At 44.5% G+C, this 72089-nt stretch overlaps 1 long non-coding RNA gene and 1 pseudogene across 2 annotated transcripts; one reads left to right on the forward strand and one right to left on the reverse strand.

Annotated features, from left to right (window-relative positions):
• The first annotated feature begins 975 nt into the window (after positions 1-975).
• On the forward strand, positions 976-3456 carry LOC129535099 (transcription factor SPT20 homolog pseudogene; annotated as a pseudogene).
• Positions 3457-29493: 26037 nt separating this feature from the next.
• LOC148772983 (uncharacterized) lies at positions 29494-58574 on the reverse strand. Of its 2 annotated transcripts, none has more exons than XR_016036992.1 (3): positions 58462-58574; positions 55098-55247; positions 29494-29657 (listed from the first exon to the last, which is right to left on the reverse strand). It is a non-coding gene; the product is annotated as an uncharacterized LOC148772983 (long non-coding RNA). The 2 variants fall into 2 exon arrangements; XR_016036991.1 differs by lacking the exon at positions 58462-58574 and adding an exon at positions 57090-57424.
• Positions 58575-72089: the final 13515 nt, after the last annotated feature.

Here is a 72089-nt window from a genome sequence, read left to right on the forward strand (position 1 = left end):
GGGAGGGATTGGGGGCGGGAGGAGAAGGGTACAACAGAGAATGATGTGGCTGGATGGCATCACTGACTCGATGGACATGAGTTTGAGTGAACTCCGGGAGTTGGTGATGGACAGGGAGGCCTGGCGTGCTGTGATTCATGGGGTCGCAAAGAGTTGGACATGACTGAGCAACTGAACTAAACTGACTGACTGACTGACCACACACTAAAAGCCCTTTCTGAAATAGCTAAGGAAATAAAAGGGAAGCACTTTTGTGAAGGAATGTCATGTTACCATGCACATCTCTATGAAAAGTCTCAGGCAGGAGATCATGGGGAGAGTCGCTGAAGAATTCTGATGCTTGCGCCAAATACAGCAAGTGTCCCTGGAGTCAAGAGGTACGAACTGGGTGTGTTAAACTGGCGATGGACACCAGGAGCAGTCCTGCCCTTGGGAACAAACAAAAGACTCCCAAAACAGTGGGTAATTCTTGGTGACGTGATCGCCAAGGAAAGAAACGACCACCTTTCATGACCTTCCCAGCAACTGATTACCATGAAAATTGGTGTGTATTAAAGCCATACCAAAAAAATTGATGGACTTTTACATTGGCCACTTGTAGTTTGGGATGTTTGCTTTCAAGGTTATATGAAAAGAGGTCTATCACGGCCATGCCCTTGGAGGAAGTGTGGGCTGTAGGTAACTGAATGATGAGACTGGAATCTGCTTGTGCACACCCGGATGCGTGCCTGTGGAGCAATGCCCTGAGGGCGGGGTGGGACCCACTCCCAGCTCATCTGCAGCAGCCAGAGGCTAGACCAGTGGAGGCTTTCTCCAAGTGGCAGGTATTCGGTGCTCTGCTTGTTGAGGGGCGGGCTCTTTGGTGCTCATTTTGAGGTACACTGCTCGCTCCACTGTGGAGTGGCCGCGTTTGCAAGACTGAGTTCATCACGAATTTCCATGTTCTCTTTTACAGGGTCCCCATCTTGTATGATCATGCAGCAGACTCTAGAGCAAGCTTTGGATCGTGCAGAGTATATCATTGCAACTGCCCAACAAAGACCTCCGAAAAGGAAATACTCATCGACTGGAGAGACGTCTCTCAAGGAAAAACTGTATGACATTTATGTTGAAGAATGTGAAAAACAGCCTGAGGTTATGGAGGAATTACAAAGCAATGTGAACCTGTTAGAGAAGCTCCTTAGGAGAGAGTCGTTGCCCTGCTTGGTGATCAACCTGTACCCAGGAAAGCAGGGCTATTCCCTGATGCTCAAAGGGAAACATGGATCGTATTCAGAGAGCATTCGACTGCCTTATGAAAAAGGGGAACTGCTTGAATACTTGGATGCAGAAGAATTACCTCCTGTTTTGCTGGATCTCCTGGAAAAGTCTGAGGTTAACGTTTTTCATCAGGGGTGTGTCATAGCAGAGATACGGGACTACAGGCAGTCCAGTGCCGGGGAACCTCCGCGTTACCAAAGCAGGCACATTCTCTTACGTCCCACCATGCAGACATTAGTCTGCGATGTAGAGGCCATAGCCAGTGATGACCAGAACTGGACCCAGGAGGACAAACTTTTGCTTGAGAGCCAACTGATCTTAGCTACAGCGGAACCACTGTGTCTAGACCCTTCTGTATCAGTAGCCTGCACTGCAAACAGACTGCTCTATAACAAACAAAAGCTGAACACTCTTCCCATGAAAAGGAGTCTCAAGAGGTTTTCTTCACCTGCTCTGAATCGGCAACAGGAGCTGTCCCATTGTCCACCTCCTCCTGAGCTAAGAATCCTGACTTCTTGCAAAAAAATAAGAGAAAGTAAAACAAGTAAGCATCATGGCCTTAAGACTTTTAAAGCAGGCAAGTATGTAGATACATGGAAACAGAGACCCTGTAACTTGGCCGTCCCTTCTCAAGTGGATGTGCAGAAATATGCTAAAGGGAAGAAGTCTGTCCGATATGAGGAGTCACAACCAACCCTGGAGGTACTAGGTGATTCTGCAGTTGGAGGTGAGGCTGCCTGCCAATCCCAGGCAACAAGGTTGACCGTTATGCATCCAACTGATAATTCACTTGCCGCTGGAAATGGGTCTGAGAAAGAAGCCACAGGGGAGAGAGAGCCGTGTCTGCCCCAGTCCTCCACAGATGACCAGTTCAAGAGTGTCCTGCCCAGGCCACAGATTGATGCTGGGAGAGTGGTCAGTCAGTCCGAGCAACTGGTCCAGAAGAGCGCCCAGTGTCCAGTGCAGACATCACCCAGCTCCAGTGGCTCAGCCCATCTCAGGCAGCCTCCAGGGACACAGTCAGCACAGCCTAGGGCTGCATCCATTCGGTCCTCAGGGCCAGACTGGGGAGCCAGACCTCCACCCCCACTCAAGAGACGTCCCTGGATCCTAGAGAAGAGCTCCTGCGGTGACAGCTTTACCTCACAGCAGGCGGGAAGCTCTCAGGCCCGTCCATCTCCTGGCCCTGCTCCTCAGCCACCCAGTCTTTCCCAGAGATCATCTGTGCAGCTGAACAGAGATAGCTCGCTTCCTGCGGCCGCCCCGTCCACCACAGGCGCCTTACAAAGAACCTCGGACGTCCAGGTCATGACCATCTCCCCTGGCCTGAAGGTCATCAGAGTAGTGGGTCCCTTTTGCTATACCCAGGCCTCAGGGAGAGGGCGTGCCCCTACGGCCCCCACTCCTGTGAGGATCCAGCCAGGCCAGAGCCCCGCAGGATCTCGGCTACCGATCTGGAGGTCCACACCACCGTCGCTGCTTCCTCGTCCTACGCCCCCTCCTCCCCCTCCTCCCCCTCCTCCCCCTCCTCCCCCTCCTCCCCCTCTTCCCCCTCCTCCCCCTCCTTCCGGAACCATTCAGGTGGTTTTGAAAAACGCTTCGGACCTCGGGCCCTTTGCTCTGGTGGAGCTCCCCCACAGTTCACTGGTCTTGAGCAGCCAGCAGCAAGCCCCGCAGCCACGTGTCTACCAGCTGGTTCCCCAGCGGGCCCCGCAATGGCCTCAGCCGCCAGTGGCCCAGGCTTTGGGCACACGGCGTCCAGGGGCACAGATACCACGGGGACAGGCCCCACGGGCACAGGCCCCACGGGCACAAGCCTCAGGGCCACAGGGTCAAAGTCCACAGTGTCCGGGTTTACAGGCTCCAGGGGCACAGGGCGCTGCCCAGCCCAGTGCCACCATCCAAGCCCAGCCAGCAGTGGTTGTTCGCCTCCTACGGCAGCAGGACTCCCCGCAGCCCCGGGTGCCCGGGTTGTCTCCACCAGGCTCTGGCCAGAGTGGCCGGGGGCTGAGCATCTCGCATCACAGGATCCAGGCCTCACAGTCCCCGCACCAGCCGATTTACTGGAGGATAGTGCGGTGCCCGCTGGTTGCAGCCCCCACAGCCCCCACCGCGCCGCCCCCTCGGGGCCCCAATCCAGGCAGCCAGACTACAGGGACCCCGGAGGGAGGCCCCCCAGCCGTCCCCAAGCCCTGAGGCCTACCTGGTTTTCTCTCTTTAAAAAAAATCCAAGAGCAGCCACCAAATGAATCCCAAGTGCCAACCTCATTTGGGTTTTATTTAATGTGTCACTATTTTACGTTCTTGGATGTGCAGACCTTCCGCAGAGGCACAATTTTTACATACAAGCCCCGAAGGTCTTTAATAAACTTGCATTATTTCACTTAAGCCATGGCTTTGGTGGTGGTTGTGGACAGTTATTTTTTTGGCGATATTCTCAAGTGTATCCAGACCCAAACTATGGTCAGTTTAAACTCCTGAAGCCCTGTTATTTCTCTCAGGCGATAAAACTGTAATACCAAGAAAGTCAAAATTAGTATTAACAAGATGACTTAAATTTTTAGATGAGTTACTAACACATGAACTGTGGCGTCTTCACCATTTTGCGTGGCCGGCTCGCTGGCGTTTGGTGGATTCACCTTGTCGTGCATCTCTAGGATTCTTTTCTGCTTGCACAAGGGACATTCTCTCCCCGTGGAGCACCAACTCCTCGGTTCCCTCCCCCCAGCCCCCACCCCAGCCCTCTGCCTTCTGGGTCTGAGTCTGGCTGTGGCAGATTCTTCCTAGAAGCGGGGTCCTGCGGTTGTCATCTTTGATGAGGGGCTCATTTCCTGAGCAACCTGACTTCAAGGTCCATCCCTGTTAGCATGCCACAGGAAGGTCGTGGCTTTTTACAAAGGGTTTCACTGTACATAATCTACAGTGAAGTGGCCTATGAAATATTAGAACATCCTTCAGAAGAGAATGCACTTCCATATTAAAGTTTTTGCACAGTGTATGAAATGCAATTTTTAGACATTTTGGGGGAGAAAAAGCTGAACGTACCAAAAATTGATCTTATCACTTTAACGTTGAGACCCTGGGACCCCTCCAGGTGTGCAGCACGGGGTGGGGGGCTTGCTTGCATGGTTGTCCCCAGCCCAGGTCGTGTCCTCCAGGCTGCAGCTTTGAAAAGGCACTTCTGGGAGATGGTTGTCGCTCTATAAGATCATTCACATTTTTGAGATCCCTGTGTTGTTTGCAGAAGGTAAATAGCTAAACGTTTGGAAATGAGTCGATTTGTTTGTTTTTCCGGTGTTTTCAGCCTTGTTACATTCGAGGTGATGTCCCCTTGCCCCCTTCCCTTCTCTCTGTCTCTTGCTGAGTGGTCACCCATTGGTCAGCCGCCCCTCTTCCTCTTCTCTCTTTTTTTCCTTCTTATTTCAGTGGGGCTCAAAGGATCCCTGAACTTTTCTGTTCACTTCATCCCTTTCTTTCCCCCTTTTTGTATTGTGGTAAGTTTACATAGGGATCACCTATTTAAAGTGTACAATTCAGTGGCATTTACTCCATTTACACTGTTGGGCACCCACAGCCTCTATTTTCAAAACATTTTCATCCCCCAAGGGAAATCTCTGCACCCATTCAGCACTCTTCCCAGCTTCCTCTCCCCCAGCCCAGGAAACCACCAATTTACATTCTGTCTCTATGGACTTCCCCGTTCTCCATTTTTCCTAAAAACGGAATCAGAGACTATCTGACCTTTGCTGTCTGGCCCCTTTCACTTGACATGTTTTCGAGGTTCATCCACGTTGGCACAGGTCTCAGTACTTCCTTCCTTTTTAGGGTTGAATGCCCTTTCCTTGTTTGTGAACACCAGATTTTGTTTATCCACTATGTGTTGATGTACATTTGAGTTGTTCCCACCTTTTGCCATTGTGAATAGTGTGGCTCTGAACACTTGTGTGCAAGTATCTGAATGCCTCTTATATTTTGTTCTTATAACTTTGAAGGAGAACTTGCTTATAAAATTATTTTTTCTAAGTATACATATATGCCTTTTGCCCTAAGGAAGTTTGGTCTGGCAGTTCCACAAGAGATGAGCGAAGAGACAGGTAACAGGCGGGTCTTACTTGACCAACCCAGCTGTACTAATGCACTCCAGGTCCTGTTAAGGAAAGATTTGGTCAGCTGAGGCCAACAACGCAGAGAGCCCAGCGGAGTGACCCTGAGTCCATTAGAGCTTCCTGCAGCCCACCCTGGACATCTTTGGGCATGGTGCCTGCACTTTTAAGGAGTGAAGCAGTGCAATGGCCGATTGCAAAGAAGAGTTTATGCTCAGCTTTGTGAGCCAACCAGACTCAGAACTCAGAATTTGTGTACCTCCTCCGTTTTGTCCTCACTGATATTTTCAAGTGCTACATAGTGACACCCGCTGAAGTCCTGCTCCCTTCCCAGACAAGCAAATAAATGCAGCTTTGTTTCAGATTACTGTTTGGTGGTCTTTGTTTATTTCCTTCTAATGGTCCTCACCAAGGTTGGTACTTGATACAGGATCTCTTTAGAGTATAATACCTGTCTATGTTTTGTGAATAAACTTTTCATTCATTTTAGCATCTTGAGAACCTGCAGCCTCTTCCCTACCGCAGACCAGATCCATGCACTTCATCTGAAATTTGTTCCCTGCAGGCTGTGTCTTCTAGACTTTAGGGCTGAGCATTCATAGTGAGGTGGTTGTGTGAAAGTAGATGGCCTCAGAATTTTCTGATATGGAGCAGAGAAACTGATCCCAGTGATGATCATCCAGGAAAATCCAGGTGGACTCCGTACGGTCTGGCTTGTTGGGGACAGTTGAAGCCCTTGTCACAGGGTGGGGCTTTGAGCTCAGGATTATATTTCTCATGGATAGTATCAAGTACAGGGAGAACTCTGGTTCTAGGTCAGCGCTGTCTGAAAGAAATAGAATATGAATCCTATATGTTCAAAATCTATTAGCCATGTTTTATTAAGTAAAAAGAAACAGGAGAACTTAACTTTAGTGATTTAACCAAATAAATCCAAAGGATTATCACTTCCTCATGTGATCAATATTTTAAAAATTTTAGTGAGACATCTTATATTTTATTTTATTTTTAAGAATATTTTCTTAAATTTATTTATTTTTGGCTTTCTCTAGTTGCAGCAAGCAGGGGTTAGTCTTCATTGTGGTGCTCAGGCCTCTCATTGCAGTGGCTTCTCTTGTTGCGGAGCACAGGCTCTAGGCACATGGGCTCAGTAGTTGTGGGGCATGAGCTTAGTTGCCCTGTGTAATGTGGGATCATCCCAGACCAGGGATGGAACTAGTGTCCCTGCATAGTAAGGTGCATTCTTAATCACTGGACCACCAAGGAAGCCCTATATTCTCTTATTTTACTAAATCTTCAAAATCCAGACACTTCCAGCCTGTCTAACTTCAGGTGCAAAATTTTCATCAGAAATGCTGGATCTGTTTTTACATTTTTACATTAAAAAATTTACAGTTGACAGTGTAGATTCTTCTTCCAAACATAGTTTTCCAGTAATTGAATCAAGTATCAGTTTTAAAATCTAAATGAGTTAAAGTTTCTTCTTCAGTGTCGCTAGCCATGTTCCAAGTGGTTAGCAGCTGCCTATGGCTCTGATGTTGATCTGTGCAGCTCCAGAGAAGCAAAGCAGATCACAGAGACAGCACCTCAGGAATGATCTGGGTACCAATTCTGGAGATAAGGCAGGAGCAGATCACCAGAGCACAAGGGTGAAGTGGGAGTGATGACGCAGATCCCACGTGCTGTGCGGCGCTCTCAGGAATCCTCACCGCCTCTGGTCACCTGGGCCTGGACTTGTAGGTAGAGATCAAGTGACCCCAGCCTTGGAGCTCAGAGGGTGGGAGAGACTGGAAAACAAGGGTCAGCCTTTTGCTGACTGTATTCAAAATGGCGATGCAGAGGCACTAACCATCCCAGCAATTAATTACAACTCACCTATCGCACCTGTACCCCGGGGAGCTTGTAATCTGGGAATTTGAGAGGGGAGATTCACTATCAGCTCTTTGTCTTTCCTATCACCCCTCCTCCCTGGCCAGTGTCGGCAACTCGAGCTCTTTGGCACAGAGGAAACCAGCACAGCCATGAGCTGGGTGATGGGAACATGGAGGCTCTTTCTTCTGTGAAGAAGTGTGTTTGGTGTATGTTTAAAACTGCCCATACAAGTGTAAATTGCTTTATGGCATTTTGAGTAATTGAAGGTTTGTGGCAACTCTGCATCCAGCAAATCTATCAGTGCCATTTTTCCAACAGCGTTTGCTCACTTCGTGTCTCTGTGTCACATTCAGGTAATTCCCTCGCTCCTTCAAACTTTCTCATTGCTATTCTATGTGTTACAGCGATCAGTGATCTTAGATGTGACTGCTGCGACTTGCTGAAGGATCAGATGATGGATAGTATTTTTTAGCAACCAAGTATTTTCAATTAAAGTATGTACATTTTTTTAGACATAATGCCATCACACACTTTAACAGACTACAACATAGCTTGACCGTAATTTTATATATACTGGGAAACCAAAAAATTCACGTGACTTGCTTTATTGCGATCTTTGCTTTATTGGGGTGGTCTGGAAGTGAACCCGCAGTGCCTCTGAGGTTGGCTGTGTGTATCCATTTGAACAATCAAGCTCCTGATGTTCCTGCAGCCCGCCCCATGCCACACCTTGTACCATACCACCCTTCATCTTGTGCCCAAAGTCCTGCCGAGCCCTGGCCCTTGGCTTGCCCTTCCTTCTTCCCGGCTTCACTGCTGTAGCCACAGTCAGCAAAGGGTGTTCGAGTTAATTGTTAAATTCAGTTCAACAAGTTCCTCATTAGGGACAAATTACCTGAGTTTGAAATCTGCTAATTTTCCAATCAGAGTGAGTGTTTGCACTTGTGATTTGGAAATAATTACCATATGGTAAAAGCAAAACCTATGTGGGGATTAAAGTAAAGGTGAGGGAGGACAGGAGCTTACTTCAGTATCTTCCCTGGAAACTCACCGTATAAGTGCGGATCAGTCGAGGTGCCTCTACAGGGGAGGTTCACCTGTAGCACCATTTGGCAAAGGCTGTTTACTCCCTGTGCTAATATGCCCTTGAAAGGTGACCATGGTCTTGAGGGGAGAGCCCTGTGTCCTTCATATGCCTGAATTGTGTCTGGAAAGAGAAGAGTCTTTTGAATTTAGCTCTTTCATCTAAATATACATCCCTACTTTTGCTTAGATCTATCCTCTTTCTAAAACTTCTCTATGAGTTACAAATAAAAACATTTGCTTGGGGGTAGAAGTGGTGACTTTAAATATCCTTTGGGTGATCTTACAATGAATGTATTAGGGAAAACTCATCTGAAAAAATTGTGGGATAAGAATTGCTGTAGAATATGACTGTGATCCGAAATGTAGAAATCTGGGTCATTCACCTTCAGTGATTTGTTCCAGTCCCAATTTACTGTATTACTAAAGCTTTGGAAATGCATGGTCATGAATCATCAAGGTGTCAGGTAATTTACAAGCCATTGCAGGAAAACCCCTTCTGAGATATTGCTTTTGAAATTAGAGCAAGAAAAGCTTGTCACCCCTGAGAAGGTGGTAACCCCTCCTCCATTCAGATAACTTGAATTGTAAACGTTCTCAGGTTTCCCTTTGTGCCTTGGCTGTCAGGAAACTCAAAACCCAATTTGAAACCGAAATCACCAAGTTTATGGTTAGTATTTCAACCTTCCTTGCTCCTTTATGTTTATTTCTATTGTCTTTTGTTGTAGGCTATTTCAGATCTTTTTTCAGAGGAAACTGGGAGCAAATGCCTCCATACCTGCATCAGTGGCTTTAATAAATAGTAGCTTATATTATGTTTATATACACTGCCTCTAATCTTATAATAACCTTGCCTATTAGGTATTACTATCTTCTTACAAGGGCTTCCCTGGTGACTCAGATGGTAAATAATCAACCTGCAAAGCAAGAGACCCGGGTTTGATCCCTGGGTCAGGAAGATCCCCTGGAGAAGGGAATGGGAAATGGCTATGCACTCCAGTATTCTTGCCTGGAGAATCCCACGGACAGAGGGGCCTGGTGGGCTACAGTCTATGGGGTCGCAAAGAGTCAGACACGACTAAGTGACATTCATTCATTCATTCATCTTCATTACAAATGAAGAAACTGAGGCTCGTATAGGACGTGCCTGAGACAATAAGCTATTAAGTACTGCCATGGCATTTTCTGTCCTCTTCTAAAGTCCTTTGCCTGGGTACATGTAACTATGGGTTGACAGGTCTGGATTCAGTGATGGACTGTATACGTGAAACTATTTTTTCCAATCACTGCTTTCAGTACAGCACCTAGCCCCTTTCCCCATTCTTTAATGACACCTTAGGCAGGTCTGACAACTTTCTGAGTGATCTTGGTTGGTAAAGCTGATCAGTCCCAATGACAAAGTCAATATGGAATCCTCTGGCCTGGAGGGGCAAAGAGAAGAGAAGGGAGATAGAGATCTTCTGTGGATATGGTTCTTTTCCAGGTCTGACGCTCAGATCTGCTGAGGTGGTGGTGGGGCGTCTCTGCACAGGGGTTTTTTCTGATTTTCCCCTGGGCTTCTCCACCCCTTGGGGCTCCCTGAAAGAAGAGCAGCTGTGGCTGCTGACTACCACCCTCTTCTCCAGGTTCTGACCCCCATCTCGTCGACAGCCCTCTAAGTAAGCGCTGTGCTCTTCCACATGGAGCTTTGGGAATTGCTGAGATGCTTTTTTTTTTGAACTCAGAAGGCTGTGGGGTCACGGATCAAGGTGAATGTGACTTTCTCATTTTCTTTCCAAACTCTCGTTCAAATATCTCTCGACCACAAGGGGGCACCAGACTCCAGGTTTACACACTGCACGCAGCGCCCAGTTCAGTTCAGTTCAGATGCTCAGTCTTATCCGACTCTTTGCGACCCCATGGACTGCAGCGCGCCAGGCTTCCCTGTCCACCAACTCACGGAGCATACTCAAATTCATGTCCATTGCATCGGTGATGCCATCCAACCATCTCATCCTCTGTCGTCCCCTTCTCCTCCCGCCTTCAATCTTTCCCAGCATCAGGGTCTTTTCCAATGAGTCGGTGCAGCGCCCAGAGGATTAGTTAAATAAGAATTCCCTCTTCAACTGCTCCCTAGGCTGCAGGGCAGGCGGCGGGACTGTGCCGGAAACTGGATGCCCACTTTCCCCTCCTGCAGACCTGCCCCTTTCCTCGAGCAGCTCTCGTGGATTTCTCCCTTAGACGTCTCGACTTGGGGGAGCCGGGGGTACCCCCTCCTCCTACCCGCTCCCTTTGCCACTCGGCCCCAAGAGAAAGCAGCCAGGAACTCTCTGCTCTCGCCTTCCCGCTCATCCTGTATCCCCTGGCGTGGTGCGTGGTGGTTGCAGGGAATGTCCCAGGTGTGAGAGGCCCACAGGTACCAGTCCTTAGCACTCTCTCTCTGAGAGGGTTGGCCGTTGGGAGTCTTTCTTCAGGATGCTAGAGTACCTGATGCTTTTTGTTTCCAGTTTTGAGTTAGCAACTCTGGGACAACAGGAAAAGCCCCATTGCATACACACACACACACACACACACACACACACACACACACACGAAAAGCCCCATTGCATACACACACACACACACACACACACACACACAGCAAGCGTCCTAGCCTTCTCCCATTCTCCTCTGTTTAAAAGCTCTGACTGTGGAAATTTGCTGGATGACTCAGGGAACTCAAACCAGGGCTTTATAACAACCTAGAGGGCTGGGAAAGGGTGGGCGGTGGGAGGGAGGTTAAAGAGGTAGGGGACATATGTACACCTATGGCCAATTCATGTTGACGTATGGTAGAAATCAAAGCAATATTGTAAAGCAATCATCAATCAATTTAAAATAAATGAATATAATTTTTTAAAAAAGCTCTGGCTCTGCCTTCCCAGTTTCCAGTGGAAAAGGGCAGAAGCCTATGACTGGTGAAACTTTTTTCAAAGGACTGTTTTGGGTGAGTTTTCTAAAGTTTTTTGTAAGACGTGAATAAGAAGTCCTTGGGGAGGATGGGTGGGGCCGCTGCTTGGGATGCTTGAGCCCTCTACCCTATAATCACTATGGATGTTCTCTCAGCATTGTGTAAAGTGTTCTGCAAGTACAGCTTTGAAACAAATCCCCTCATGCCCGTCCCCCACCCAGCAAGATTCCTCTTGGGCTCTAGGCTGCTCCTGTACAGAACTATGGTAACTTCTACTGGAAGTAAGAGTTGGAGACAGAAGGGTATGATTTTAGGAAGTGTTGTTTGAAGCGATGCGTCTTCTTCATACTCTTTGAGAAAGCAGAGTTATTTTCAAATTATTTTTTTTACATTGTTTGGAGCATGAAGCATTTGAGGTCGAGATTGTGGAGGCCCTATGGTTATCGGTAATGAGCTCTCAAGTAAAACCCCGGGAGAGACTGCCTGTGGGAGATGGTGGAAAGTCACTGGAGACAGAAGGTCAAGGATACCAGGGGCCAAGCTATTGGAAGGACCATCTGTGTGGATACTGAAATCACTGAGAAGCCTTATGTAGTGGTGGAGAGTGATAATGAGTCAGGTTCTAGAATCTTCCAGGTATGTGAGGGAGTTGACTTCCTGCAGTGGGGGAAGAAGTCTGGTTTGGTTCGGTTTTAGGGCTCAAGATGTCCCTTTATGTTGGTTGTGGGAGACTTTCTCAATGTTGTTTCTTGATTATTGAGAGTATGCTTACATGCAAGTCCGTTTGGTCGGTACTTGGAGTAGGAATAAGGTGCATTCTCTGTCTTCAGTAGGATTAAAGCCTACTCAGAAAAAATGTAAGTATGTGAGGTGGTAGACATTACTTCAACTTACTGTGGTGATCACTCCGATAACTGTGTGCGTGTATAAACATGTTGTACACCTAAAACTGACAGTGTTATGTGTCGATTATATCTCAATAAAATTGTAAAAAATAAAGTCCACTGAGAGAGAGAAGGGAAACACACAAACAACTATAAATCAAGGACACCGTGGCAAATACTGTTAAAGATAAATCTTACTGGATGGAATTGGGTGACACCTTGGTGGCTCAGATGGTAAAAGTAAAGAATTCGCCTGCAAAGCAGGAGACGCGGGTTTGATCTCTGAGTTGGGAAGATCCTCTGGAGAAAAATGACAAGCCACTCCAGTATTCTTGCCTGGAGAATCCCCTGGACAGAAGAGCCTGGTGGGCTACAGTCTGTAGTAGGGTCGCAAAGTGTCGGACACTACTGAGCTACTAACACTTTCACTTTCATCGCAAAGGAGACGATCTTTGGATAGATCTTGGCTTGGATTTTGATAGGCTGAGATGGGTGTGGGAGGAGGGTGTTCTAAGCCGAGGAACAGCTCCAGCAGAGGAACGGTGGAAGGTGATAGGCACAGATGAGGGGCTGTGTCTATAGCGCGGTGCATGGTGCATGAGCAGAGCAAAAGGGAGGGATAAGGCCAAAATGACAGGTTGGCTCCATATCATGGATCTTCTTGATGATTTAAATGAAACAAAGGCTCCACTCTTTGAGTAAGGGATCCAGCAGAGTCACAACAGGACTTACAACACTTAAAGGGAGAGAAAGAAATTCCAAAACTCTTCTTCCATGTAACAGAGAAATCTGTTAGATACATTTGTTCCTTTCCAGAGAACAGAACTGATGATTTAAGTATTACCAGAGCAGCACATTAAATGACACGACCAATTGTAGTGGCAGACCGTTAGGTGTTACAGGTTCCATTTGACAAGATGTAGCAACAAACTGGCAACCCACTCCAGTGTTCTTGCCTGGAGAATCCCAGGGATCGGGGAGCCTGGTGGGCTGCTGTCTCTGGGGTCGCACAGAGTCGGACACGACTGAAGTGACTTAGCAGCAGCAGCAGCAGCAGCAACAAACTCTGACATTCAGGTATCTTAAGAGAGATGTTTCTTCACAGATAACACTTCCAAGGATGGTTTTTATATTAATAGTAACAGAAAACAAAATCAAACGGTAGCCTTTCACTCAAACCTCCACATTGGCCAGGAGAGGGAGACAGATCCTTGAGTCAGTGTTCCCTGCTGCTGCTGCTGCTGCTGCTAAGTGGCTTCAGTCGTGTCTGACTCTGTGCAACCCCATAGACGGCAGCCCACCAGGCTCCCCCGTCCCTGGGATTCTCCAGGCAAGAACACTGGAGTGGGTTGCCATTTCCCAATGTTCCCTAGTTCTAACTTTGTGACATGGAACTGGCTTCACGCCACACATCAATGTCTCTGTACCTTTAGGGGAAGAGGGTACATTCTCTCTTTCTGAGATTTTTCACCAACAGTTGGGGCTGGCAGTTTTAAGATTAAGAATTAAAATTCCAAGAAGCTTAAATCTTTATAATATGGAAAAGAAAAAGGCTGTAGAGAAGTTTACCCAATTAAATACAAGGTAGATAATATTAGGGTTGAACCATATGAAACTGCTAATATTTGGTCATTTTTGCCCCATTGAAATGGCAGTTTCCTAAGGTTCAACATAATAGGTATGGTGTAAGTCGTGAATGTCAGGTGAGAAATATGAAGTTAATTCAGTAAATATTGGGGAGCCAGTCCTGGGGGAAAATGCTCTTATTGAAGCTATGGTTTAGCATGCTTTCTGTGGCAGGAATGTGAAGGAGAAATTGGAGAGCAGAGCCTGCAAATTAAACTTGAGTTTCATACCCATCATCCTTGAAATATACCCCTAGATCTGCATCCATAGTATAACTGGAGTGGGTTGCCATTTCCTTCTCCAGGGGATCTTCCCGGCCCAGGGATCGAACCCGGGTCTCCCGCATTACAGGAAGACGCTTTAACCTCTGAACCACCAGGGAAGCCCCATAAATTGATTAAGAGGTGCAATTAGCATTAAGCTTTTAAGTTAAAGATTGTTGTTCAGTCACTCAGTCGTGTCTGACTCTTTGCGACCCCATGGACTGCAGCATGCCAGACTTCCCTGTCCTTCACCATCTCTCAGAGCTTGCTCAAACTCATGTCTGTTGAGTCAGTGATGCCATCCAACCATCTCATCCTCTGTCATACCCTTTTCCTGCCTCAATCTTTCCAAGCATCAGAGTCTTTTCTAATGAGTCGGCTCTGCGCTTCAGGTGGCCAAAGTATTGGAGTTTCAGCATCAGTCCATCCAATGAATATTTAGGATAATTTCCTTAAGGATTGACTGATTTGATCTCCTTGCAGTCCGAGGGACTCTCAAGAGTCTTCTCCAACACCACAGTTCAAAAGAATCAATTCTTTGGCACTCAGCCTTCTTTATGGTCCAACTCTCACATCCATAAATGACTACTGGAAAAACCATAGCTTTGACTAGACGGAACTTTGTTGGCAAAGTTATGTCTCTGCTTTTTAATACATCTAAGTTTGTCAAAGCTTTTCTTCCAAGGAGCAAACGTCTTTTAATTTCATGGCTGCAGTCACTGTCCACAGTGATTTTGAAGCCCAAGAAAATAGTCTGTCACTGTTCCCATTGTTTCCCCATCTATTTGCCATGAAGTGATGGGACCAGATGCCATGATCTTAGTTTTCTGAATGTTGAGTTTTAAGACAGGTTTTTCATTCTCCTCTTTCACCTTCATCAAGAGGCTCTTTAGTTCCTCTTTGCTTTCTGCCATAACGGTGGTGTCATCTGCGTATCTGAGGTTATTGATATTTCTCACAGCAATCTTAAAGATGGAGAGTTTAAATTTCTCTCCAAAGATAGGCTACAATGGGTGGGCTGTAAAAATGGGCTTTTACGGTCTAGTAGATTCAAATTTTGATAAACTGTTCTACCAACTTGATTTTAAAAACATTCACTTGGGACTTCCCTGGAGGTCCGGTGGTTAAGACTCTGAGCTTCCACTGCAGGGGGCATGAGTTCAATCCCTAGTTGGGGAACTAAGATCCCACATGCCACATGGCATGGCCAAAAAATAAAAAACTGATTAAATAAAATTACAGTTAAAAAAATAGAAACCACTCACTCATCTACCGCCATCGAGGGGGAAAGGAGGCATTTGAAAGTTCATGGTTCTCCCTGCTGGCCTTCCCCCAACCACAGACCCCACACAGCCTGCTGTGACCTTTCCCTCAAACGAGTCCTCTTGAGAAACATGGATTTATATCTCTACAATAATACTGTAAATGGCGTTTATTGTTTTAAATACTTTTTATTTAATTTTTGAGACTAAGGTAGGCTGACAGAGGATTAAAGTCCATGGGCTTATAAACTCCTTGCAGTGCTTTGGGGCAGGCCCGTGGTAGCTGTGTGGCATCTCGGAACAAATCCAAGTCACAGAATAGGCTCATCAGCTGGTTGTTTCTCCAACTTTGGTGTGCACCAGAATCCCAGGGGATGTGGATGGGGCCTGAGAATGCATCTCTAAGGGAACTACTGCTCTCTTCTATTGGGCTTCCCAGGTGTCACAGTGATAAAGAACCCGCCTGCCAGTGCAGGAGACATAAGAAACAAGGGTTCAATCCCTGGGTCAAGAAGATCCCCTGGGGGAGGACATGGCACCCCACTCCAGTATTCTCGCCTGGAGAATCCCATCGACAGAGGAACCTGGTGGGCTACAGTTCATGGGGTCACAAAGAGTAGGACACGACTGAGTGACTAAGCACTAAGCACACTCTCTTCTACAGGAAAAGATCTGAATATACCAGTGAGAAGGGTTCTCTGCTTCTGAAGAAAGAAAGAGAAACATGAAAGGTTTTTTTTTTTAAAAAAAGGGGGAGGGTAGAATACTTAGGTAACCCAGGTCATCCAGATAGGTCTGTAGAGTGAGCCCTGAGAATTCGCATTTCTAAAACTTTCTCTGTTCTCTGATGCTGCTGGGCCAGGTACCACCCACACGTTGAGGACCACAATCTGTGTGCCAATCACATGGCCACCCTCCAGAGTGAGTGTCCTATTTCCCAATTTAAACCGGAGCTATTCTTAGAGGAGCCCCTTCAGAAAGGCAGGTTCTTTGGCAGAACTCCAATTGTCTCCCGGACCCAGTAACTTCTCTTAGTGAAATGGGTAGAAAAGACCGAGAAGGACCCTGTGGGAGAGGGAGGAGGGAGACTGTTGCATCAGCTAATAATCTCTTGCTAGAGACCCATTGGTTCCCAAGATGCCAGATCTCCAAAGCTAAATATATATCCATGGGAGGATTTTAACCAACAGAGAAAAATAGGAAAATACCAAAGGTGACGATCTGGACACAATGCTATTAAGATTCGTTTTTAAACCTGCTGGCTATGTTTGTTCCATTAAAATCCTTTGAAAGAGAAGAACTCATTACTCTCTGACCTGGACGTGTTTGGAAACAGGAAGGCCTTGGTTTTATAAGAATCAGGCTCTCTTTTGGAATGCCATTCACTTCTTAAAAAGACCATGTGTGCTTTCTTTGCTATTTCTGGGGAAGCAGTGCCAGTTTCAAAATCCCTTCCTCTTAAGAATGATATTATCACCTAGTAAGTAGCTAAAATGATATTTTATTATATCAAGGATGAGCTTGGAGGCCTCAAAAACTGGTTTCTTTCAATGCCAAAGAGGAGATAGTTACTGGCAGAGAGTGAGGCCTGCAGTGAATGGACATGTAAAGCCACCTCGATTTGATCACATCTTGAAATTATAGGATTGTTGGGAAAAATAATGTCATTTCCCCGAAAACTGGCAATGTTCTAGTTGCCATACTTTTTGTTTTAGAAGCAAAGCAGAAATGTAGTAATAAGAAAAAATAAATCTGAGTCTTATTTTTCCCAGTGATTGCAATGACTTGAGTGTGATGTAACTCACATAATAAAGGGATTAGACAAGGAAGGCAGGTTTGCTTTGTAATCAGTGACATGACCCACAAGAACCATTTCTCCTTGCTCCAGTCCTAGTACTCAGGACCGTGTCTCAAACCCAGAATCATCCTCAACTAAATTAGGCTCTCTGTACTGCCTCCCCCTTCCTGTCACAGCCTATCTATGAAAGATGGGTTCAGTTGCAGAGAAATTAGCAAGACTCTATGAATGATAGTACACATTTCTCTCTTTAGTCTTTTTAGATTCTCCTAGGCATTATTTCGGAGAAGGCAATGGCAAGCCACTCCAGTACTCTTGCCTAGAAAATCCCATGGATGGAGGAGCCTGGTAGGCTGCAGTCCATGGGGTCGCTAAGGGTCGGACATGACTGAGCAACTTCACTTTCACTTTTTACTTTCACACATTGGAGAAGGAAATGGCAACCCACTCCAGTGTTCTTGCCTGGAGAATCCCAGGGGCGGGGGAGCCTGGTGGGCTTCCATCTATGGGGTCACACAGAGTCGAACACGACTGAAGTGACTTAGCAGCAGCAGGCATTATTTCCCTGAACATTGTCTTCAAAAATGAGCAACAGCCAGGGGCCCTTTCTGGCCAAGATGAGGTCAAATTGGCTTCTTCTGGTCATGGGTAGAAAATCTTTCCATCAAATTTATGGGAGGCAAGGTCAATGTTACTGGGAACATGTAACTCCAGTTCTAGATTTAGCAAATAAAAACACACGACACCCAATTAAATTTGGATTTCATGTAAACAATGAATATTTTTCAGTCCAGCTATGTCCCACATGTGGCTATTAAAATGAAAATTAAATAGAATGTAAAATTCAGTTCCCCATTGCACTAGCCATTTCATCAAGTGCTATGTGTGGCTAGTGGTTACTATACTGGACAGTGCAGGTCAGTGTGGATTAGAGAAAACTTCCATCATCACAGGAAGTTTCTTTGGACAGTGGTGCTTACGCTAAACCAGGAAAATGTTCTGGAGCCAGGTCTCCAGGCAGATAGTCTTGGCTTGCAGGCTCTTGACATGCCATCTCTTCCTCCTTCACATATAAAAATGCAGAGGATCCCCTAAAGATCACAGGAAAGGGAGAGCTCCACATCCTACCTATCAGTAGGCTGGCGATTCAGGATCAGAATCAGTTGTTAAATTCTCTGCCTAGCTGCTCCTGAGAGAAACAAATCCTTTATGTTTGTATAGGGCTTTGCAGAAAACAGCATTTCCAAGTCCATACAGGATTTTATTCTTATAGTATCGTGGTAAGCAGGCCCATGAGAGAAACAAGAAGATGAAAGGGAAACTGGTGCCAGAAGGAATTGCCTCTGACCCTGTGGACTGCTTACTTTACTAGGGCTGCCATTATTTATTCATCCATTCATTTATTTATTTATGGATAATTACAATATTATGATGGTTTTTGCTATCCAACAACATGAAATGACCATAGGTATACATGTGTCCCCTCCCTCCCCACCCTACAAAGGTTGCTTTGACAAACTACATCTGTGCACTCATTGGGATCATTACCACGTTTATCCTTTGTGCAGCTTTCCTCTATCAGCTGGTTTGATAGTAAACTGAAGTGAAAGCAATGTCTTTGAATCTGTCTGTGGTGGGCCCACATCGTGGTCTGACCAAGCTCCCTGGCTAGATGTTTTAAATCTTCATTTATATATACACAGACTGAGCTTCCAAAAAAGAAAAAGGAAACCATTCACTCAGGGTCACAGAGCCAGTGAGACGTGGAACGAGAATACAAATCCAAGATTTCCAACTTCAATTTTGGTATTGGGAATTTCCAGGGATGTGTGAAGTGTTTTGAGGTTCACGATATTTAAAAATGTTCGTGGAGTCTGCTCTAATTTCAGTTGTAAAGGTCACCAGCTGTTCACTGGGTATCTGGGGGCAGTGAGGAGAGGTCAGCTAGGCCTATTCCAGCCTCAGCAACTTGGCTGTTTTATCACTCAGCTGACTACTTCACCTGCCGCAGTGGTGGTTGTCACCATTTTATAGCTTTCAGTTATTATTAATTTTAATAATTTTTATTTATTCATTCATTTATTTGAATGTGGCAATTCATTCATTTTGTTGACTATTTGGCTATGTGGGGTCTTAGTTGGGGCAGTCAGGATCTTTGTTATGGCATGCAGTCTTCGCAGCGCAGGGGCTTATTTGTTCTGCAGCATGTGGAATTATAATTCCTGGACCAGGGATCAAACCTCCTTTCCTGCATCGCAAGGCAGATTCTTAACCACTGGACCACCAGGGAAGTCCCTCAATTATTTTTATTCTGGTGTTTAACACAACAGGTTATTTATTGGTTAAAGAGAGGAGACATCGAGAATCCTGATGTAGTGAACAGAATGAGCTACTGAACTGTGTGCTTGCAAACGGTTAAAAAGTTTAAAAAAATAAAATGAATGAGCATTGAGGGACATAAGCACAATCATTCTGAATTCTTCCCTCAGACCTGCAAGGTATATTTGTATCATTTCTCAGTACATCAGGATATCTCTAGTTCTTCAGAACAGAAGTTAAAAGGAGAAATTTTCATCCAATTTGGCTTTTACTTTATGGGTAATAAAATTACCCAAACCCACAGTGTGTTATTTCTGGAGAAGTACTTGCAAATAGCAGCCAGAAAGTGCTCGTGTCTCCTCTTTTAGAAACAAAACATGAAAATTATAATAATAAAGTAATTGATTTTTTTTTAAGTGCAAAATTCAAGACTTCCAAATATCAGGTCATGGAAGCAGTTTGGAGGGTTGTAACACATAGTTAAATTTCCATCTACATATTAATACACATTTGGTCCCCAAACAGTATTATTATATCATTTTGAATTTGTAGATAAACCATGCTCTTTCTTGCATACTTAATTTAAAATAAATTAAGCAGCATGCATCACTTGTTAAATGGGAAAAAGTCAAACTTCGTCCTTATATGTTATGAATATTACTAAAGAATACATTAAAATGGAAATTATAATGCAATCTTTAATAGTATACTGATCTAAATGCATTTTTTTTTTAAAGCAGAAAGTTGCTTCCTCTTATATTCCGCCCTAAAATAACACAATAATTTAGCATTTCTGTGGGGGTTGATGAGACTACAGATTTCTGTGAATACCATTTATGAGGGTGCAGAGTGGAAGACTGTAGGGTATGGATAGGATCAGGGTAGGCTGGTGTGTGTGTGTGAGTATGCGTTTTCTGTTTGGACTTGCGTGTGACACCATTTCTAGTGCAAGTGATAGAAATCCAGTTCAAGCCAGTTAAAGCAAAAAGAGGGATTTATTGGCTCAGGAAACTGGCACCTCCAGAGGTAGAGCCAGTCTCAGGGACTCTAAGATGTCAAATGACATCTTAAGGGCTGTCTGCCACCTCCCCTCTCCCCTCAACTCTGTGCTTCTCTTTATGTTGGTCTCTTTGTTGTCTAAATGTTCTTCCATGTAGTGGGGGGAGAAGGCAAACTCATGTCACCCTGGCATAGTTGACCCCAAAGATGACAGCTTCTCTCTTCTACTATCCATCGGTGGGTGGACAACCAGATGATCGGAAGGAAGCAAGAAAAGACAGAAAGCTCCGGGGAAGAATCCCATTGGGCTCTACTTGGCTCGCACTCCCACCTCCAGTGGCTGGGGACATGGGGTATCATGACAGGCGAGGCTTTGAAGACATGCCATCCTGGTCGTGGGGTGGGGATGGAGAACCACACGGAAGAACAGCGGTCTTCTGTTACTGGAAGAAAGCAGGCTGGGGGGCTAGACAGAGACAAGCTACAGACAGTGGCCCTGGGGTGTGTGTGTGTGTGTGTGTGTGTGTGTGTGTGTGTGTGTGTAGAATCTAGAGGTCTTCAGGATCTCCAGATAATAGCTTGGAAAACAGCTTGAGCTCCTGAGCTGGATATTCTCCATTTGTCCCTCCACATCCCATCTGAAGGGTGGCTCCTTCTGATTAGGTCCAGTCACTGGGGACACTGACAGGAGATTGGAGGCAGGAAGAGAGTTGGGGTATTGACTCCCCCAGCTCCTGTCTGTCCTTTAAAGAAAGTGAAGTGAAGTGAAGTGAAAGTCGCTCAGTCGTGTCCGACTCTTTGCAACCCCATGGACTGTATCCATGGAATTCTCCAGGCCAGAATATTGGAGTGGGTAGCCTTTTCCTTCTCCAGGGGATCTTCCCAACCCAGGGATTGAACCCAGGTCTCCAGCTTACGGGCGGATTCGGGAGTTGACAAAATCGCTGCCTAGATGAATCCGAACAGTGGAAGAATGTCAGCTGTGTTAGTTATAAAAAAAGGCATTGAAAATGTGAAAAATTTCTGGATCCCTCTGTAGCCCTGGAGATGGATGCAGACAAAGCTCATGACTCCGTGGGTTTGATCCTTGGCCCAGAAATATCCCACATGCCACGGGGCAACTAGGCCTGTGTGCCACAACTACTGAAGTCCATGTGCTTTTGAGCCCATACTCTGCAACAAGAGAAGTCATCACAATGAGAAGCCCGTGCACTGCATCTAGAAAGGAGCTCCTGCTCGCCACACCTAGAGAAAAGCCCCCACAGCAATGAAGACCCAGTGCAGCCAAAAATAAATAAATACTTAAAAAAGAAAATGGCAGTGACAAAAGTACCACCATCAAAAGGTTGCTCTGAGGCTTAAATGGCCTACCAGACATGAAGTGCTTAGAATGATACCCAGAATACAGCAAATGCTTTTGAAGTCTCAAGATGACTGAGAGGGAGAGGAAATGACTGAGTAGGGAAAGGGGCGCTGGCGTTTCTGACCTCCATCCACTCAGGCTCCTCCTGTCAGTGTAACTGAAACTGCCTGCGAACAATTTGATACTGAGCAGAGTTGTTATTTATGGTGTAATGAGCTATTTTCAAGTTCACTCACAGCATAACTCAGGAAAAAATAGGTAAAACAGGTTGGGAAGTACATGCCTCCAGGAGTAAAGCCTGAAATGAGGATTCCGGTTTCTCCAGGAGGAAGGGGCAGGGCAGAGCAGGGCAGGGAAGGGGAGGAGGGCAAGCAAAGGATGAGCTTGAGTGAAGACCTAGCCGAGGAGGCCAGATCCCCAGGGGAGCTCTTGAGGCTAAGTTACACCCCAAGAGTTTGTCCCAGATCCAAGCTAGGCAGCTGGACTTTCAGATGCCCACACCTGGCAGTCATTGGCTGAGTTCTCCCCCAGGAAGCCTACAGCCCCAGGCACTCTGCCCTTCACACTATGGACAAAGTGGCGCCAGAAGCCGAGAGGGCAGGAAAAACACACAAAACGGCCAGGAGGGCCACCCAGAAACTATAAAGGGGCTGATGCACCTGAACGGAGTGCTGTGGGTTTTGCTGAATGAGGCTGGGCTGGGAACTGATTAGAGTAAATTGATGATGCTGATTACTGACTGCTCACGCTTTGGAGCAGCTGATGTCAAAGTTCAGGCTGTAAAAGATGCCCTAGGGCCTGGATCGCTTAAAACGCAGATTCCCTGGCCTCAAAATGCAGATTCCTGGGCCTCACCTGCAGGAATCCTGATTCAGTTGGTAGTGTCCAAGAAAGCTCGTTTTCAACGTGCTCCCCAGGTAATGGGGATGTGCGGGAGGGGGTCCTTGGGCCACATCCTGAGCACCATAGCTCAGGGGCAGCGAGGGGGCAGGGAGGGTGAGCGTGGGCTGGGTGGGGGCAGCTTTCGGACAGGGTTCCCAGGAGCGCTAAGTCAGTGTCCCAGAAGCTCCCTTGTGAACCTGAAAGGTTGCTGCTAGGAGCCTCGTGCAATGCCTCCACTTTGTGGCCTCCAGTTCAGTCCCTCAGTCGTGTCCAACTCTCTGTGACTCCATGGACTGTAGCATGCCAGGCCTCTCTGTCCATCACCAACTCCTGGAGTTTACTCAAACTCATGTCCATTGATGCCACCCAACCATCTCATCCTCCGTCGTCCCCTTCTCCTCCCACCCTCAATCTTTCCCAGCATCAGGCTCTTTTCAAATGAGTCAGCTCTTCGCATGAGGTGGCCAAAGTATTGGAGTTTCAGCTTTAGCATCAGTCCTTCCAATGAACACCCAGGACTGATCTCCTTTAGGATGGACTGGTTGGATCTCCTTGCAGTCTAAGGGACTCTCAAGAGTCTTCTCCAACACCACAGTTCAAAAGCATCAATTCTTTGGCGCTCAGCTTTCTTTATAGTCCAGCTCTCACATCCATACATGACTAATGGAAAAACCATGGCTTTGACTAGATGGACCTTTGTTGGCAAAGTAATGTCTCTGCTTTTTAATATGCTGTTTAGGTTGGTCATAACTTTTCTTCCAAGGAGCAAGCATCTTTTAATTTCATGGCTTCCGTCACCATCTGCAGTGATTTTGGAGCCCCCCAAAATAAAGTCTGTCACTGTTTCCACTGTTTCCCCATCTATTTGCCATGAAGTGATGGAACCGGATGCCATGATCTTAGTTTTCTGAATGTTGAGCTTTTAGCCAACTTTTTCATTCTACTCTTTCACTTTCATCAAGAGGTTCTTTAGTTCTTCTTCACTTTCTACCATAAGGGTGGTGTCATCTGCATATCTGAGGTTATTGATATTTCTTCCAGCACTCTTGATTCCAGCTTGTGCTTCTTCCAGCCCATCGTTTCTCATGATGTACTCTGCATGTAAGTTAAATAAGCAGGGTGACAATATACAGCCTTGACGTACTCCTTTCCTGACTTGGAACCAGTCTGTTGTTCCATGTCGAGTTCTAACTGTTGCTTCTTGACCTGCATACAGATTTCTTGGGAGGCAGTTCAGGTGGTCTGATATTCCCATCTCTTGAAGACTTTTCCACAGTTTGTTGTGATCCACACAGTCAAAGGCTTTATGTTTTTCTGGAACTCTCACCTTTTCGATGATCCAATGGATGTTGGCAATTTGACCTCTGGTTCCTCTGCCTTTTCTAAATCCAGCTTGGCCTCCAGAGGAGAAGAATTTGATCTGGGGCCAGAGATAAGGCTTGATTGCTCAGAGCTTTTTGTGTAATAAAGTCTTATTAAAGTATTAAAGAGATAGAGAAAGCTTCTGACATAGACATCAGAAGGGGACAGAAAGAGGGCCCCCTTGCTAGTTTTTAGCAAAAAATACCTATTAGCAATCTGCTCATTAGAGAAAGAAAGTACCTCAAAACTGAGAGAGTGGCCCCAGGCCCCTCACCCACAACATGCATTTTGAAAGAGCATTGGCCAAGGTGGGTCATCCCGGGCCATAAAACAATTGACCTAAATCTTGAAGAAAGGCAGTTCCATTTCCAAACAAATACATAGTTCATTAACATAGCTTAAAGGAAACATTTCTATAAGAAAAATGCAATGGTTAGCTCAAGGTTTGAGATAAAGTTCAGGTGGAACCAGGTGTCGCCATGGCAACACAAGGTTAGAAGAGAAAAGAAAAAAAAAGTCTGCTGCCTGGGGACCTCTGGCCTCCCTGCTGCTGCTGCTAAGTCACTTCAGTCGTGTCCGACTCTGTGTGACCCCATAGACGGAAGCCCACCAGGCTCCCCCGTCCCTGGGATTCTCCAGGCAAGATCACTGGAGTGGGTTGCCATTGCCTTCTCCAATGTGTGAAAGTGAAAAGTGAAAGTGAAGTCGCTCAGTCATGTCCGACCCTTAGCGACCCCACTGACTGCAGCCCACCAGGCTCCTCCATCCATGGGATTTTCTAGGCAATAGCACTGGAGTGGCTTGCCATTCCTACCAAGGCTATTAACCCTCTCGAACCCACCTGGAAAGCGCGGAAACCGGTGCCCCAGATGCCTTCGAGGGGAGGCTGGGGGTGGGGTAGCTAGTCTGGGATGGGCTGCTCAATACCACGGCCCCTCGAGGGCAGGGGTGGTGTGAATTACAGAAGTACTACCAGGCGTGTCTTAGCACGAGTCCCCGTCCCAACGCTACGGGACTAGGATTCTGCCCCCAGCAGTTTACCTGGGAGGTGAGGCCAGGAAGTGGCAGTGGGGAAGTGGGGGCAAGAGAAGGGAAATCGGTCAGGACCAGTTCTTGGTGGCAGGGAGGAGGTGAGCCCTGGGCAGAGCCGATAGACTGTGTAGCATGCATCTCCAAGTGGTCCCTCTTGGCGGTGGTAAACTGGGGCATTTTGCCATCATGTCTCTTCCATCACATGGCTTCCCTGGTGGCTCAGCTGGTAAAGAATCCGCCCGCAATGCAGGAGACCTGGGTTCGATCCCTGGGTTGCGAAGATCCCCTGAAGAAGGGAAAGGCTACCCACTCCAGTATTCTGGCCTGGAGAATTCCATGGACTGTATAGGCTATTGGGTCGCAAACTTTCACTTCACTTCACTCTTTCATCAATGATGGAGGGCTGCTCCCTGGAACTCCTGGCTGCCCTGGGTTTGTGGGGTGCACTCTCTGCAGCTGAAGGAAGCCCCCCGGCCGGGGTGCCAAAGCTGGTGGTGAGAAGCTGTCAGCCTGGAGGACTGAGTGCTGAGCCCCCGTGGGCAGGACACCTACCTTGTGGGCCAGGGCGGCTGGGCATCGTTCATCTGGTGACAAGGGCAGTCTCTCAGGAAGTTGCCTGCCCACCCTCCCCCCTCCAGGGTTGGCATTAGGTGGGATTGCTGGTCTGGGGGTCCTCATCCCTCAGCTGTGGACTCTGAGGCCTTGGGTGGCTATGCGCGGCCTGGCTGCGTTTCCAGGACAGCCCAGGCTTGGGGATGGTAAGAGGTCCATGTCCTGCCGATCAGGAGGTTCCAGGAGACTTCCGCTGCTGGCGCTCTGGAGCTAGCATCCCCAAGGTAAGGAGGAGGCAACAGCTTCCACCCATCTTACCTCGTATCAAAATTTTCTTTTTTTATGTCTTTTTATTTCTTTGGCTGCGCCAGGTCTTAGTTGTGGGGTGCAGGAACTACTTCCCTGAGCAGGGATGGAACCTAGGCCTCCTGCATTGGGAGTGCAGATCTTAGTCCCTGGATTACCAGGGAAAACCGTGCCTTGTACATTTTCTGTTCACTCCATGGCTAGATCCTGGAGCCACATGGCGGGTTCTCTAAAAATCCACCCCTTCGCCCATTGCATCAGGCTGAGCCCAAGAGAAAAGCTGGCAGACGCAGCCAGCATTCGTAGCATCCTTTTTGAACTGCCTTGTCTACTGCTTCCTGGTTTCATCTCTGGCCTTGATCGTGTGCCACTGTCTCTCTTGTTTACCTTTCTTGCCTTTCGGTGCTGATGAAGTCATAGGGAAGACCCTGTTGTTTAATCGCTCAGTCATGTCTGACTCTGTGCAACCCTATGGGCTGCAGCCCAGCCGGCTCCTCTGTCCATGGGATTTCCCAGGCAAGAATACTGGAGTGGGTTGCCATTCCCTTCTCCAGGGGATCTCTCCGACCCACTCCTATGTTGGCAGGTGGATTCTTTACCTTCTGAACCACCAGGGAAGCCTGGGGAGAACTCTACATCTGTCCTAATCATCATCCATGAGGTGACAGCGAGAGTGATAGGAAATAGGAGGAAATGACAAGGACAGTTCGACCCAACCAAGAAAGGGGTACCCAGGCATGTCTCCAGAGTTTAGGAAAGATTTTTAAAAATCTACTGAAAATATGGGCATGAGCTCATGGTCAGAGAATCTAAAAGAGATGAGCAAGAAATCGTTGCTAAAAACAAAAACAAACTGTTAATGAAAAAAAATGCTGTTCGTGATACATTACCACAAAGAGGGGTAGAGAGGAGAGAAAATAGGGCAGATCTAAGGAAACCATCAAGGCTGCACAGAGGGCTCTCTTGATAGCTTTGATTTTAAAGGGAGATGTACCAAGCCAGAAATCTGGCATCATTAAAGGAGAAACACAAAGCATGTCATAAATTTCTCAAGATGGAAATCAAAAGACCAGAATAAGCTCAGATCTGAGAACAATAGTAATGATAGCAATAAAAAAGCTTTTATGTCCTATTTGAAACAGGAATAAGGAAAGGATGGGTCTGCTTGGGGTGAGTGAAGTGAGGCAAACAATGGCAGAGAGAGGAAACACACAACCTCTAGTCTGTTGCTCCTTTTTCTTACTGTTTATTAAAGCCAGTGCTCATTATAAAGTGGAAAGGGTGAAAGACTCTTGGTTAAAAGAAGTAGGTGAAGAAATAGAAAAGAGGCTCTGGGTGTTTGGAACAAGTTCAACTCAGTCTGTAGGTGGAAAGGGTTGTCATGGGAGAGAGTGCGTTCATTATGATACATCAAGTTGTACGCCGAATTGTCAAAGAAGCGTCATCTCATAAGGTGGCACTAGTGGTGAAGAACCCCCCTGCCAATGCAGGTGGACATAAGAGACCTGGGTTTGATCCCTGGATCAGGAAGATCCCATGGAGGAGGGCGCGGCAACCCACTCCAGTATTCTTGCCTGGAGAATCCCAGGGATGGCAGAGCCTGGTGGGCTATAGTCCATGAGGTCACAAAGAGTCAGACACAAGGGAAGCGACTTAGCACACAGGCGACTGAGAAAGGAAGGATCTGAAAACCAGCAGATGAAAGTCTGGAAAGGTGGAGGGTTGCAGAAAGACCATCTAGGCTTGGAGAAGAACTAAAGTGCACTGTGATAGGGTGGAGAGTGGGGCTGAGCCTGATGGGTTGACATCCTGGGGAAACACGGTCCAATTCAGTATTAATACTTCCAAAAGCTTCCAGGTTATTACCATTGACTGCATCAAAGCCGTGATGTCTCTATAACAGTACAGTTCAAACTGAGTAACTGAATTTGTGGACTGTGGTAGAATTTGGTTGGGTTAGGATCATAAGTGTTTGTTCTTAGCTTTTTTCTAGGCCGTGGAATCCTTTGAGAATCTGTGAAAATACCTCTGTGGTAAAATGCCCATCGGTGCCAACACACTGCTTTTTATGTTAAGCTTCATGGAGTTCACTTTCCATAAAATAGGATCTTGGTCCCCAGGTTCAGAAGTCCACAGCTAAAGGGATTCTCTCTAAATCCAGAAGTTGCACTTTCACAAATCTCTCCCCAGAGGTCTTTTGGAAACATTTTCATGGCTCAATACAAGGACAAAAAATGGACAGAGTGTGCTAATTCATGAAACCAGCTGAGTGTTCAGGCCGACCCCAAACCTGGTTTCCTCATGTATGATTTCCACACACGATCCATGGCAAATCCCAAAGGTTCAACTTTTTAAATTGTGAACGGACTAATTGCAGCTTTGCCCTTTGCCTTCCCCTTGTCTTTTGTCGTTCAGTCGCTAAGTCCTGTCCAACTCTGCGGCCCCATGCACTGCTGCATGCCAGGCAGGTCAAAGCCATAGTGTAATACAGAGAAGTACCACCAGATGGCACCATTGGGAAAGTATTGGTTTGCAAGTTGGTTTCCCAGCTCTGACGTCTATTCTAAACATAGCCTGGTAAAATGCTTATGGAAAATGGAAAAGAATCTATTATGAGGGAGGAAAAACACCAGTGACGAGACAACTCTGGCACTTTCCTGGATTTTGGTATACAGAGGCTTAGATTACTTACTTCTACTTCTTAATTGTCCGCTTTGGGAGGCAGATGCATAGATTTATATAAGACGTCAGCATTTCTTTCATCCACATACATACATTTTCTGCCTCTGCTGATGTTCTGTGCGATTTAGAAGCTGCTCATAATTTGGGGGAAGAGCCTGTTCTTCTTTTGGACTATAAACTTGCACATTCATTCTTCTATTGTATCGGTCCCCTATTTCACTTCCAGTAAGAATATTTGGTTTGCACGGAAACATCACACGAGGCCTTTCTGGGAAAGGCAAGTCTCAGATCAGCTTTCCTGTTGTGAATATCAGGCCAGTTGCAAAGATGAAAGGGAAAGGAGAAGGCAGAAGTGGACATGGATGGAAAGCAGGCTTATCCCTGAAATTGACATGTCTGTTCCTTCTTCTCTTGCTTCTTCCAACTTTTTCTTAAAAAAAAAAACAAACAAACTAAAACACCTTTTTTTCAGAACCCATGTTCATGGTACTTAAGCTTCATGTTTCTGATTCTCATTTTACTGCTTGGAGTGACATTTGCTGCCACTTGGCAGGCTTCCTTCAGAAAGTGAGTGATGCTGATGAGAATACAGTTATCTTGCGTTGAGAAAGAACCCTCCATTGGTTTGTGGTCTTTGGCAGGCATCTCACAGAAGTCATCTCAGAACACATGCAATGTGTCTTTGGGGCATGACTTTGGCTGGCCTTCTCTTCATTTTTATGCCTGCAAGTGGAAAATCACCACTTTGATGAGCCACATACCCTGCAGGAAAAAAGTATTTGAAATTACCCAGTAGAGGAAAGTGCCCTAAGATCTTTGAGAAAAGGTAGTGCAGAACGCCCCCCACTAGAGTCACAATGGGAATTTTTTTTCTCCTTACATTTTATTTCAAAGATAGTTTTGTTAGAATCCTGTGTTTTTGAGCAGAGACTTGAAGCGGAATTGTGGTGTGGTCCAGCTGGGAGAAGCCAGGCATGCTGGCATCAAGGAGGCATCTTCCCTGGTTTGGCTCTGTGCTGGGCGTTCCAGGACATGCAGAGAGTAAAGAGATACTGTTTCTCTGCTCCAGGAGCTTCCAACCTAGCAGGAAAGACAAACATACAGAGACCCCATGTTATGCCTGGAATTATAGTTGAGTGCCAAGAGCAAAATAGAATCAAAGTACAGTTCTGCTTGGCTGGGCTGGGCTGCCACAATTGAAAATCCACTAAAATGCAGACTGAGCAAAGTCAAATTATCCATTGTCCTCAAAATATAAGTAATTGGCTGGATATTTTTCTTCTTTTTTATACTTTTCTGTTCTTTGTAAAATTTCTAAAATAAGCATGTTTAGGTTTTTTTGCCCTCATTCTAAGAGTAAGTGGGCATCTGAAGAGGAAAATGTATACTTTTTTAGGGGGTAATACTCATACTAATGTTAGCAAAAGCAAACACTTATTTGGTGGTTACTATGGTGCCAGGTACTGTTCTACGTGCTTTTATATATTAACCCAATCCTTCTAGTCATCTTATGAAAGAGGTGCTCTCCTTAAACCTACTTTATTTGGCATGGTGGTAAAGAATCTGCCCGCCAATGCAGGAGACATGGGTTCAATCCCTGGGTCGGGAAGATCCCCTGGAATAGGAAATGACAACCCACTCCAGTGTTCTTGCCTGGAGAATTCCATGGGCAGAGGAGCCCGGCAGGCTACAGTCCATGGGGTTACACAGAGTCGGACTCAGGTGAGCACACACGAACAGATAAATGATCGAGCAGGCATTTGGGGCACAGAGAAGCAAAGAAGCTTGCTTGAGTTCCACCAGGATCGAAGTGCCTGGGCAGACTGGCTCCAGAGTTGGTGTTAAACTAAGTAAGTTGAGTAAACATTATGAAGGAAGAGTTTTTCCTCCTGAATTGATTTCCCAGATACCTGAAGCTTGTCATCCTGTCTCTGGATGGGGCTGGGGCATGAGGAGTTCCTGGAGCAGGAGGAGGCAGGAAGGGCGATTGGAAGGTCGGGCCTAAAAGGCTCAGAGTTTTGGGGAACCTGCAAGTATAAACCAGAGTTCCCGCTGGTTGGCCTAGCCTGGCCTAAAGGGTTCCGGGAGACAGTGAGCCCTTCTCTAGAAACGCTGCCCACCCTAGGAGGGTAGAGTTGCAGAGGGTAAGCAGAGTGTCAGTGAGAAAGGGATTGGGGTTTGGGCCAGGGGTTAGTGCTGCATGTTGAGGTTAGGGTAAGGACTAGAGTTATGTGATAGGGTTTGGGGTGAGAGGGTTGAGGTCAGAGTTTTGTATTTGAATAAAGGATGAGGATTTGGATAAACTATTAGAGTTAGGATTTGGGGTTAGTGTTAGAGATTTGGATTAGGGTTAGAGGTTAGAAGTTAAAGGTAGGTTCAGGTTAAGAGCTTCGACTTGATGGTTAGGATTTAAGGGCATTGTAGAAACAGCTGTCCTGATGAATGGGTAAAGAAGATATGACACTATATATACAATGGAATACTACTTAGTCATAAAAAAGAATGAAATAATGACATTGCATTATGGATGCATTATGGATGGACCTAGAGATTGTCATACTAAGTAAAATGTCAGACAAAGACAAATATCACATGATATCACTTACATGTGGAATTTAAAAAATGATACAACTGAGTATATTTACAAAACAGAAACAGACTCATAAACGTAGAAAACAAATTTATGGTTATCAAAGGGGAAACTGGGAGAGGGATAAATTAGGAGTTTGGGATTAACATATATACACCACTATATATAAAATAGATGAACAAGAAGGACCGATCGTATAGTGCAGGGAACTATATTCAATATTCTGTGATAAACCATAATGGAAAGGAATAAAAAAAAGAAACAGCTATCCTGTAATTTAGTTTAAAAAACAAAGAAATTCCCTTAATACTAGTGTGTATGTAAACACGTTGTCCTTTTGGTCATGAAAGCAATGTTCTAAGAGGGGTGCTGCCTCTCATCAGAGAGCCGGCACATCACACTCACCATGAGACACTGATTGTCAGGTCCTGCTCATGTCAGTGGGGCCACAATAGGGATATGTGCTAAACCAGCCCGACTTTCACTGTGTTAGAACGACCATCGTTTATTCTTCCTCATGCACCTGGGGATTGCTTACTCAGGCTGGCCTTGACTAGGCTTGGCTCTAAGGTATAGTTGGGTCTAGGTCTACTCCAACTGCCTATCGTCCTCTTCAAACCAGCTGGCTACCTGGGACATCCCACTGGCCAAAATTTGCCACGTGGCCAAATCCTGTATCATTGAGATGGGGAAATCCACTCTGCTTCTCGTGAGAGGAATTGCAGAGCCTTAACATGAAGGGTCGGAGAAGGCAATGGCCCCCCACTCCAGTACTCTTGCCTGGAAATTCCCATGGATGGAGAAGCCTGGTGGGCTGCAGTCCGTGGGGTTGCAGAGAGTCGGACACGACTGAGCGACTTCACTTTCACTTTTCACTTTCATGCATTGGAGAAGGAAATGGCAACCCACTCCAATGTTCTTGCCTGGAGAATCCCAGGGACAGAGGAGCCTGGTGGGCTGCCATCTATGGGGTCGCACAGAGTCGGACACGACTGAAGTGACTTAGCAGCGTCTGCAACATGAAGGGTATGATGTGGGGAAGGGTCTGGAATCGAAGGCAATAATGAAATCTTCCATACCATGTGTTTGTCAAGCACAGTCGCCTAGGGATGAGCTTTTGACCCTAAACTCATTGTTCAAATCTTCTGAACTAACAAGCTCTGAACTATGTAGGCAGAGAAGGAGAATTGTTATTCTTTATTAGTATTATTATTGAAGTATATTGATTTGCAGTGTTGTGCCAATCTCTTTTGTATAGCTGGGTGACTCAGTTTTATGCATACAGACATTCTTTTTTAAATACTCTTTTCCACTAAGGTTTATCCCAGGAGATTGGATATAGTCCCTTGTGCTGGGTAGAGCCTCACTGTTTAAAACTGCAGTACTAATACACAATACCCCAGAGGACACAGCTCCTCAGATCTTGGATCTCAACGTAAGCCTTTTCCAGCTCTCGTTAGGCTGCGTCCTATCTGGGAATGTGTAGGAGTAGGCCTTTCCTCTCTTTTCCATCAGTGCTCAGCTAGTGATTGATCTGGCCACTTTTTTCTGCACAATTCCCTTGCCATGCTTATATTTCATTTTGATTGATTGATTTGGCTGCGCCAGGTCTTGGTTGCAGCATGAGAGATCTTTAGTTGTAGCCCATGAACTCTTAGTTGCTGCATGTGGGATCTAACTCCTGACTAGGAATCGAACCTGGGTCCCCTGCATTGGAAACTCGGAGTTTAAACCGATGGACCACCAGGGAAGTCACCCTTGCCATGCTTAGATGTCCACCTATCATCTCTCTTTCTCCATCCCCTAGGGCTGCTACCACCTCCATCCCAAGGGGTGACAATGATTCTTTGACAAAACTTGAGTCAATTTCCCCTGAGTTCTCTTTTTGACTCTGCCTCAACTGTAGATTTGGTCCTTAATTAGCAAAAATCCTGCTGAGTCAGTTTAGTGAAAACCCCCATCCTTAATATCTGATCAAATTTCTCAATCTTTGCCCTCCATATCTCTCATCACACCTGCCTTCAGCAAGGATCCTGTTGAGTCAGTCTAGCAAGAACCCCACTATCCTTGTTGTTTCCTCTTAGTAATTTTCTGGGCGCTGCCCCTACCCTCCTCCTTGGCTATAAATCTCCACTTATTTTTTCCTGGGTTGGCCAAATCTCTCTGCCCCACTGCAAACCCCCGTTGCAGTAGGCCCCTTCTGGAACTGTCTTTCTTACCTTCTTTTACGAGTATCTGAATACTTGTTTATTGAACAGGGATGAAGGCAGAAAGCAGGAAATTCTAGGTGCTGCGGTGCCACGGCCCTGGGTTTGAAATCTACACATTTTACTAACGAGTCCTGTGAATCTGGGAAAGCTGCTCTGACTGGCAATAACCTCATTCACAAAAGTGGAGATAATTCTACTTATCTCACAGGATGTTATATGGTTTAGACGATTAAGGTCATTAGCAAAGTGTCACAACATCATATCTTGGATACATTTTCAAATCTAGATTGTAACCTCAGAACCTGTAGAGATGCATTAAATTGTAAGCTACTTTCTGGGAAAATGCCCTTTGTCTTCCAGGAAGGTATAAGGTATCAGCCAATGTCAGGATGACCTTGAACTGCTCTGTGGAAAATCCATAACCGGTCCTCTGCACCTGAAAGCCACCCACGGGTCATTCCCTCTCTAACCTGGTTTTCAGTCTCTGCATCTTTCTTCATGCCCACAACTGGGTTATGTGACCCCATCCACAATACACACACACACGCACACACAACCCAGCCATTTCCTGTAGCTGGTCACATTCTTTCCAAAATGGATCACAGTTTCTACTGAGGCCCAGGCAAGGAATTTGGAGGGTGGGGTGATAACACCCTAAGTTCAAGGCTTAGGGTGACTCCTCACTGCCAGATCTGGAATGAACCTACCTTCCCCCACCTTTAGAGATAATTGTGCCTTATTAAGACTCCGGAAGTTGATGATGGATAGGGAGGCCTGGCGTGCTGTGATTCATGGGGTCGCAAAGAGTCGGACACAACTGAGCCACTGAACTGAACTGAAGATACACTGATAGTTGATCTGAAGTCAAGGAAGTTTGTTTGGATAACCCTTGTCTCTCCAGCCTCACCTACAATTCAACTCAAAAAACACTTAAAGCGCTTCTTCAGTGACAGAATGGGAGATCCAAAGAGAACCAGGAATGAGAAAGAGTGGTGTAGTGAAGGATGGTCTCCGGACTTTTCAGAGGTGGTAAACCCAGGGGCTACGGGGAAAAGTCGGTGGTGAAGAATATTCTGTGCATCTTCCCACCTTGATATTTCTACCTGACCTTACCTCCATTCCATCCCTTCTGCCAAACAGAGAGAAGGCTTGTCATTGAGTCGCTGGTCAGTTTCCCTTCTTATTTCTCCTTCAGTGAACTCCTGATATACAGAGTTTGAAGTCTGCTGGCAGAAGGATGGGGAAGTCAGCCTGAGAAGGCCGAGGGCCTTCTGGAAGGGCCGGCTGTGCACCAGGCCTTTTCCCTGAGCTTCAGAAATAAGATCTGTTGCAGCAGATGCTGGAGGTGGGGACTGGAGCACGCCTCCTGCAGTTACTACCCGAGGGCAAGGGCGGGTGAGACTGGAGCAGTGCGCTGGCCGCAGCTTTGAACCAGAAGTGGTATTCCTAGGTCTAGACTATGGGGCACCAACGGACTTGTCCCACTGCAGTCCGCCTGGGGTCAGGCTTAGCTGGACAAGTGGCCATGGGGATGGGCCCAAAGAGCTCCGGCACCCGGATTTGTTCTTCCTCACATCACGTGGCTGCTTAGTTACCACCCCTTCTGGGGCAGCTCTGGGGAAATGAGTGCCTCACCTGCAGTGTTCGTTTGGTCTGGTGGCCAACTGGTGGTGACTATAGTGTTCCTTCATGTCAAGGGGGGTCTGATTTCCCACAAAAAGTAGTAGGAATTTTCAAGTGAGACAGTAAAAATCCCAAGGGATTCCTATCATATGAGAGAGTGCAAGTGAGTGGGAAGAGATGGACTTCTACTAGTTGGGGCAGGTAAGAGCTTCAGCATAGCATTCTGAACAGTTCTTGGGGGAGGGAGTGCTCACTTGAATTGGAAACCGACGTCTGATACCTCAGTTGCAGAGTCAAGATAGGGTGAGAAAAAAACTAATATAGGAATATCTTTGTATTCTCAAATGTTAATGGGGTACATTCTTATGGTAGACGGCTCTGGATTTGAAATGCACCTTTATGTTTTTTGAAGTACAAATTTTTGGAGTCTTTTTTTATTATGGTAAGAAGCACATCACCTAAAATTTACCATCTTAACCAGTTTTTAAGTGTACAGTTAATTGTGTTAAATATGTTCACATTGCTGTGAGTCCGTTCTCTAGAACTTTTGTATCTTACAAAACTGAAACACTATACCCATTAAAAAGCAACTCTCCTTTTCAACTTCCCTGCAGCCTCCAATAACCACCATTCTCCTTTCTGTTTCTATGAGTTTGACTACTCCAGGTATTTCATGTAAGTGGAATCATCGAGTTCTGTGACTGGCTTATTTCACTTACTATAGTGACCTCAAGGTTCATCCATGTTGTAATATGTGTTAGGATTTCCTTTCTTTTTATGTTTGAAAAATATTCCATTGTATGTGTATATTTTCTTTTGTTCATCTGTTCATTTGTCAGTAGATTTTGGGTTGCTTCCACATCATGGCTCGTGTGAATAGTGCAATTGATTTTTGTGTGTTCATTTTTTTTCTTTTTAAAATTTGTTTATTTTTTAATTGAGGGATAATTGCTGTACAGAATTTTGTTTTCTGTCAAACCTCAACATAAATCAGCCATAGGTATACATATGTCCCCTCCCTCTTGAACCTCCCTCCCATCACCCTCCCTATTCATGTATTCATTTTATATCCTGCAAGTTTGCTGAATTTATTAGTTCTAGCAGATTTTTTTTTTGGTAGAGTATTTGGGGTTTTGAAGTATAGATTTTTAAAAAAGCAGTCTCATGTATGAACAAAATAATGTATGACTGAAATTATGAGTCTCCAAATAGTTCTTGAGAAAGTATGTTGAAACTTCACCAGAGAGAAAGTTTATTCAAATTTCAATAAATCCAAAATTCATGGCACCATCAGTTTTCCCCCTTGACTTAAAAGAAAAAAGAGAAGAGTAATTGTGTAATAGTTCCCATTGTCCATTATATAATGGAGGAAGTGGGCAGACTTTGTCAGTTAATCTGTTACAATATTCATGCATGAGACATTTTAGCTTTCAATGAGATTTCTATTCCCTTATCCTAGGGAGATTTCTGATAACCATAAATAGTTTCATCATGCCAGTGCAGAACATAAAACACTGTGTTAGGACTTCTGGGGATTTCTGATTATAGTGAGTATATTGTCTCATAGTGATTACCAAGTTCACAGTAAGAGGTGGTGGTACAAGTAAAGGCAAAGTTCTGACTTTGAGGTACATCTTACAGGTCGATGTGAAGCATCTTCTTGTGAGGCTCTTAGACATGCTGTAGAACAGCCAGAAATGGATTTGCAAAATCTTGCAAAGTAGGAGTCTCTTCTTCAACAGATTCTTTGCCTATGGCAATTCTTCAGTAGAAGAACTGAAAACATTCTTATTTTGCTGTTATTTGGCAGAGTTACTTTCACTTTGAAAAAAATATTTTGAGACATTGATCCTGAACCTGTCGGATGTGTGGTGACATCCTTGGGTTAATTTTATTTTTTTTTTAATTGGAGGCTAATTGGTTTACAATGTTGTGTTGGTTTCTGCTGTACAACAATGTGAATCAGCTCTAAGTATACACAGATCTCCTCCCTGTTGAGCCTCCCTCCCACCCACCCCCGAATCCCACCCCTCTAAGTCATCACAGAGCCCTGAGCCGAGCTCCCTGTGCTATACAGCAGCTTCCCGCTAGCTAGCTATTTCGAACACGGTGGCGTACAAATGTCAGTGCCACTCTCTCGATTCTCTCTACCCTCCCCTTCCCCCACTGTGTCCACATGTCCATTCACTACATCTGGGCCTCTACCCCTGCTCTGCAAATGGGCTCATCTGCACCATTTTTCTAGATTCCATATATATGTCTTGATATACAATATTTGTATTTCTCTTTCTGACTTACTTTACTGTGTATGACAGACTCTAGGTCTATCTACATCACTACAAATGGCCCAGTTTTGCTCCTTTGCATGGCTGAGTAGTATTTCACTGTATATGTGTACCACATCTTTATCCATTCATCTGTCGATGGACATCTAGGTTGCTTCCATGTCCTGGCTATCATAAATAGTGCTGCAATGAACGTTGAGCTACATATGTCTTTTTGAATTATGACTTTTTTAGGGTATGTGCCCAATAGTGGGATTGCTGGGTCACATTGGGTTACTTTTAAACATATCCTATTCTGTAACCATCAGAGTTCTTAGTTATCAGCATCAGAATCTAGTCCTGTTAGTTTAAGATGTTTATTGAAAACTTTTAATAGTTTTCAGAGTCTTGAGGGCCAGAGAGTCAGACTTGGAGGCTCCACAGCTAGAGAAGCAGACAGAGCTCCCAAATGCTCCATGAGACTGTTCCAGAGAAACCTTCCTGCCTCGGTCCTTATGATCCTGGATGGACCATTCAGCTCTGAGTTCATGCAACCAGCTCACTTTATTGTTATTTTAAAAAATCAACAAATTTGGATTTGAAAATCTGACAGTCTTCAATATGTAATGGAAAATGAGATTCCCTTACTGATTGAGTCCTTTTGAGTCAGGCCAAGCCCTCATTTTCAAAAGAGGGAATAGAGATGTAGCAAGATGATAGGAGTTGCGCCTGAAGGTCTTCTGACTCTCAGGCCATTACAGAGGGTGAGAGGGATGGGTCTGCTCCAGTCTGTCAAAAGTGTTGAATTAGAAAGGCATTGTTGGACAGGGCTGGTTTTCAAGGATTTTTCAAGCCAGCAGGTGAAAATCTTGCCACAGTTGAGAAATTGAGAAAAAGCTTCCATGCTGTGTACATGGTTCTCTTTCTCTCTCTTTTTTACCTTTAAAAAGAAAAACCTAGAAAAACGCATCAGATTTGTGTAAATGAGGGTATGCCAAGAGGGTGGCCAGTTTTGCTTTATGATCTTATGAAGGAAAATTTGTGACCCTACACACGTGTGCACATACACACACACACACATACATATATATATCCCAAACCAGTAATGGGACTTTGTTTATATTATAAATAAATATTATTTTTTCTTAAAAAAAAAAGGCATTGTTGGCGGTCATGGATATCATTGCTAAACTCCTTTCACTACTTTGTTGCTGAGAGGATGAGGTTTTGGTCTCTCCCTTATTCTGACCTGACTTGGGCACCCTGGGCCACCTCTCTGCCTTCAGTATCCGCATCTCTCAAATCCCTGGAGAATTGACCTTGCGCCTAATAACAAGCAACCATTTATCAAGCGCTCTGCTAAGTGCTAATGTGCGCCGTCTCATTTAATCCTCACACCCGCATGAGGAAGCAGACAGTTTCTTCAGTTTCATTTTATGGATGAGAGCACCAGGCCTAAGGGGGTTCAAAGCCTTGCCCAAGGGAGTAAAAATCAGAGCTGCCATTCAAGGAGAGCACTGGCTCCATCTCCATGGAAAATTCTAGCTTTAATACTCTATCCTCTGATTCAGCTTTGATACCTCAGTGGGAACTGAGTGCCCTGTTTGCTCCTGTAAGACCTGTAATTGCCCACCGAACCATTTGCTTTCCGGTTTTGGCCTCTCGTGATGTAATGACACTTGTCCCTGTTTAATAGGGAAGAGATGAGGATTAAGGAGGATTAGTGAGTGTTTTGAAACTGTTGAAGAAAAGCCTGGTCTCATGGGCTTCTTTATGGGAAAAGAATTATTTTTTTATTGACGTATAGTTGATTTATAACGTTGTGCCAGTCTCTCTGTATAGCAAAGTGACTCAGTTATATGCATACAGACATTTTTATAGACAAGAATTATTATTTAAAAAATGTATAGCAGCTTTATTGAGCTCTAATTTACATGCCATACAGTTCACTTACAAATGTACAATTCAGTGATTTTTAGAATATTCATAGTTGTACAATCATCACCACAATCAATTTTAGAACATTTTCAGCCCCCTAGAATGCTTTGTTTGATGGTAAGCAAAAAAAACCAGAAATCTGTTACTACTGTATTATCGCAACTGTACAAACAACACTGGAAGAAAATACGTCAGTGTTAACAGTACTTTAGTGATGGGATTCCGATTATAGAAAAGAATTATTTTTAATAGGAGTGAGAAACTGATGAGAATTCAGTAGTAAGCATTTTGTTTTGAGGTGGTGGCCTCTTAAACCAACAACTGTCGTGTTGTTTAAAGATTTCTAAACCTGAACAAGCAGTATAACAAGCAAGCCTCAAAATCAGTTAGTGAACCAAAAGGCAAACATTTTTGTAACCAGGCAATAGGGGAGCCGTACAGCCATTAAAGAATATAACCTGCAAGCACCCCTGCCATCTTACCAACTGGCAACGCAAAATACATGGGTTTTAATCATTACACTGGAATAGCTAAACAGCCAGCTGATAGGAAGCTCAAGTCTAGTTTATTCTCAAGCCTAGAATTGTGTGGTGTATTTATTTTATCTTTATGTTTTCAAATCGACTGCAAAGGATTAAGAATTCAAATTCTATAAACATAGCAGTCAAGTAATGCCCTCTACTAGGAATGATACCCTAAGTTCCTTGGAAGATACACACAGAGCTTACCTGAAGGGAAGTCAGGTGTGGAGACCTGGCTTTCAGCTCTTCTATGCTCAAAGGACCAATAACACATGCTTTGGGCTAGACCCCAGTGCCATTCTTTCTGGGGCATTCATTTCTTGAGATATTTGGACACCCCACCTCCCAATCTCCATTAGATCTCCCCTGCTTTCTCTCTCAAACACCTTGAACTTTCTCTTACAACCTTCTCCATAATTTTTCTTCATTAGTTGTTAATGCTTGCCTCTGCCACCATGCTGTGAATTCCACATGTGGGTACCCAGTACCAAATGCAGACTCTGACACACGGTGAGTGCTCAGGAAATATGTGTGGATTTGTGTGTTCCTGTGAAGAATGGAGAGGAGTGGGTGATAATCTAAAAAACAATTTTAATAGGAATGAAAACCTTTTGTCTTTCTGATCTCTTCATAAAGGCACATGTGGCCCAGCTAGATTCTATTTGAGAAATATGTGCTGCAGGAGTTGGTGTGGAATGTCTCAAGTTTGTCTTTATGTGACAGAACCAGACTTGGGTCCATTTGCCCGTGTGCAGTAAAGCCAGTCTCCTGACATTGGGTTGTGGTGAAGGAAAGTGCAGAGTTTATTCCAGGGTGTCAAGCAAGGAGTCCAGGACAGCCAGAGCTTAAAAGACCTGAATTCCCCGAAGGCTTTCTGGGCAACATTTTTAAAAACAGCATGAGGGAGGAGTTTGGAGGATGTAACAGCTCGTGGACATTCCTCTGACTGGTTGGTGGTGAGGTAGCTGAGAGTCAATGTCATCAACCTTCTGATTCCAACCAGGCTGGGGTCTACATACTGTGGACAACATACAGTTAACTTCTTCTGCCTGGTGAGGGTTTCAGGGTCTGCCACAGAGCTCAAAGGCCATGGCTTATAATATTATCTGTAGCCTTTGAGGAAGAACTAAAGGTTCTTGACTTTGTTTAATGGCTGCTGCTGCTAAGTCACTTCAGTCGTGTCCGATTCTGTGCGACGCCATAGACGGCAGCCCACCAGGCTCCCCCGTCCCTGGGATTCTCCAGGCAAGAACACTGGAGTGGGTTGCCATTTCCTTCTCCAATGCATGAAAGTGAAAAGTGAAAGTGAAGTTGCTCAGTCGTGTCCAACCCTTAGCAACCCCATGGACTGCAGCCCACTAGGCTCCTCCGTCCATGGGATTTTCCAGGCAAAAGTACTGGAGTGGGGTGCCATTGCCTTCTCCTTGTTTAATGGCTAGACTATTATTATTTTGTCTTGCTTGACTATTTTCCTGTCTTTCTGCATTTTCTCACTTCTCTGATCAAATTTATTCTTCAACAAAATTTTTCTACAGACAAAAGGCAGGTGGAAGACATTGGAGGGGAGTCCTGTTCTGGGAAGACCCCACAGAGTCCTGCCTAGTTACATTCAGTCCTGTGACGCTGCTTAGTTCATGCCCAAGATATATACGCATGTATATAGTGCAGTGACTCCCCCCTGCCAGAAAGAAGTGGGCTTTAGAGTCAGGAAGATCTCAGATCAGATCCCTGTCCCACTATATGCTGGTCATGCAATCTTAGATTGTCAAGGCAGCCATGAAAGTGTGCCACTCTGACCTCCTGCTTTGGGAGCATAATTGACTGAGGGTCCAGCTCGTGCTCCTCTGAATTCATGGCTGCATTTGCACCAAGGCTGCATTTCCTGGATGGGCTGCTCCCCACCAATGACTAGGCACAGTCGGTACTGGTGCAGGCCATCCTGGGGACACGCGGGACTCCTCCCACAGGCCACCTTGGCTCAAGGTCTCCTCATCAGCCTGGTTGAGACTTCCCTAGAGCTACACGACTCGAGGACTCTTCCTAGCAATCCTCTGCCCTCCACAGGGCGCAGACTGGCATGCCACCCAAAGACGAGCTCTGCGATCTCCTCCCCCCATGCCCCCAACCTTTCCCCGGAAGTTCACCCATGTGGCTCTTACACTCCTCATTCCATCTTTATGGCCCAATGAATTAACACAGCTAGTCACCCAACCTCTCTCTGGCTCTGTTTCCTTATCTGTTAATTTCCTTTAGGGTTTCAGCGAGGATCAATGGAAAAAACCTCAGAAACACGGCTGGCATTCATTCCCAGTTTTTGGCCTTCATATTGCCCACTCCCGCTCACGCCCATTGACTGTCTCTAGTCATGGTATCTTGTAGCGTGTCCTTCCAGTTCCCAAGGGATCAATGAGCTTGATGCACCCTACCTGCCCCCCACAATTTACCTTTGTTAATATACTAATAAGAGCAGTGTTTTAACATGACCTTCTGGCATAACCTGCAGTCATTCTAATGATGTGTACTTAGTCACTAAGCTCAGTCATGTCCAACTCTTTGCGACCCCATGGACTATATAGCCCACCAGGCTCTTCTGTCCATGGGATTCCAGGCAAGAATACTGGAGTGGGTTGTCATGCCCTCCTCCAGGGGATCTTCCAGACCCAGGGTTTGAACCCAGGTCTCCTGCGTTGCAGGCATGTTCTTTACCATCTGAGCCACCAGGGAAACCCCGTTCTAATGATAGAACAAGTTAAAGAAATCATGAAATGACGATGTATATTTGGCAACCTCTTAAGTTCCCTTTGTGCCTCTCTTTCTCTTCCGACTGCTGCAGTGGTGGAACGAATAGACTTCAGCTGTCTCTTCTGTGCCCCCAGTAAGATCTGTCGTCACGGAGGACATGCCAGTGAGTGTGGCTCATGCCTCTTCTGTATTTATGTACCTATTCCTCCTGCCCGTAGGCTGGGCCTGCCTGGGCAGCCGAGATTAGGAATGATGGCTCTGGCTGCCTCTCCATGCTGCTCTGGAACTTCCTTTTGAGCACTTCATTCCCACTTGGCAGTACCTTCCTTCTAAGTGGGGCTCTCCTGGTGGCTCAGTGGGTAAAGAATCTGCCTACAATGCAGGCGATGCAGGTTTAATCGCTGGGTTGGGAAGATCCCCTGGAGGAGGGTATGGCAACCCACTCCAGTATTCTTGCTTGGAGAATTCCATGGACAGAGGAGCCTGGAGGGCTACAGTTCATGGGGTGGCAAAGGGTCAGACAGGACTAAGCACGCATGCACGCCCTTCTAGATGGGTCCTGAAGTTCTACTTGCACCAAAGTGGTGGCCAAATACAGTCGATAGTACTCATCTTTGCTTCCAGCACAGCACATTGAAGGTTCTGTTTGGTAGGTGGGATGGCCTTAGTGTTGATAGGTGATGGGCAATTTCTACCCTATTCTCTGGTGTTGGAGCCCCTCAAAATGTCTCCTTTGTCATCCAGACTTCTCTGGATTTGCCCACAACAACTCATAAATGTTCTGATCCTCTCGGACAGACCTGGCGTTCACTCAGCTTGACTTCTGAACTAGGGCCACACTGGGTGTCTTTCGCTTCATTCTTAGCTGAATTGAACTTTCTGAACCTTGTGGAGTCTCCCTGAGACCACCCAGCCCTAACCCTTCCTTTCAGTTTTTTCTGTTTCAGTGTTACAGAGTCCTCAGCAAAGTCTTATAAAAACCACATTCCTTTCTAAAGCCCAGCAGTCCAGGAGCTCCTTTAAGATGGGCTGGGAGGACCAGGTGCTGCCTTTCAGCCTCTGTTGATAGAGTGTTTCCGAGGCCTTCAGGACTCCCACGCCTGGGCTCATTGCCCTGCCCGGAGTTTGACAAGTGAAAAGTTAAAAAACAGAGAATAATGAGACAGAGCGTAAATGCTGCTTATTGTAAACAGTCAAACTGTAAAGGAGTCCAGGGAGCAGACGCTGGGGGTGCCACGCCCATGTCTCTTGGCCCCACCATTCCCATGCATGCTCCTCTAAGCTCCTGTGATGGTCACTCTGGGGGCTTCCTTGGGCGGGTCCAAGCACAGGCAGAGTGGGAAGTAAATGCCCCGCGAGTGGCTCTGAGCGATTGATGGCAGAAGCTGGAGTAGTTTTGCCATCTTCCTTCCCCCTAGGGCAGTGGTCGCCAACTTTTTTGGCACCAGGGACCAGTTTCGTGGAAGATAATTTTTCCTTGGACCCGGGGTACAGGGATCGGAGTGGGAGAGGATGGTTTGGGGATGATTCAAGCACATTTATGGTGCTCTTTATTTTTGTTATTATTACATTGGGTTATATAAAGAAATAATTATACAACTCACCATAATGCAGAATCAGATTATTAGGCATTAGAAATTCTCATAAGGAGCACGCAACCTAGATCCTTCACATATGCAGTTCACAGTAGGGTGCTCGCTCCTGTGAGAATCTAATGCCGCCACTGATCTGGCAGGAGGTGGAGCTCAGACAGTAATGTGAGCTGTGGAGAGCGGCTGTAAATACAGATGAAACTCACTAGCTTGCCCGCTGCTCACCTCCTGCTGTGCAGCCCAGTCCATGGCCCAGGGGTAGGGGACCCCTGCCCTGGGGAGGGGGGCAAGCCTAAGGCATGTTCTATACCAATTTTCCAGCCACCTCAGTTGCCCACAGTGATGACCTGCTCACTAACACAAGCTATGTTGATTTTCTTCCCTTCCCTGTCTCACTCCTCACGAGCTTCCTGGGTCCATCTCTCGGTTCAGCTGCTCACATCAAATCACCTCCAGGTCCACTTGTAAATGAACCCAACCTAGAACAACCCATGTACCATACAGTATTCTCTGGAAATAGCCCTTCATGTTGCTTACAGCAATGAACTGTTTTTTTTTTCCTGTATACCCTCCTTAGTACACACACCCATTATATTCTTACCTGTTTATTTATTAATGATATACTCTCATTAACTAGTATATTAAGACATGGGCTATACCCTGGGTTAGCTTTATATCCATATTTTAAATAGGTACCTGGATAGTTTTGAATTCTTGCATAACTTCAGATCTAAATAGATGCTCATTGTTTTGACTACAACTGTGGTGGACACAGAAGATTATAGAGGAGGAGAAATGCATCATTTGTTGCATTGTAAGAAGGAGAATACTTAACATTTTCTGGTTGTTTGATTCATCTTGTCTTATGCATATTATTTCTAACCAGGGTTTCCTTTGTGGGATTTTTCAAAGTCACCCGTTTATTTTATGAGAGTTGGTTTCATCATAACTAGAGACTAGAATCTGTAAACACCCTTTATCTTATCAATGTTGCAACATGCAGGAAGCGAATGTGAAGCTTCTCCTCCCTTCAACTGAGGAATCCCCACTCTGTCTTCAAAGTAATTGGTGTGTTCTTGTCTTGAGCCTGTCTGACCTCCACATGGGGGAGGGGGGAGGTGGGTGTTGGCAGGAATCCATATATTACCTACTAGTTGCATCTATTTTCTTCTTCTTTGGATCAAAAATAAATTCAATCACAGTTAATGCCTTTCCTTCCCCCACAGCAGTGGGTCATCCATCTTGACCATCCCTTGAGGTGTGTGCCCCCACCTTGGACACCACTGATTGCTCGTATCTGGTCCCCATTCCTTCACCTGTTCTTCCAGAGCCTCCGTGCCACCTCCCCAGGACAGTGTGTCAGCCAGTCCAGCCTCTTCCCTCCTTCATTTGTTCCCAGTTCTGATGTGTGCCCTCCCTCCCGCCCCAGTTGCATCCATGGTGTTTTCATCTTCCCTTTCCCGTGGGCTTCCTCCAAGCTATTGCAGCCTAGTATGATCTCATTCTGCTCCAGACCCCGGAACATGTCTAGCCCTCAGCACACTTTTTTTTTTTTAAAATGCACCACCTACTTGTAGCGGAGCTCTCACCGCTGCCCACAGGCTAGAGCCACTTGAGTGCAGAGAGTACACAGAGCTAACTGGAGGTGACATGGTTTTTATGAAGTGGCGCCAGATTCTACATCCCATAACCACGCCAGGGGCCCCAGGACCCTCTGGGACTCTTAGCACAAACCGTGCTCTTGGGCTCTCCCAGCATCTGTCTCCTCTGGTGACTGGCTGGGACAAGTAAACATTAATCCGTCCATGGCACACAGGCAGTAAGGAAGCTACAGAGAAATGACCCCCGACTCCTAGCTGAGAGGACAGAACATGGGCTCAGGATGAGCTAGCCCATATTTCCCACGGGTTACAGCTTCTGTTCTGCCTTTCCAGACCAAGTCAAACACTTTTAATAATAAGACCTTTTTTTTTTTTAAACACTTTTTGAATTAAAATTTTTTTCTTTTTTTAAAATTTATTTATTTTAATTTGAGGCTAATTACTTTAACATTATTGTATTGGTTTTGCCATACATTGACATGAATCTGCCCCGGGACTTTTTAAGCCCACATTTTTTTTGGTCCTTTTGTCACTTAGTGTGCTGCCATGAGAACTCTTCTACATGGTCAGTTTAAGTTCTGAATTTTTGTTTTAATTCTGAATTAAAAAAAATTTTTTTTTTTCGGCTTCCGTGTGACATGCAGGATCCTAGTTCCCTGACAAGGGCTTGAACCCACGCTCCCTGCATTGGAAGTGTAGAGCCCTAACCATTGGACCACCAGATAAGTCCACATTTATTTTTGAAACTAGATCTCCCAAAGCATAGAATGAACCACTGTGTGTTTTTTTTACAGCTTTATTAAGATATATTTCACATACTATATAATTCACCCATTTAACGTGTACAGTGGTTTTTGACAGAATTGTGCAATCAGTTCATGTGATGTTCAGTTTTATATGTCAGCTTGGCTTGGCTACAGTCTCCAGTTATTCAATTAAACGCTAATCTAGGTACTGTGTGAAGGTGTTTTGTAGATATGGTTAAAGTCAACAATCAGGGAGATTATTTTAGATAATCTGAGTGATTCAATTGGGTGAAAGGTCTTAAGAGCAGACCTAGGGTTTCCCAGGAGAAGAAGAAATTCTGCCTGCAGACTGCAGCTTTAGCTCACGCCTGGGAATTCCAGCCTGTTTTTCCTGACAGCCGGCCCTGTGGAGTTCAGACTTGCCTAGCCAGCCCTGCAGCTGCACAAAGTCACTCTTCATGCAGTTAAGAGTCCTGAGCCCCGGACCACTAGGGAATTCCCTAAATCTCTTACTATATATCTCCTATCATTTATATCTCACTGGTTGAACCCTGACTGATAGAAGCTCACTTTGAAAATACAAGAACAAATTTCAATTTTCCATAGGGGTTTGCTTTCTGTTTTTGGATGTCTTGCAATCTTCTACCCTTTTGCTCTGTGTTCCTGAGCAGAATATTTCTCCTGCCCTCCTGCTCCCAGGGGCTAAGTCTTGGATTTGATCTTGATTGTATATAGGTATAGCCAAAGCAATATTCACCACCACCAGGACAATTTGAACTTTATTTGAAATCTCTCCTATTGCAATTTCCACTAGAATGTAAATTCCATGGGGAAAGGGGATGGATCTTGGTCTGCTTTGCTTATTGAGATACGTCAAGAGCCCAGAACTGTGCCTGATACATAGGAAATGACCAGTAAACACTTGTTGAATGAATGAATGCCCATAGTGACATGTAAACTCCTTGAAAGGAGGAGAGGGTCTTTATTCACATCCTTTGTAAGAGCCTAACAGTGTAGGAGAAGGCAATGGCAAGCCACTCCAGTACTCTTGCCTGGAAAATCCCCATGGATGGAGGAGCCTGGTAGGCTGCAGTCCGTGGGGTTGCTAAGGGTCGGACACGACTGAGCGACTTCACTTTCACTTTTCACTTTCACACATTGGAGAAGGAAACGGCAACCCACTCCAGTGTTCTTGCCTGGAGAATCCCAGGGACGGGGGAGCCTGGTGGGCTTCTGTCTGTGGGGTCACACAGAGTCGGACACGACTGAAGTGACTTAGCAGTAGCAGTAGCAACAACAGTGTAGGAGCACTGAGGTGCTTGTGGTAAATTGCAAAAATGGCCACAAATCCTTCTTTTCTCCTAAGAGCTGGAGTGTAGTTCTCCATCTCTCAAATGTAGGCTTGGCTATGTGAATTACTTTGCTCAATAGGACATGAACAAATGTGATATATGCAGAGACTTGAAAAGTGCTTAGGTATTGGGACTTGGCATTGGAACTCTGACCATGAGGTAGCCTGCTAGTGGGTGAAAGGCTCCACAGAGAACCCAGGTATCACATGACAGTCTGCCAACCACCAGATGTGTTGAGTGGGGTCATTCTAGATCATTCACCCACCTACCAAGCTAGAAGCTAAACACAGACCCAAGAGCCAGTCTGGATCAGAAGGACTGCCCGACTAACCCATTGGCTCATGAGCCAAATCATATATGTTTGTGGTTTTATGCTGCTCAGTTGAGGTCATTTGTTACACAATATTAGGTGAATGATGCAGTGATCAGTGAATTCCCAAGTTTAGATAAAGAAAAATATGTCATCCCAGTTCTCAAATACTGTGTGCCTGCTATATGCCAGCCTCTGTGCCTGGCACCCAAAATAAGAAGATTAAAAGATGTGACTCCTGAAAGCCTCCTAAACATGACACCAAAGGGAAAAAAATGACTAAAGGAAAAGATTGATAAATTGGATTTCATCAAAATTAAAAAAATTTGTGCTTTAAAGGACACTATCAAGAAAGTGAAAAGACAGCTCACAGAATGGGTTAACATACTTATAAATCATATATCTGATAAGAGACTTATATCCAGAATATATTTAAAAAGTATAAGTCAATAATAAAAAGTCAACCCGATTTAAAAACGGATGAAGGACCTCATTAGACACTTCTCCATAGAAGATACATGAATGGATGATAAACGTATGAAAAGCTGCTCAATGCCATTAGTTATTAGAGAAATGCAAATCAAAACTACAATGAGGTATCAGTTTACATCTGCTAGGGTGGCTGTGATAAAAATGACAGACAATAGCAAGTGCTGGAAAGGATATGGAGAAATTGCAGTCCACATGTATTGCTGGAGGAAATAGGGCAACTGCTTTGGAAAGCAGTTTGGCTGCTCTCTAAAATGTTAAACACAGAATTACCTTATGACCCAGTCTGTACTGTACTCTGACACCAATCAACCAGTTCTCTGGACACAAATGGGATGTCCAATGATTCAATTTAATTCTGACACTAACTACCTGGAGTTAACAGCTGATTGCACAGATTTAAGGGTTCAGTCCCACAAGACTGCCTGCATTTCAGATGCCAGTTCCAGTGTCCTGGGCCACGTGTACTTTTGGCTATAGACTGTAGTTCCCATGACCCCCTCCTCAAGTTCAGTGGTTTGCTACAATGGCTCACAGACCTCAGGGAAATGCTTTACTTATGTTTATAGCACAAGCTGGAATCAAGATTGCTGGGAGAAATATCAATAACCTCAGATATGCAGATGACACCACCCTAATGGCAGAAAGCGAAGAAGAACTAAAGAGCCTCTTGATGAAAATGAAAGAGGAGAGTGAAAAACCTGTCTTAAAACTCAACATTCAGAAAATTAAGATCATGGCATCCGTTCCCATCACTTCATGGCAAATAGATGGGGAAACAGTGGAAACAGTGACAGACTTTATTTTGGGGGGCTCCAAAATCACTGCAGATGGTGACTGCAGCCATGAAATTAAAAGACACTTGCTCCTTGGAAGAAAAGTTATGGTCAACCTAGACAGCATATTAAAAAGCAGAGACACTACTTTGCCAACAAAGGTCAGTCTAGTCAAAGCTATGGTTTTCCCAGTAGCCATGTATAGATGTGAGAGTTGGACCATAAAGAAAGTGATGCTTTTGAACTGTGGTGTTAGAGAAGATTCTTGAGAGTCCCTTGGACTGCACGGAGATCCAACCAGTCCATCCTAAACAAAATCAGTCCTGAATATTCATTGGAAGGACTGATGCTGAAGCTGAAATTTCAATACTTTGGCCACCTGATGCGAAGAACTGATTCATTTGAAAAGATGAATCTTTTCCCAGATGCTGGGAAAGATTGAAGCAGCAGGAGAAGGGGACAACAGAGCAAGAAATAGTTGGATGGCATCACCGACTCAATGGACATGAGTTTGAGTAAACTCCAGGAGTTGGTGATGGACAGGGAGGCCTGGCATGCTGCAGACCATGGGGTCGCGAAGAGTCAGACACGACTGAGCAACTGAACTGAACTGAACTGATGGCTTTATTATAAAGGATGTGAAGTGAAATGAAAGTCTCTCAGTCGTGTCTGATTCTTTGAGACCCCATGGACTATACAGTCCATGGAATTCTCTAGGCTAGAATACTGGAGTGGGTAGCCTTTCCCTTCTCCAGGGGATCTTCCCAACCCAAGGATTGAACCTAGGTCTCCCACATTGCAAGCAGATTCTTTACCAGCTGAGCCACAAGGGAAGCCCATTATAAAGGATACAACTCAGGAATAGCCAGAGCGAAGAGATGCACAGGGCAGGGTATGGAGAAGGGAGGGAGCTCGGAGCTTTCGCGCCTTCTCCAGTTATACCACCCTCCCAGCAAGTCCAGGTCTTCACCAGCCTGGAAACTCTTCGAATCTCACCGAGCTTTTACAGAGTTCCATCTCCAGCATGACCTCCTTGTCCCAGAGGTTGGTAGGTGGGGCTGAAATTTCTAACCTTCTGATCACTTGATCTTTCTGGTCACCATCCTAAGTCACTTCATTAGCATACACTCAGGTATGATTGAAAGGCGCTAGTTGTGCATAGTAACAAAAAAATTCCTGTCGTTCAGGAAATTGCAAGGGTTTTAGGAGCTCTGCCAGGAACTATGGGCAAAGACTAAATATATTTTTGTATTATATCACACCCAGAAATTCCACTCCTAGATATATATCCAAGAGAAATTAAAGCATGCATCCACATGCTTTTCACAAGACTTTGTTTTCACAAAACTTCTGTGTGAATGTTTATAGTAGCATTGTTCATAATAGCCAAAAATAGAAAATGCGAATGTCTACCAACTGATGCATGGATAAGCAAAATATGATACACCTATACAATGGCATATTATTTAGCAATAAAAAGGAATGAAATTCTGATGAATTTTATAACATGGATGACCCTTGAAAACATTATGCTAAGGGAAAGAAGCCAAAAGCACAAAAAACATACATTGTACAATTAAGTTTATAGAAAATGTCCACAATAGGCAACTGTATACAGAAAATATATGAGTGCTTGCCAAGGGCTGGGAGGCTTGGCAGGAATGGAGAGTGGCTACAGGGTGATAAAAATGTCTAAAATCAGGGTGTGGTAACAGTTGTACAAACTCTTTGAATATACTAAAAGACATTAACTTATACACTTTACATGGATGAACTGTATGCTATGTGAATTCATCCTGATAAAGCTCTTTTCACACAGTTGAGCAAGTTGGCCAAAGGCAAACACTTGTTAGTAGATAAGCTGAATGGGGACTTGAGTCCAGGTCCTATCAGCACACTCTCTTTCTTTCTGTTTGACTTCATATCTTAGATATGCCTAACACATTTGTTTATCTCAAAAGCAGTGTGCATGAAGATGCATGATAATATGTAATGTATATCTAACAATGTTTTATAATCAACCTTTTTTTAACTTTAAAATAGACTGTGAACACTTTTTCATGTCATGATACAGTCTCCTACCACATAAAATTTTAACATCTACATAGTATTCTGTTGCATGGCTGAACCTTAATTTATCTAGTCAAATCCCTATGATTTGAATGGTTTCTAATATGGGGCCATTATCAAGCTCAGTGCCATTAACAGGCTTTTTCATACTGTTCATAGGACTTTCTATTTTTGACAACATCTATGACCGGGAGTTGGTGATGGACAGGGAGGCCTGGCGTGCTGATTCATGGGGTCGCAAAGAATCGGACACGACTGAGCGACTGAACTGAACTGAACTGAACTGATGACCTTTTTTCACTGGCCAGTGTAGGGTTTCTCTCTTTTTAAAACATTTTACTAAAGCACAGTGTATATGTATAAAAGTTCCCACATCGTAACTGTACAGGTGGCCGTATTTCACAAACAGCACACATGTATAACCTGAATCCAGCTGAAGAAACAGATAATCAGCAGCATTTCAGAAGCCCCCTCCTGCCCTCCAGGTCTTTTTTTTTTTATTTCTCAATTGAACATCAGGTAGCAGTACATGAAATCAGCAAATCCAACACCTTCCTTTGGAGCAGAACCAATAAAGGTGTCACAGATTGCCACGTAACGTACACGCGTGTCTTTTGATTCTGTTTGTGCCTTGGCTGTCCGGCTTTCAATGCTCTAATATTTAGTAACTTAATCTTCACCTGAGCATCACTTTAGCCTGGAGTTTCCACCTTTTGGGCAGCTTCAGGAGCTGAGTGGGCAGCTGGCAGGTTGAGCTGGCATGGGTGAGCGGCAGGACCAGGCAGGTGGTGCCCTCTTCCTCACCCTCCCTGCCTGACAACACCTGTAAGGAGAGCCTAAGTGGTGTGAGCAAGGGTCAGACGTTTTAAACCAGTGGATCTTGAACTGGGCTGCATATCAGAATCCCTGAGGAGCTTTCAAATGTAACGATGCCCGAGACCCACCCCCAGAGATTCTGATTTCACTGGCCTGGGGTATGGCCCGGACGTGGGGATCTTTTAAAAAATACCCAAGTGGTTCCAAAGTGCAGCCAAGGCTGAGAACCTGTGCTCTACACTCAGATTCACTTGGGCTTTTGTGCATGTACTGCTTGGTGTCACCATTAGCTGAAGATAAAATGCCATGTTTCATTGACTCCATCATAGTTTTCTCATTCTCTCCAACTTCTTTTGGTTTTCCTTAGAGGGTTTGCACAACACTGTTTTGACAACATCGCACTCTGTCTGTAGATTGAACTGACATTCTCTAAGCTGGTTGTGGATAGAGCTGGTCATTTAGCCTGGATGGGAGTTCAGATGTCTTAGAACAATAGTGAGTTACAAATATCACTCCTTGAGCATGTTTATGTGTTTTCCTGTCTCTCCTGCTGATGATGTGCCTTGGTATAATAGTGTGCTGCCCAGAAGAAATGATGCTTTCTGATGTGTGAATCACACAAAAGGAGATAGGCAAAGCCCTCACGCCTGCTCCATCTGAATTATTCTGTTTCCTGTAAAGGGCACAAAGCTTCAGAAGGGCACTCTGCAGGCAGGGGGAACTTTCCCAAAGAGAGGCCCAGACAGTGTGCTTGAAAGGTTACCCTCAAGAGGGCAAAGGAAATACCTGGTTGATGAGTGCCAAAGAATTGATGCTTTTGAAGTGTGGTGTTGGAGAAGACTCTTGAGAGTCCCTTGGACTGCAAGGAGATCCAACCAGTCCATCCTAAAGGAAATCAGTCCTGAATATTCATTGGAAGGACTGATGCTGAAGCTGAAACTCCAATACTTTGGCCACCTGATGCAAAGAACTGACTCATTTGAAAAGACCCTGACACTGTGAAAGATTGAAGGTGGGAAGAGAATGGGATGACAGAGGATGAGATGGTTGGATGGCATCACTGACTCAATGGACACGAGTTTGAATAAATTCCAGAAGTTGGCGATGGACAGGGAGGTCTGGCGTGTGGCAGTACATGGGGTTGCAAAGAGTCGAATACGACTGAGCGACTGAACTGGACTGAACTGAGCCAAAACCAATAGGCCGAGCAAATATCAGACAAAGGGAAGACAAAGGAGTTTGAGCAAAGCGAGAAGGTAAGTTGGCACTTGGAGGCTGTGAAAGCGGTGTGACTGATCCCCAGTAGAGGGACCGACCAGCTAGCTTCCCTGGTGAGGTTGTTGGCAAGTGTCATCTCTATTAGACGGAAAGGGTAATAAACAGCTGAGGCACAAGCGCAGACATGGAAATGCTTCCTGACTCCCAGGGGCATGTCGTGCTTTCCCAAATATTTGCCCAAGAGTGCTGGTGCGTGGGCTGGAGTGTCTAGGAACCCCATCCTTTCTCAAGGAGTGCATGGTGGATCCTGGCCAGAAGGCGGGCTCCAACAGAGCTCCAAGTTGATGATACACTTTCCCACGTGGTTTCAAAGCAGTGGTGGGTTCTGTCTTGTATTTATACAAGCAACGGAAAGAATCTATTTTGGAGAAAACAGGCAGAGAAGAGAGCTGAGGGTAGTAATTTTGTAGCCTGCTCTGTAATTTAGGCTGGTATTCTCTGCTGAAGGAGAAAATAGTCCTTGTGTTAACAGACAGTAGAGGATGGGAGAGTAGGACTAAGGAATCTGGACCCTGGTCCTAGAATTTTCAGTGTGTTAGGAAGAGAGGAAAAGCTTGTTTCTTTCCCGCCACCCCATCCCCCATTTTAACATCATACAAAGACATGGCTTGTTTGTAGAGAAGACAGAGGTATAGATAGATTCACCTGTAGATGGACGGACAGGCAGATCACTGTGGCAGGGCGGGCAATGTAACAACAGATTAAAGAGAGGAAGTCAGCGCATTGGCCATGGGCATAGATTCTGAAGACAGAGTGCTGCCTGGGACAGTCACAGCTGTCACTGACTAATACGTGACTGTGGGCAGGTTATGCAACCTCTCAATGTGCCAGCATCCTCATCTGTAAACTGAGATACTGAGAGGATATACCTCTTGGAGCCTGGCACAAAGTAAGGCAATCACAGTTCACTGTAATTTTCATTATTATCAGGATATTACCAGAGAACAGATGAGGTTTATCTACCCCAGCCTGAGGAGGTCAGAGAGTCACCTCCCCGGTCAGAGGAGATGGTGATCTGGGCTGAGTCTCAGATGATGAATGGGAATTGGCAAGAAAGGAAGGAGATGGAATTCCCATACTAGGCAGAACAGTAAGGTCCGTGGGTGAGAAACATGTTTGTAAGGAAGGTTTTTAAGTGATTGCATTTTTTTGAATCATACTTTCCTTCTCTCCATGCTTGAAAGATAGTTGAATGCATATGTGGGAGTTACAGTGTGGTTTTTTCCCCCTTCCAGTCCACAGGATGATTAGGGTGCAAGGAGTTTCAGGAACATCTTGTAACGTATCCTAGTCCTCTCGCCAGGGTCTACAGTTTGGATATAGTTGCCAGAGTCTGCTGTCCCAGGCCCTGCTTTCCATTAAAGGTTTTCAAATGGAGGAATCATGGGGGAAATGATTGCTCAGTATCTATTTCAACCTCCTTTCTGTGTGCCTTTATGTATAGCAGGGTCTGTACATCTAAAACTACATTTCCCAGACTCCCTGGCAGCTGAGTAATTTCAGTTCCACCAATCAGATACAGTCACATGAGATAAATTCAGACCTCTCCTAAGTAGGGAAAGAGGCATGGTGGGAAGCTTCTGTTTTGTGGGTGCAGCTTACCACAGGTCTTGTGTGTCTTTGAAGCCAGTGGTTCCAGCAGCGGCTTCCTGAATCCCCAGATCACATCCAGGGTCAAGACCCTGGAGCCAGATGCTGCCAGGGCAGCCTGCCGGTTTGCTCACACCACCTTTTCCTGAGGATGGCAGCTTGCTGTCAAGAGAACCAAGTTAGCACTGGTCAGAGGTCCCAAACCCTGCTTTCTTTCCTGCTCTAGCCAGTGAAGTGTCAGCCCCACTTTCCCTGTCTCCTTTCCCTTGCTGATGACTTCTTAAGAGTCATCTGGTCTCTACCACAGCTTTGGGAAGTGACCCTGCACTGGCATCTCTTATTTTCCTCCCATGAGGCTCCTGGTCTTCTTATGCAAATTTCTCTCCTCCCACTTAACCAGGACCAATACCCTGCCTTTAGGCTTTTTTTTTAATCTTAAAAAAAGGGGGACATTTGCCTCCCCAAATATTTGGCCACAAAGTGATGCCACTTGGGGCAGAAAGAGTGATTATATATAACCTTGGGGGGAATTGCTGATACATTAGGCCAAATGATCTAGGTAAACAAACTCACCAAAAGGCAGAGATTTCCAAGTAAATTGTAAAGAGAGCAGTTTGTAGCCAGAGCCAGGAGCTAGCCTTTGAAGTGGACAAAAACCTTTCAGAGTCTTGAACTTCAAGAGAAGTGAGACAGAGTAAGCAATAGCTCTGACCTGGGGTGGAGTGGTCTCTGCTGTGCCTGGGAGAGTTTCCACTCTGGACAAGGTCCCCATGTGCACTGTTGGGCGGGGGTTTGCTCTGCCCTCGCATGCCTGACCGAGGGCGCCAAGCAGGAGTTGAAATCTAGCCCAAGCCCTGCCAAACTGCGGTCCCAGCATGGGGCTGTGTGCTCCCAGAGGAAGGGATGGGCGCCCTTTGAAATCCTCAGTAACGTGTCATAGGGACTGTCCTAGTTCCAGGTGATGGGGGAGAGAGAGGCGCCCAGACGCTGCCCGGGTCAAAGGCTCCTGACAGCTGGAAGGGGTCTGCCCCCCTCACCGACCCTTCAGGGCATGGAGGGTGCAGCGCTGTCCGCCCAGCCTTCTCCCAGCTCTGCCTGAGAGAGCAGTTTGCCCTCTGATTACATAACCACACAGGAAGGGCAAGGTGGCGTTGACTTTGTTATTGTTTCCTCTGCCAAGTGTTTTCATGCCATAAACTGTGTGTTAGGAACTCTGCAATCTTTCTTGGGCCTTTGAAGAGTGCTTAGAAACTGAGTGCTTCCTGTTGAGAGAGGGTGCAGAGGCTGGGAAGAAGAGAGACCTAGTCCTCTTGGAATGCAAACTGCCGGCTTCCCTTCTAGAGTGACTAACCACATTTGGTCTTTTGTTCCTTGCCCGGGGAACATGTTCAACAAGTCTAAAACTAGAGCAGGTTGTTGGCAGGAAATCTTTGAAGGTGCCAGAGCTTTTGCTCTAATAGCAGGGCAGGCCATGTTTTCTACTGCCTGGAACCACATCCACCAAAAACAGACAACAGGTCTGACCAGAATGAGCCACCTGCGCAAACTGAGGCCCTCAGCCTGCTGTGAAGTGGGAGAAGCCGTTGTGTCGTCAGCAGGACGGGTGTAACACTGTGTGCACACTGGTATAGGAACAACACAAGTGCGCCTAAGAGGATATCAGAGAGTCGGCCACGACTGTTAAGTCACTCAGAGCACTTTTTCAAAAGCAGCAAAAGGAACAATGGGCCCTATCAGGTGACTCAGTGGGAAGAATCCACCTGCAATGCAGGAGACCCGGGTTTGATCCCTGTGTCGGGGAGATTCCCCTGGAGGAGGGCATGGCAACCCACTCCAGTATTCTTGGCTGGAGAATCCAAGGGATGGAGGAGCCTGGTGGGCTACAGTCCAGCGGGTCCCTGAAGAGTTGGACATGCCTGAGCGACTAAACAATACAACAGGAAACAAAAAGCTGTAGCAGACGCTTGTTTCTCCACTGCCAGCTCTCTGGATGTTCCCACATACCTTCCACCTTCCAACAGTCTGCAATGGCTGTTCTGCTCCAAGACGTAATCTGGATGCCAGAGCAGCCCCCAAAGGGCCTGGGCTTCTCAGGAGGGGTGGCTCAGGTGCACGTGTTCTTGCTGGTCACCCTGTGTCCCCCGGCAGGATAAGGTTCCAGCGGCCCACGGTGGCAGCTAGCTTGAAAACACCCTCTGAAGTGGCTTCCTTTCCGCCCCTTCCTGTTGTGGAGTCCCCATTGCCCTGCCCAAGTACCCCGAGATCTCCTCCCAAATCACCCACTTGCACCGGATTCCTTGTTCAGACGGATCAGTGCCTACTTCTGGACGAACCCACACTAAGACATCCTCCCCTCTTTATCTGTTTCATTGAAATTGGCTCTCTTCACTAGTCCCAACAGGTTTCACTTTCCTTTAAGCTGTTCATTCTCAAACTCATTGCCAAGTTGGGGTGGCTCCTCCCTCCAAATGATGTGTTCCATACAAGGTATACCCAGATTATAAAAATCCTTTTGTGACTCTAAGGCACTTCCTTTGGTAGATTGGAATTTGTTTTATTAGATATGTGTCCTACTATCTGAATCATAGATGGATTTTTACTTGGTAAATGTCTTCTCTGATAATTTACATGAGGGGGGCCATGTTTTAAATATATTAGGGGAATTTAGAACTCAAACTAATTCAACTTTAAACTTTCTATTTTGGAGTATAGCTGATGAACAATGTTGTGGTAGTTTCAGGTGAAAAGCAAAGAAACTCACCCATACGTATACCCACTTTGATTTAGATGGGGCTTCACCTGTATTCCCCCCCTTTTTATGCTGTTTATGTCAGTATTAGTGCTGTTGAACCACTAATCAAGCAACTAACACAGGACTACCTGAAACACAATATCGGTGATACAGAACCTATAGGAAATAAGTTGTGTACCCCAATATCACTTTAGGATTACTATTTCTTTTTCTGGCATTCTTTTTCTGTTTCTTGAGGGATGCTGGTAAACCTCTGACTCTGCATGCTTCAGATTTAAAAACTGAATCAAATATTAAATAAATGAATATTTGAAGTTACATGAACTGAAGAAAGAATGTGACTATATCTTTTTTTGAAATAAAATATTTGGGTTTATTTCAAAGTAAAAGCATTGTACGTACAGAGAAAACTAGAAGAATTCAGGAAAGGAGAAAAACATCTCTATTTTTCACGCATAAAGAAAACTCAGCATTGCATTAGTTTAGTTTCTTTTAGTCTATGTACAGGTTTTCTTTTCATAAAAGGTATCATAGTATAAATTCATTCCATACAATTATCTTTCATAGAAATCAGACATCATCTTGGTGAAATTCCAATGAATAAATAAGCCATAGTTTACTTACCTAGTTCCCTGACTCTTTTCAGCACTGCTTACTATTAATAGCAGAAGTAGCGAGGGTGGATGGTCAGATGGACATGTGGTTGGAAGTTGTAGAACGACTGTAAGAAAAAGATAGTGGGCCAAAGGAGTGGAGTATACTGGGAGTGGAGAGTCTGTAGTGTTGTTTTTGAAGGGTTAGGCTGGATGAGAGTGGAAGATGATAAGGTTGGCAAGAGGCAAGTGTGACCAACAGGGAGAAAGTAGAAGGCTGGTGGTTGGAGGGTTTACAGAGCAAATGTGATAGAAACCAGATAGAGAAAGCTAGAGGGACAAAGGGTTTACTGTGAGAGAGAGGACACTGAAATTTAAGAAAGCAGACTTTTCCCTGCTTTGGGTGCTATCAAAGTCCATTGTTGAGGTAAAATGGAGTTGATGGTTGTAGTGTGAAGTGCGGTGTAAGATACGGCGTTGGGACTTCATCAGATTAAAAGCTTGTTTTTCAAAGTTCGTTATCATGAAGGTGAAAAAACAACTCACAGAATGGGAGAGAGTATTTGTAAATTATGTGATAAGAGACTTGTATCTAAAAAATATGATGAACTCTTACAACTCAATAATAAAAAGATTACAAGCCCAATTAAAAAATAGGCAAGGCATTTGAATAGGTAATGCTCCAAGGATAATATACAAATGGTCAATAAGCACATGAAAATATGTTCAACCTCATTAGCCATCAAGGAAATGCAAACCAAAACCACAGTGCAATACCACTTCACACCCACTAGAATGGCAATAATCAAATAATCAGATAATAAACAAGCAGTGGTAAAATATGGGGAAATCGGAATTCTCATACACTGCTGGTGGGAATGTGAAATTGTGCAGCTGCTTCAGAAAATAGCTCGGCAGTTCCTAAAAATGTTAAACTTGCTATTTGACCTAGCAGTTGCACTACTAAATATATACCCAAAGGAAAAGAAAGGGTAAATCCATACAAAAACTTGTACACAAATGTTCATAGTAGCATTACTTAAAAGCCCAAAGTGGAAACAACACAGATGTACATCAGCTGACAAATGGATACACATAATGCGGTATATCCATACAGTAACATGGATGACACTGGAAAACATGACACTGAGTGCATACAGTCACAAAAGACCATGTTACATACATGATTCTATTTACATAAACTGTCCAAAATAGGCAAATCTATAGACACAGAAATTAGATTTGTGGTAGCTGGTAGTACATTAGGGGTTGAGGATAATGAGGAGTGGCTAGCCTTTTCTTAATGCAATAGAACAGAATAGAACATATCTTAACATCTCAGCTCAGGTACCATTTCCTCAGAAAGTCTTCCCTTAGTAGGTCAAGTCCCACTGTCTTGGAGCCTTTTGTAGCAACAAGCACAGTTGAAAGTTTGCATTTATTTGCCTGTTGTTTGGATGAGTGTTGGGATCCCAGGATGTGGGTACAAATCCTGCTTCTCCTGTACCTAGCACAGTGTCTGGCACAGGGCCGATGGTTTGTAAATGTGTGTCCGAAGAAGGAAGTTGGTAAGTCAGGGGCCAAAGTTCTAAATGAACAGAACAGAGTAACCTAGAGGGAAAGGAATAAAATGGGGGATGCAGATGAGGTCTGTAAAATAAAGCTCTCTAAGACAGTGTTTGTTCAACTAGGGGTTACAGCACATTAGTGAGTTTGTGAAAGGGAAATACTAAGTTGTGGCCGGCGTTTCTAAAAAATGAAATAGAATAGAAAATATCAGAGTGTTTTTTACATACCATGACACTTCTGTTTCATTTATATCCATATAGAGGCATATGTGTATTATGTCAAGATTTTACTATGAGTTTTATTTTAAAACATTTAAGAGACACTTCTGTACTCCTTGGTGGCTCAGCTGGTGAAGAATCCGCCTGCAATGCGGGAGACCTGGGTTCGATCCCTAGGTCAGGAAGATCCCCTGGGGAAGGGAATGGCTACCCATTCCAGTATGCTGGCCTAGAGCATTCCACGGACTGTGTAGTCCACCGGGTCACAAAGAGTCGGACATGACTGAGCGACTTTCACTGTTCTGTTCTATACCCATTAGTTCAAACATTTGTGATTGTAATGCTTTTCTGAAGCATTGGTCATTCTAGTGGTGGGTTGACAATCATAGACTGTGACCATAAGACCTTTGTTAGCTGGTACTAGTAATATAGCATGGCGTTTTAAAAAGTCATTTGTTAAGTATAAACCTTAACTTCTCAAAGTATAAATTGAATGTTAATGGAATTTCTTAAGTACAAATAAACATTAATTTGATTTCTTAAGAAGAGATTAAACAGTGGTTGTGATCTGTATTAAAACATTATTCAGTCTATAAAATGTATCAATAGTGATGATTATTTCTAATCATTTATGGTTAAGAAACCCAGGAAGCCAGTGTTTAGTGATGATGGCAAAATACATGTCCTTTTTTTTTTTTTTACAGTGAGTTATTTCAAGGCAGTTTAATTCTAAGATTTCTTTCAGTGTTGGCAGTGTATCAGATGAGCTTAACAGTCTGTTCATTTGGAAAGTGTGTGTGGTGGAATACACAGGGGCTCTAGAGCCAGTCATGTCTGTGTGGAATCCTGGCTTAGTCGCTTAATAGCTGTTTGACATATGACAGATTGGTATGTTGGGGTCTCGGCTTCCTTGTCTGTAACACAGAGAAAATAATATTAGGTGAAGCCTTATGAAACTGCCAGTTGCAGAGGTCAAAAATGGTCAACCATCAGCAATCTCATATGGTTCCCCTAATGATTACCTTGCATGGTGGTTGTGAAGATCAAACAAGATAATATTTACTTAATACCTGGCAACAATGCTTATTAAATGTTAGGATCCCCTTTGATAAAAGTGAAAACTGTTAATATCGATGTTTAATTATCTCTTTCAAATTGGCAGCTTATCCATTGGCCCATTGCACACCAAATAATTAATTTGTACCTTGCCTTGGTCCAGGGACAATTTAAGGAGGCTGTTCTGCATATACTTGGTACTAAATATTCAGATGCTAGTGAGTTAATGTTTCTGTTTTGGCTCTTTGGTTATTTATGAGCTGTCATTTTATACTTTGCTAGAATTTGATGGAACACTAGAGAGCCCAGTTTGGACTGAGGGTTTCGAAGAGAGTTTATAACAAATTTCATCTTTCATACTTCTGTGTTAGGTTCCTTCCTGCAAGCCAGCCCCATGCAGTGGTATCTGGTGAATGTGTGGGAGAGGGTGGACCTGATTCATAGCTTTTTCCAATTTCCATGGCGTGACGATTTCCATCACTGCTGATGTCAGCCTACCCACAAGGCATCACCGAACGCAGACTTAGCAAGAGCTGAGTGCAGTGAACTCTCCTGAGCCAGAACCAGTTGGCTCCAGCATGCCACTGGCCCCAAAATGCATGAAACCCCATCTGAGGGCAGTGCTCTAGAGACAGGAACTGATAGTATTTGTAAGATATTTGATTTAGATTTATGTTGCTAATGAAAATTTTTCACAATTACTGAGCATTTTGGAAAAACACAAACAGAATAAGTGTAAAAATGGAACAAAACTAATTACAATAGGGACTGCTGTCCTAGTTCTGTATGATACCTTCTCATTAAATTGATTTTCTTGATGAGACAACCTGCAGGGTTTTGCTTTTTTTCCTTTGTCAACCTCTTATTTTAATGACTAAAATACTAAGTATGCCCAAGAGAAAAATACTATATAATTTTATTTATTGACTCTTGATGATCTTACTGACTCACATGTAGGGAAATTCCTTTTTGGTGGGATTGTAAAAGTAAAGATCACACTGTTCAAAAAAACATGAAGGAATGTCAGTCACAAATGAAGGAATTTCTGAGGCTATGGATCTTTTTTTTTTTTCTTTAACAGTGATGTATTTGAAGATTTAAAAAATGGTTATGCAAGTAAACTTTTTTTACTCTAAATCAGGGGTACTATACAGGAGGGGGTATTGTCCAGGGGTGAAGGTGGATTTTAGAGATTGATGGTGGCATTTTTTGGTTGTCATAATGATTGGGAGGTAATATTCAAAGGGTGAGATCCTGAGATGCTAGAATTGAAAATTGTTTTATGTTCCAACTGACCTTTAGATGTCCTGCTGAACCTGCATGTAGGTGAAATTAAGCACCTAATTTCCCCATGAACAGCATGAAAAGGCAAAATGATAGGATACTGAATGAGGAATTCCCCAGGTCGGTAGGTGTCCAGTATGCTACTGGAGATCAGTGGAGAAATAACTCCAGAAAGAATGAAGGGATGGAGCCAAAGCAAAAACAATACCCAGTTGTGGATGTGACTGGTGATAGAAGCAAGGTCCGATGCTGTAAAGAGCAATATTGCATAGGAACCTGGAATGTTAGGTCCATGAATCAAGGCAAATTGGAAGTGGTCAAACAGGAGATGGCAAGAGTGAACATTCTAGGAATCAGTGAACTAAAATGGACTGGAATGGGTGAATTTAACTCAGATGACCATTATATCTACTACTGTGGGCAGGAATCCCTTAGAAGAAATGGAGTAGCCATCATGGTCAACAAAAGAGTCCAAAATGCAGTACTTGGATGCAATCTCAAAAATGACAGAATGATCTCTGTTCATTTCCAAGGCAAACCATTCAGTATTAGAGTAATCCAAGCCTACGTCCCAACCAGTAACCCTGAAGAAGCCGAAGTTGAATGGTTCTATGAAGACCTACAAGACCTTTTAGAGCTAACAACCAAAAAATATGTCCTTTTCATTTATAGGGGACTGGAATGCAAAAGTAGGAAGTCAAGAAACACCTGGAGTAACAGGCAAACTTGGCCTTGGAGCACGGAATGAAGCAGGCCAAAGGCTAATAGAGTTTTGCCAAGAGAATGCACTGGTCATAGCAAACACCCTCTTCCAAAAACACAAGAGAAGACTTTACACATGGACATCACCAGATGGTCAACACCGAAATCAGATTGATATTTGCAGCCAAAGATGGAGAAGCTCTATACAGTTAGCAAAAACAAGACCAGGAGCTGACTGTGGCTCAGATCATGAACTCCTTATTGCCAAATTTAGACTTAAATTGAAGAAAGTAGGGAAAACCACTAGACCATTCAGATATGACCTAAATCAAATCCCTTATGATTATACAGTGGAAGTGAGAAATAGATTTAAGGGACTAGATCTGATAGAGTGCCTGATGAACTATGGACAGAGGTTACTGACATTGTACAGGAGACAGGGACCAAGACCATCCCTATGGAAAAGAAATGCAAAAAAGCAAAAAGGCTGTCTGAGGAGGCCTTACAAATAGCTGTGAAAAGAAGAGAAGTGAAAAGCAAAGGAGAAAAGGAAAGATATAAGCATCTGAATGCAGAGTTCCAAAGAATAGCAAGGAGAGATAAGAAAGCCTTCCTGAGTGATCAGTGCAAAGAAATAGAGGAAAACAACAGAATAGGAAAGACAAGAGATCTCTTCAAGAAAATTAGAGATATCAAGGGAACATTTCATGCAAAGATGGGCTCGATAAAGGACAGAAATGGTATGGACCTAACAGAAGCAGAAGATGTTAAGAAGAGGTGGCAAGAATACACAGAAGAACTGTACAAAAAAGATCTTCATGACCAAGATAATCACGATGGTGTGATCACTGACCTAGAGCCAGACATCTTGGAATGTGAAGTCAAGTGGGCCTTAGAAAACATCACTAGGAACAAAGCTAGTGGAGGTGATGGAATTCCAGTTGAGCTGTTTCAAAACCTGAAAGATGATGCTGTGAAAGTGCTGCACTCAATATGCCAGCAAATTTGGAAAACTCAGCAGTGGCCACAGGACTGGAAAAGGTCAGTCTTCATTCCAATCCCAAAGAAAGGCAATGCCAAAGAATGCTCAAACTACCACACAATTGCACTCATCTCACATGCTAGTAAAGTCATGCTCAAAATTCTCCAAGCTAGGCTTCAGCAATATGTGAATCATGAACTTCCAGATGTTCAAGCAGGTTTTAGAAAAGGCAGAGGCACCAGAGATCAAATTGCCAACATTCGCTGGATCATGGAAAAAGCAAGAGTTCCAGAAAAACATCTGTTTCTGCTTCATTGACTATGCCAAAGCCTTTGACTGTGTGGATCACAATAAACTGTGAATAAATTCTGAAAGAGATGGGAATACCAGACCGCCTGACCTGCCTCTTGAGGAACCTGTATGCAGGTCAGGAAGCTACAGTTAGAACTGGACATGGAATAACAGACTGGTTCCAAATAGGAAAAGGAGTATGTCAAGGTTGTATATTGTCACCCTGCTTATTTAACTTATATGCAGAGTACATCATGAGGAACGCTGGGCTTGAAGAAGCACAGGCTGGAATCAAGATTGCCGGGAGAAATATCAATAACCTCAGATATGCAGATGATACCACCCTTATGGCAGAAAGTGAAGAGGAACTCAAAAGCCTCTTGATGAAAGTGAAAGAGGAGAGTGAAAAAGTTGGCTTGAAGCTCAACATTCAGAAAACTAAGATCATGGCATCTGGTCCCATCACTTCATGCGAAATAGATGGGGAAACAGTGTCAGACTTTATTTTTTGGGGCTCCAAAATCACTGCGGATGCTGATTGCAGCCATGAAATTAAAAGACGCTTACTTCTTGGGAGGAAAGTTATGACCAACCTAGATAGCATATTAAAAAGCAGAGACATTACTTTGCCAACAAAGGCCCATCTAGTCAAGGCTATGGTTTTTCCAGTGGTCATGTATGGATGTGAGAGTTGGACTGTGAAGAAAGCTGATCGCCGAAGAATTGATGCTTTTGAACTGTGGTGTTGGGAGAAGACTCTTGAGAGTCCCTTGGACTGCAAAGAGATCCAACCAGTTCATTCTAAAGGAGATCAATCCTGGGTGTTCATTGGAAGGACTGATACTAAAGCTGAAGCTCCAATACTTTGGCCACCTGATGTGAAGAGTTGACTCACTGGAAAAGACTCTGATGCTGGGAGGGATTGGGGACGACAGAGAATGAGATGGCTGGATGTCATCACCGACTCGATGGAGGTGAGTTTGAGTGAACTCCAGGAGTTGGTGATGGACAGGGAGGCCTGGCGTGCTCCCTGGCGTGCTCATGGGGTCACAAAGAGTCGGACACGGCTGAGCAACTGAACTGAACTGAATTTTCCCAGGATGCAAGCACCACTGAAATTAAAGGATTAAATTAATTTTGCTTAGAATTTTTCAAGAGTTGCTCACCATGTTGGGAAGTCATAGCCATATGGGCAGGTATGCTTTTATAATTTGAGTCGCCACCTGGGTTGGTCTGTGTCTCAAGCTGTCATTCAGTGATGATATGATTGTCATAAGTTCCTTGATAGCTCAGTTGGTAAAGAATCCACCTGCAATACAGAGGACCCTGGTTTGATTCCTGGGTCGGGAAGATCCACTGGAGAAGGGAAAGGCTACCCACTCCAGTATTCTTGGGCTTCCCTTGTGGCTCAGCTGGTAAAGAATCTGCTTGCAATGTGGGAGACCTGGGTTTGATCCCTGGATTGGGAAGATCCCCTGGTGAAGGGAAAAGCTACTCACTCCCGTATCCTGGCCTGGAGAATTCCATGAATGCTATAGTCCATGGGGTCGCAAAGAGTCGGACACTACTGAGCGACTTTCACTTTCACTTTTCTGGCTATTTTATTTTGTGGTCTGGTGTTGCCATGCCGGAGGGTTTATGTTTTGAGGTGCATGCTATTTTATTATAAATAGCTTTCCTTTTATTTCTCCTTTCTACTAGGTCATTATGTTGATTTTTTTTTACAGTGATTGTAGAAGTATGTGGTATCACCTTTGAATTTCAAGTCAGTACAGGAGGACTACTAAATTTATGTTATAAAAGGGATCATTGGGTCTGAGATCACTGGTCTAAATAACTAATCCTTAGCGTAATCTGACAAGATCATTTCTTTCCCAGGCTCCCAGCATATCTACCTACCATCTGACATCAAAGAGTGATGTATCATGTTCCCTTCTCCCTGCAAGACTGTAAAAGATTGTTCAACTCTGCCCCAGTCGCTACCATTTGTGGTCTAAAATAGCAATTTTATCCATTTTCTTGATCAATGTTTACAGTTTTGTCATCTGTTCTTTGAAACATTTGGTGCCCTCTTGGAAAAGGACATAATCAAGCAGTCCAGTGGATCAAATCTTAAGGCGGTTGTAAAATGAAGTGAACCTAAATTTGCTTAGAGTTTAGGATTTTCCCTCAAGGAGTTCAGAGGCAAGCATTAACAAGCACATCTCTTTTGTTTCATGCCATACACATGGGCAATAAACACCCTGGTAAGAAAACAAGCAGTTAGAGCTATGCACACAGTAACAAAAAATAGCTCTATATTTTGGGCTGGATTCAAATACGAACCTACAGATCATACTGTCAACACGGTGAAAGAGAAAAAAGGCATCATCGGTGAATAAACCTGTAATGAATATGCAAGGCTAACCTTTGGCAGGTTTGCAAAGTGGCTGGCATTTGTTTCCAGCACTTTCATCTTCTTTCCTCAGTGCCCTTTACTTCCCTTCAGCTCCTCCCACAACCGCAAGCCTAGGGCCCTCAGTCAGCAGGGAATTCGCAGTTTTGAGCTACTACTCTTGTATGCCAGGCACTCTCATATCCATGATCAAATCCTTTTCTGATACGAAGGAGTCTCCCTGTCTGAACGGAGGGATGCTAATAAACTTTCTTCCCCCCTTACCAACTCTAGAATCTTTTCAGAAGGGCTCCTTTTAGAGATCAAGATAGTTGTCATCTTAGACAAGGAGGAGTTACTGGGGAGGGGCATGAGGACTTCCGGGCTTTTATTGTGGTAAAAAAATACCTATCATAAAGTTTAACACCTTAACTGCTTCTAAGGGTACAGTTCAGTAGTGTTAAGTATATTCATATTGGACAGCAAATATCTCCAACTTTTTAATCTTGCAAAACAGAAACTCTATACCCATTACACAGGAACGTCCCATCTCCTCTGTCCTCAGCCCTGGTAACTACCCTTCCATCCTCCTTTTTATTTCTATCAATCTGAAATCAATAAAGAGGTATCTACTCTAGATAGCTCATATGAGTGGAATTATACAGTATTTATCCTTTGGTGACTAGTTTATTTCCAATAGGAGAGCGTCCTCAAGGCTTACCCATATTGTAGCACGTGACAGGATTTCCCTCCCAATGTTCTGTTTCTTGATCTGGGAGCTGCTTACCTGAGTATGTTCATTTGTGGAAAATGTGTCCGCTTATTAATTGGACACACCTGTTATACTTCCAAAGAGGAGTTTATTTTTAAAAGGTAGATGGAGATAAAATTTTAAAATTATCACCACCATTTCTCCTAAGGTATTAGTGACTTGTATTACTGTTTCCCAGAGATGCTTTAGAAGTCCAACTTAGAGACAGCATTGCTGAATTCAAAGGAGTAGAATTAAGGGTAGAAGATCAGAAGAAATGGCTCCAGATCAGCCCTCTTCTAATCTTACCTGACGTGTGTGTGGCTCTGAGGCTCTTTATACAGAAAGCTGGGTCTGTCCTATCACAACCCCTGATCACTAAAACTTAATCTCCCCAAATAAGAGTAGAAGGTGAATAAATAACTGTTCTTAAAAAAGGGAATGAAATTGGGAAGGAAGTCCATTAAAATAATGGCAACCCACTTCAGTATTCTTGCCTGGGAAATCTCATGGGCAGAGGAGCCTGGTGGGCTATGGTCCATGGGGTCACAAAGAGTCGGACTTGACTTAGCTACTAACACTTTCCCTTTCATGCTCAGGATGGATTTTCTAGCTCCAAGTCACCCTTTGAGGAACAGCTTCATTTTGTACTGCTCTCTGTAAAAATAAAGACTATTGTTTAAGACCAAAAAAATGCCATTTTAGGATAAAGAACAAAACAAATTTGGATGAGGAAAATCATGTAGAGTTGGCAGATCTAGTAAAAAAACAGAAGCAGTCAATCAATACAGGGCATTCAGTGTGATTTGAATTTCACATGCTCACCAAGTAAGTTTTTCAAGTATAAGTATGTTCCAAATAGCACATGAGATATACTTGTACAAAACATTTATTCCTTGTTTATCTGATATTCAAAGTTCACTGGACGTCCTGTATTTTACATGGCAACCCTAGATGCCAGGGAAGGCGATATAGTCCTATGGAACTTGAAAAATGTCTCTGCAGTACAGGGAGCCACCCCAAAATCAGATTGTCTGGGAAGTACCTAATAGTAGTTAGCATCCTTGTCCTAGAGGAAGGAATGGACTTTGCACTGGGAGTCAGTTTGATTTTGCAGTTAATAAAAATGAGAGGAATTTTCTTAAATGGATAGGGGTCCAGAGTTTAAATCAAATGCTGTCACATGAATTGGGAGATTGGGATTGACATATATACACTACTGTGTATAAAAAAGATAAGTAATAAGAACCTTCTGTACAGCACAGGGAACTCAGTGCTCTGTGGTAGCCTAAATGGGAAGGAAATCCCAAACAGAGGGGACATATGTAGGCATATAGCTGATTCACTTTACTGTACAGCAGAAACTAACCTGGCTTTTGTGGTGGCTCAGTGGTAAAGAATTCACCTGCCAATGCAGGAGACACAGGTTCGATCCCTGGGTTGGGAAAATCCCCTGAAGAAGGGGCATGGCAACCCACTCCAGTATTCTTCCCTGGGAAATCTCATGGACAGAGGAGCCTGGCAGGCTACATTCCATGGGGTTGCAAGAGTTGGACATGACTTAGCAACTCAACAACAAAGAAACAAATATTCCAATAAAATTAAAAAAAATATCCTATCATATTCACTGTTTCCCAGGGAGCTGGGTAGCAGAAATGACCTAGGATAATGGTGTGTGCACTGCAGGCAGGAAGGGCAGAGGACTTCTTCTGAAAGGCCTAGCACCTGGTAATGACTTGTCAGTTTTCATCTGAAGAAGTCCTCAATGTGTAAAAATAAGGGATGCCATTAAAAGTACCACATTTGTTCTGGTGGGGAAAAGCAAGTTCCTAAACATTCCACCCTCCCTTATTCACCAGAGCAAAGGTGTCCAAAATTCACTCAAGGTGAACAAGAGCCATTGCTCTGGAAGGATAGGGCTTGCCACACAATTTCTGATTCCCTTTGAAACCGTACAGTTAAACCCTTTTAATTCTGAATCAATAGAAGGGATAATCAAGCTGGGATCAATGGAAGTTCTGAGGCTCCTTGTTTAAAATAAATCATTTTTTAAATTGCAAGTGTATAATGAGGATTAAAATGAAAAATGACTTTAAAGTTTTGCAAGGCCTGCCTGAATGATTTATTTTAAAATCAAAAGTATAGCTGCATACAGTTAAAGGCAAGTATCCTTTAAAGAGTTTGTCCCAGAAAATAGGCAAATAATATGTTCAATGATCTTTTTTACACCATTAATTGCTTAGTAAGCTTTTCTTTCATAGAGTGTTTGAAGTAAACTTTGGCCTAGCTCAGGCTGAATTATCACAAAACCTTAAAACAATGAAGACTGAATGTATCATATGGAAGCTGTATCTATGACTGTTATCAACTGGATATGGAGAATCTTGGCTGATACTTTTTATGGCTTTATGAAACCTTATGTTTTATGGTCAACAACCCTGACCTGTATGTCCTTGGACAGTCTCCTTGGGTGTTGACACCTCAGCTTCCTCATCTGCAAAAGGAGGGCGTAGACCAGCTGATCTTTACTCTCCAGTCTTCAAAACGCCATGACAAGATTATACTGAAGAGGTGTTTGTATCAGGAACAGATGGCTTAGAACAACTTACCTAGAGCTTTTCTTGGTAGTGATGTTTCTATTTTAAGAAAGAAAGGTAAGAAGAGTGCAGAAAAAGTGTTCTCAATGACTTCTTGTCCCTTTGGAAATCTTTCACCAGTAAAACAGTCAGGACTTGGGGAAACCCCAGAATATCCACAAAGCAATAATTCTCGATATGATCCAGGACTAAAAGAACTGAGAGTTGACTACGGACAGGAGAGTAGATAATGTGAGAGAAAGGTGAGCCTGTCTTCACTCCCAGATCCAGATTGTGCCTGTTGGGAACAAAGGATTCCCTCCCAGTTAGTATATCCAGTGCTGCCAGAAGCACTGTCTTCTGTTTGAGTTCCATAACCATCTGGAAAAGCGAGTAATGGAAGCTGCAGCGCAAAATGAGACCATGCCCGGGGCTGGGTGTGTCTACCACCCCGACTCTGAGGTGAACAGTCCATAGGTAGTACTTAGAGGATCAAGCTTTCTCAGTGTGAGGAATATTGATACCATTTAAGTCAAGTGTTTAAGATGCAAGCAACTTGTTTTCATGACACCCTTTTGCTTCCACACTCATTGCCAAATATTTGTGCACCTTCTGAATGTTGGTTTACAATTGATGAATGAACCTGAAATGTTCAACCACAGCTTCTTGCGAAGACTCTTCCGTCTGAGGCACCTTGTGACCATTCATCTCCTCAGCCAGTTTCTTTCACAGCTTGGAAGGGAGACTTGGAGTTGGGAGGGTAGACTCTGGCATCAGACAAAGTGACAAGACTTCGGTCAATTGGCTGGGCCTCAGTCCGTTCTTGCTGCTTCTACCTTCCTTGCCAAGGGGACAGGATTTAGGAGGGATATTCTAAGCACACCTGAGGACTGCGTGTATATGGACACTATGGAGTATATGTGCCTACTTGGCCACAGACTAATAGAAACTAATGTGTAAGGGGATATAGGAGAAAGTTACAACATGCACAGTATCATGATGTGTATGGAGTGTGTAAAGTGTATGATATTTTGTAGTAAAGTTCAGAATCTGTTCCAGGAAACTTGGTAAAAGTTTTATCCTCTGAGGCATGGGAGGTGTGGTAGGCTGGATAATCAGTTCAGTTCATTCGCTCAGTCATGTCCAACTCTTTTGACCCCATGGACTTCAGCACACCAGGCTTCCCTGTCCATCCTCAACTCCCAGAGCTTGCTCAAACTCATGTCCATCGAGCCAGTGATGTCATCCAGCCATCTCATCCTCTGTCATCCCCTTCTCCTTCTGCCTTCAATCTTTCCCAGCATCAGGGTCTTTTCCAAGGAGTCAGTTCTTTGCATCAAGTGGCCAAAGTATTGGAGTTTCAGCTTCAGTCCTTCCAATGAATATTCAGGACTGATCTCCTTTAGGATGGACTGGTTGGATCTCGTTGCAGTCCAAGGGACTCTCAAGAGTCCTCTCCAACACCACAGTTCAAAAACATCAATTCTTTGGTGCTCAGCTTTCTATATGGTCCAACTTTCACATCCATACATGACTACTGGAAAAACCATAGCTTTGACTAGATGGACCTTTGTTGGCAAAGTAATGTCTCTACTTTTTAATATGCTGTCTAGCTTTGTCATAGCTTTTCTCTCAAGGAGCAAGCATCTTTTAACTTCATGACTGCAGTCACCATCTGCAGTGGTTTTGGAGTCTAAGAAAATAAAATCTGTCACTGTTTCCACTGTTTCCCCATCTATTTGTTATGAAGTGATGGGACCGGATACCATGATCTTAGGCTGGATAATGCCCCTCCCCAAAAATGTCAGCCTTCTGCTCGCCAGAATCGGTGAATATGTTACCTCACAGGCCCAAAG

The sequence above is a fragment of the Moschus berezovskii genome, chromosome Y, assembly GCF_049115385.1.
Source record: "Moschus berezovskii isolate FMDL1 chromosome Y, NW_MosBer_1.0, whole genome shotgun sequence".
Lineage (NCBI taxonomy): Eukaryota > Metazoa > Chordata > Mammalia > Artiodactyla > Moschidae > Moschus > Moschus berezovskii.